We start from the raw sequence: 66,095 nt of genomic DNA on the forward strand, positions 1-66,095 counted from the left end.
ACCCGTAAGACATCAGAGGGTCATTTAGAATTTTTTGAAGCATCGAAAATACATTTTGGTCCAAAAATAGCAAAAACTACGACTTTATTCAGCATTGTCTTCTCTTCCGTGTCTGTTGTAAGACAGTTAAAAACAAAGCAGTTTGTGATATCCGGTTCACGAACTAATCATTCGATGTAACGGGATCTTTTTGAAACAGTTCACCCAAATCGAACTGAATCGTTTTAAACGGTTCGCGTCTCCAATAAGCTTTAATCCACAGATGAATTAAGCTGTTAACTTGTTTAATGTGTCTGACACTCCCTCTGAGTTAAAACAAACCAATATCCCGGAGTAATTCATTGACTCAAACAGTACACTGACTGAACTGCTGTGAAGAGAGAACTGAAGATGAACACGAGCCGAGCCAGATAATGACTCGTTCACGAGTCAAGAACTGTTTCGCTCAGACGCGTCCAATTCGTGAACCGAGGAGCTGATGATACTGCGCATGTTTGATTTAGCGTGAAGCAAACCGACACACAGAGCGTCTGAAACGAACTGATTCTTCTGGTGATTGATTCTGAACTGATTCTGTGTTAATGTTATGAGCCCAGGTGCAGTCAACACCAATGACGCCATTGCATCGAGCGCAAAAGAATTGTGAACTGTTTTCTTCAACTGGTTTACTGAATCGAACTGTCAGAAAGAACTAACGTTACTGGTCATCCGAGAACCGATGCAACCGGTTCTTGACTCGTGAACGAGTCATTATCTGGCTCGGCTCGGTGTTCAATTTCTCTCTTCACAGCAGTTCAGTCAGCACGCGCAGTCTTCTTAATCGCTTGATTCGCTCAATGATGTGCCAGCTTCATTCAAACCTGCCATCTAACAGTTCTGGCAGTGGTTTGTAAATGGAATGATTCGTAACATTAATTATAATTGTAACGAGTAACGATGCAGCACATTAAAAAAAAATATCGGAGTAAAAGTATTAAAGCTCAGCGAAAATATGTACCGAAGTAAAAGTGGAAGTAGGAGAAAAAAATAATACTCTAGTAAAGTACAGATACCGCCTTTTAGTACTTAAGTACAGTAGTGAAGTAGTTCTACTTCGTTACTATACATCTCTGGGTTTAACCATGTTATGCATTAAATGTTTAAGTGTGCTAAGGACTATGTTATTTTTGAGTGAAAATGAGTCCTGTTTATACACTTGTTTAAAGTGTATGCAAATAACATTATTAACCCTTAATTTTTTTTACAAATTAAACCAGTTTTAGGAACGGGGTAATGTTTAATGAGGAACGTAGGAACGGAAACGTTATAATACCAGTTCTGTTCGGAGTGAACCAACTGAATTTTTTTCCATTTTTAAACCTGGTTTTGAGAAATGTCCACTTTTGACCACTTCAAGAGATAGCCAAAAACACCATTTGATCAGATGTGTTTTGATCTGCCGCAAAAGACCAAGTCCTCTCCATCTACCCGATAATGACTGTACAACAAGTGTTTAAATTGCACTTGGTCAATGTGTTGCTTTCCTTATATTTTTTCAGTCACATCCTTTAATATGTAAGTTGTGTGAGCTCATTTTATCATTTGGACTGAAAAATATGAAAATGCTTACAATACATACAGCATTATCTGTTTGCTAACAACAACACAATAATTAAAACTGATAACATTAGTGTGTAGTGACCTCTAAACCTCCCACAGTTGTACTGATGAAATTAAGAGTATCCCGCAAATAGAGCCAAATAAATAAATCAAATAAATCAGCTAAGAAGTGGTCATAAGAGGACAAGAGAGGCAGACAAATACACCAGATGTGAACAGGAATGTGTTTCTGTTGTTTACTTGTGATCCAATTTACCAAATACATATTGGACCCCACTCTTCAGGAACCACCTCCCAGGATGTTTTAGATTTCAGTCTTGTCTGCCTATTTAACATGAGATGTACAGCATTTTGGGATATGGGTCCCTTGCACAGGAATTAAGAAACATTTAATTTAGGCATTTCTCTTTAGACAATAAGATACCTTTCTGATAAGCTGCTTTTAAACAGTATGTACTGTTTTGTGAAAACTATTTTCTTTCTTATTATTATTTTATTTACAAATTCTGTACCTAGCTACTGTTTGTCTATCAATTTCTTGTCCCAAAATACCAGCTAGTGTTGCACTGAGTAGCTTGACTGCATTGGAAATTGTTTTGAATAAAGCATCTGCCAAATGCATACATGTAAATGGTACTCTTATTTTACCTGAGGTCAGAGGTCACTGCTCCATCACTGAAATTATTGGGGTTGCGCATAGACTGATCACTCTTCACTGACACACAGCTGGGTCCTGCACCATACTCTTCTTTCTTCTCCTTCCTCTCCTTGCAGTGACTCATTTTGGAGCTGTGTTCTCCACCTCTTTCTCCTGATTTAAGACCTTTATATGGTAAATATCTTCAACAGGACAACAACAAATTTGCAGTAAAACTGGCAAATATACATTTTAACTTTCAGATACACGAAGTAAAACAGAAATTTGCAGCTCACTCCAAAACTATTATATTAAGTTAATATATATTTTTAAAGCTATTCAAGAATTTCGAATTAGAATCATCTGATACGCTTAATTGTTCAACCACATTAACGCGGATCTCTGATATTGGAATCTCAGGATTAATAAATTACTGAGTTTACAATAGATGTAAAGACAAAAACATCATTAGTTCTCTCTTGATCAATTAAACCAAAAGTCCTGCTCCTCCTCCTTTTTTAAAACAACGTTACGCCATGCATTCAGTCAAATATTTAATCAACTGATCAGTCTTACTACGTTTCCATTTTGGTAACTACGTTTGCACACACTGTGAATGTTCTGGTTTGGAAGAAAGCGGAGAAACCTAAATGGCAGATAATTTCCTGTATAGCCTGCATTACAACATAAATAATAACTTCTAAACTTACCACAGAATACAGTCTTCGGATTTAAACACACAGTGTTAGTTTCGTTTCAGATCTTTTCCGTGTGTAACTTTGGGCGTGTTCCACTCGACAGTTAGTGCGCTGCGAAGTGGACGTCATAGCAAGAGGGTCTGGCTGCAGACATAGGGGCGAGTGGAGCTCCACTCAAGAAAGGAAATACGTCACATCCACTAACGACGCGGCCGCCATGTTGGTCCGGCCAACACTTTCCGTAAAATTACGTCTCCTCTATGGGGGCGAGTGGAGCTCCACTCAAGATCGGAAATACATCACCGCCACCATACTTTCGTTTTGTTTTGTTAATTGTTATATAGTACATGTATAAAGGGTGCTTTGCAAGTTATGTCACCTCTTCGTACTAATGTTAATGTTCGTACTATGTTAATATGCTCTGTACTTTTATCTTTGTTACTTTTACCTAGTAGAAATAATAATAATAATAAATAAATAAAATAAAAATATATATATATATATATATATATATATATATATATATATATATATATATATATATATATTGTAATCTTTTAGCAATTTGCACAACAGACGTCCACAATCCATATTTTGAGGGCTTCTGCCTTTTGTTCATGTTTGTTTTACCAATGAACAACTGCCAATGTAACATTCCATACATTTTAGAAAGTTAACCTTATGTTTGTGATATTTAGCATTGAAAAATAAATGAAATATTAAATAAATTTTTTAAATAATACCTCAACCAGAATTTTGTGTGTTGAATTTTGTATTTTAAGCAAAATAACAACATATACAAACAAACCACAGTAGAATAATGAAGAATAATTTCCACAATTTAGCAGTTTTAATTGTTTTGAGTAATAATAATAATTATAATAAACACATCTTACACTACACTGAAAACAGATGAACTGCAAGTGACCATAATTGTTACAGTAAAAACACAATGTGTTTTAAACTAAATTATAATAGTTATAGAAACTTTTAGGAAAACAGAGAAGACAGGTTTTACAGTTGCAGAATTTGTTTGCAATATTTTCGTTTGTGGGGTCGGAGTCATAATACCCAAATATAATGTTTTTCATATGTACTGAGAAGCCTGGCAAAATCTTACACTTGACAAACACCAATATCATCCCAAAGTTTCTGAATGCAGTGACATGACCAAAATAAGTGTACAGTTTCTACAGAACTCGAACAAAAAGAGCATGTAAGATCAATGTCAGATTTAAATCTGTGTATAAACTTCTTTACAGGGTAGAACTTGTGTATGAGCTTAAAATAAATTTATTTCACTTTATCTGTGAAAAATATTTTTGTGATGGAGACCAGAATTAATCAGCACGAGAGCTTTCCAATATGCGCACCACTAAGTGACATCTGTACTTCCCGGTCAGACAGCACCTGTCCATCAAAAAGCTCACTATCCAATCAGAGTAGATCACTGTGACTGGTAAGCCCACCCCCACGAGAAATCTGTGTCAAAACACCAAACGAAAAACTGCGAACTGTAGGAGAAATCTGTGGCAATGCATTAAGAATCCAAATTATCTAAACTAACAGAGTTTGCTAAAAATGTAAAAGATTGGATGACCAATAATTTACTCTTATTAAAATTGGATAAGACAGAGATAGTAATTATTGGACCAAAAAACAGTACACAGAATCTTGTAGATTACAATTTGCAACTAGACGGATACACTGTTACTTACATGCTATAGTATACAGAAATATGTGCCCATTACCTGAGTATAAGGGGTTTGAGCCTTCAGGACTGGTTGTGAGGAAGGAAGGTGGCAAGGCAGTATATGTAGCGTTAAGCGTGGCCAGAAAAACCTCATCCAGTGTGGATAAGTGGTATTATCAACTATCACAGGAGCAGGTGATTGCAGTTCCAGCTGCAAGGGCATCGCTCAGTTCAGCCTCTTCAGTTTTATTTTTGATTTTCCCCAGTGTTTTCCCATGACAACCCACATGCCAAATGATTCATTGAGGTTCATTAGTCTTCATTTGTTGCATTAATTTGTTGTGATCTTATAAATTGAACCATATAGGGTGTTCTCCTTCATCACATATCAATACTGAACACATTCTCATCATATCTAATGAAAAAAATTGTCCTTCTCAGGAATAGATATGTCATTGTTTTTCACCTTCTGTTCATGCAGCTAAATTATCAACATATGTTTACACAGTGTATGTTTTCAAAGGGAAACAATGCATAGAAAGAACACAGCAATACTGAGATGTTGCACCTTCGTAGACCAAACAGCAGTGATCTCTATGTGCTCTCTTCCACTTCCTTGAATCCCTCAGCATTAACCCCATAAGTGCAAAATAAATATAAAATAGATAATTACAACCATATACAGTTACACTGCAGCACTACAGTACTATAGTTAATAATAAATGTCAAATCTAATTATTTGTAATCATGTTAGTTGAAATAATGTCAGAAAGACAACACTGTGACAGTTTGCTATCATAGCATGCAATAACAGAAACTTGCTTCAAAATGAAATTTTGCATCTTGAAACAAATTTAATAAATTCCTCCATAGTTGTATTTGAATCATAGCCATATACAGCAGGATGAAACTGCCTGTGGCCTGCTGAAGCAATGATGGCATCTACAGTAGCATTTATATAAGATCACAACAAATTAATGCACCAAATGAAGAATAATGAACCTCCACTGACTCTAACACAACAAGAGATGAGGCTGATGCAGTAGAGTACAGGTCAAAACCCTCAAACCATTCAGAAAAGAAGTGACAAAAATCAAACAGCAAAACGATTAAATTACATTAATTTAAATTATTAACTACAATACATAAATTATTAATTACAATTTTATTTGTTATGAATAAATAAACAGCTCTATTTCCTCGTTTGACACTTCATTAAAATTGTCTCCCCTGTCAAACAAAAAGTGTGAGTCTGTGATACAATTGTGAATTTTCTTTTAGTTGCACTTATGGAAGTTGTCCTCTATAGCTTGATGAAGGGGACCCTAATGCACTGAAGACAACTTTTTTTCTCACAGTTTTTAGTCAAACACAGCCAAGAAATTCCTACAGCTTCAAACTCACAGTACTCTATATTTAATTGATGATTATTGATATCCATGTGTACTGTACATATATAATTTTATCCATTCATTTTCTTTTAATTGTGACATAACTGCAACTTTATATTACAATCTGACTTCATCTCACAGCCCAACTTCATACATTACAATGTGACTACAGCTTACATTTGCAGCTTCATGTCTTGCAATTGTGACTATGTAATAATTGTGAGACAGAAAGTTGCCAATGCAAAATATACAATTGCAAATACCTTTTAATTGTTTTTCTCTGATGTGAAAATGGGCTTCTGTATGTGTCTGTGGTTCTTCAAAAGAGTTGTCAAATCTGACACAAAGACACTGAAGATTCGGGATAAACCCCAAATCCAGCGTAGAGGGGTTCAGTGAATGTGGTGTTGAATGTGTATAAGTGTGTGAATGTGTGTGTGTCAGAGACACTGTAGAAGGACAGAGTGCCTGCCGACACATCTACATACACTCCTACTCTATTAGAGCGGGCTGAAGGGCCAATTACATCAGTGCTATTATTATTGTACCAGACAGAATAAGTCATATCAGAACAATTCAAACTCCAGGACTTTTCATTGAATCCAAAAGAACAGTCAATCCCACCTTTCCTGCCGATTCCTTTATATGTAATCGCTACATTACCTGAGCCTTCCCATTCAACCTCCCAGTAACAGCGCCCAGTCAGACTCTCTTTACACATAACCTGCTCCCGATCATCAAATCTGTCTGGATGATCAGGATACTGCTGATGATCTTTCACATATTTTGTTTCTTTATAGTCTTCAGACAGGATGAGTTGAGTGTGTGCTGTGTTTGGATCCAGTGTGAGATCACAGGCATCTGAACACAAGAAGAGATATTACATCATCTATGACACCATAAAATATGCACAGGTGTGTGTGTGTGTGTGTGTGTGTGTGTGTGTGAGGACTTACATTTTCTCAGTCCTGGTCTGATTCTGAAATGTCCCTCACGGTCAAAACTGAAGAGAGACAAACACACACACACACACACACACACAAAAAATTACATATATATGTATATATATATATATATATATATATATATATATATATATATGTATATATATATATATATATATATATATATAATATATGGTACAGTATGAAGAAAGACATAAAATACAAATGTTGTAGTTATTTTGTCTTTCCTCATTAGTCCCTCACTATTCTCACCTTGATCTTGGTTATTGAGTTATTTTGTGAATTTAAGCCCCAGTGTTTGCTGTGTTGCTTTGTACATACATGCTTGTTTTCTTGAATCTCACTACACAAAGTTTCATGCCATCTGTTGTGTTCTTTTCACAAGCAACACTCAAACTAAACAACACAATGCTAATGAGATGCACAAACAAAAAGGCCTTTGGTCAGGAGGCAAAAAAGTGGTGTGTGGTTTCTGTGTGACCTAAGACCACTCTAAGTTGACCCAAGTTGCTTGTTTGTGCCTGACATACTTGAGTATCTGAAGTTTATAATTTGGATCCTCCAGTTTGTGTTTGAGTAGCTGTACTCCCGATGGTCCTGGGTGATTGTAGCTCAGATCCAGTTCTCTCAGGTGTGAGGGGTTTGAACTCAGAGCTGAAGACAAATAACCACAGCCTTCCTCTGTCACCATACAGCCAGACAACCTATAAACTCACAAAACAGTTTGATAAAAAAGGGAAACTCATGTCCATCTATTAATGTATCTAAATCCACAAAAAAATATCCTCATTACAACAATGTTTGAACGTATGCTTTAATGAGAAAATCTAGTCCACCATATTTTTTGCCTTTTGGTTTTTGAAGTAAACAGCACAGAGTGGAACTTATGGAACCCCATCAAACAGTGTTAGTACCACTATTAGTGCTAAAACATCTATTTTTTTTTCCACACCTCAGTATCTCCAGCTGACAGTTTGGACTCTTCAATCCATCAGAGAGCAGCTTCACTCCTGAGTCCTGCAGGTCATTGTTACTCAGATCCAGCTCTCTTAGGACAAAGTTTGAGGATTTTAAAGATGAAGCTACAATTTCACAATCCTGAGCAGTAGGATTACAGCCTGCAAGACTAAAATAGATTAAAACAAATGAAAAATAAATTATTAACCTCACTGTACAACTGATATTTCAATAATATTAGCTTAATTCCTCTAAAAGACACTAAATGTGATTAAACACTCACAGAACTTTTCTGCAGTTGATCACAGCTGGTATCAGTCTTCTTCTTCCCTCATCTGATGTGTTGTATTTCTTGAGGTCCAGCTCATCCAGCGGCTCCTCTGACATCTGAAGCATGTAGGTGATTGTTGAGCAGTGAGCAGGAGAGAGTTTCTTCTCTGGGTGTTTGTCTGATTTCACAAACTCCTGAATCTCTCTAGACAGAGTCTGATCTTTCACTTCCAGCAGACAGAGGAACAGATTGATGGATCTTTCAGTGGAGAGTCCATGTCCATCTTTGAGCTTCTCTTTAATGTACTGTGTGGTTCTCCTGATGCTCTCTGAGCTGTTCTCTGTGTGTGTCAGTAGATCCTGTAAGAGTCTCTGATTGGACTCCAGTGAGACGCCCAGCAGGAACCGCAGGAACAGATCCAGATGGCCATTCTCACTCTCAAGGGTTCTGTCTACTGCATCTCTATGCAGATTATGCATTATATCACAAAACTGCAATGTATCTTTATGCATTATTACATAATGGTAAAAGACGTATAATGCAGCGAGAAACTCCTGAACACTTAAATGAATGAAGCTGTAGACTTTACTCTGATGAACCACAGATTCCACATTAAAGATCTCAGTGCAAATCCCAGAATACACTGAGGCATCAGTGATGTGTATGCCGCTCTCAATCAGGTCCTCCTCATAGAACATCACATTACCCTTCATCAGCTGTTTGAAAGCCACTTTAGCAAGTTTCACAATCACTTCTCTGTTGGACTGCAGGAGTTTCTCTGGATCTCTCTCTTCATACTTCTGCTTCCTCATGTTGATCTGAATCAGCAGGAAGTGGATGTACATTTCAGTCAGTGTTTGAGGGATTTCTGCTCTCAGATCTTCTTCCAGGAGCTTCTGAAGCACAGTGGATGAGATCCAGCAGAAGACGGGGATGTGGCACATGATGTGGAGGCTTCTTACTCTTCTGATGTGTGAGATGATTCTGCTGGCTTGATGCTCATCACTGATTCTCCTCCTGAAATATTCCTCCTTCTGAGGCTCAGTGAATCCCTGAATTTCTGTCAGACGGTGGATGTATTCGGAGGGTATCTGATTGGCTGCTGCTGGTCTGGAGGTGATCCAGATGAGAGCAGAGGGAAGCAGCTCTCCTTTCATGAGCTTTGACATCAACACAGCCACTGATGAAGTCTCAGTCACATCACAAACTTTCTTATCATCTGAAAACATCAGTGTGATTCTGCTTTCATCCAGACCATCAAAGATGAACACAACTTTACACTGCTCATAAATCTGTGAGTCTAGATCTTGAAGTTCAGGATGAAAGTCCAGCAGAAGTCTGTGAAGACTGTACTGATGATCTCGGATCAAGTTCAGCTCTCGAAATGGAAGCACAAACATAAAATCTATATCCTGATTGGCTTTTCCCTCGGCCCAGTCCAGAATGAACTTCTGCACAGAGACGGTTTTTTCCGATTCCAGCGATGCCTTTAGTAAGAACAGTCTTGATCTGCTCTTTCTCCTCAGATCCTGCTTCAGATGAGGCTTTAAAGATGTCATTGCAGTAGATTGGAGTGTCTTGTGAGTGTTGTGTTGGAGCTGTTTTCTCCATCCGTAAAACCTCATGTTCTTCATTCACTCCTTCTCTCTCTCCCTCTATGATGTAGAGCTGTGTGTAGATCCTGTTCAGGAGGGTTTCATTCTCCTGGAATTTGGTTCCCTCAAATAAACTCTCATACTTGATCTTCATGCTGGTTTTGTGCTGGTCTTTGACTCTCTGCAGGTCTCCAGTCTCCAGTGTGTGTTTCTGTAGGTCTGCTTCAGTTCTTTCATGTCTAATGTGGGTTTGAGAGTGGGATGTAGAAGATGAGCTGATTGCATCTGTACCATGCATTTTGCTCCTGCAAAAAGACAGTTCAGCTTAGATCAGTGATGCTGAAAAGACCACCTGAAATGTATTCCACTCTGAGATATGAAAATACAGTATGGGTAATGCGAGATGAGAATGTTCAAAAGCAGCTTGGTATATAAAAGTATGTTAATTGAGTAAAATATATAATTTTGATAAGCTGAGGCAGGTTTTAGAATATTGAATATGATTATTAAGTACATATTTTGATTAACTTATTTTAAATGTGCAATTACATTTATTATTATTATTACACAGTAAAAGCCAGAGTGTTAAATTAACACTGCTCGGAGCATATATTAAAGTAACACTGAAGCAGTGTCAATATTCATAAGATAATTATGTGATTAATTACGTGCTGATTGATCATAAGTGATGAACACTGGATGTTAACAAGCAGAATCACCAAACGAGAGAATCACAATTTGTGTGTCACCATTATAGTGGTCAGTGTTTGCTTTTAGTTGTGATCTTGGCTTGTGACTTTTTAAATTTGAAATTAGTTTGGCAAGCCAAGAGCAAAAATCATCAGGTTATAATGATTATGTTATAATGTAATCATTGTTTGACCCAAATCACTGAATTCATTTACAGTCTTTTCTCTAAGTTAAACTTCCATTATTGATTGTTCCACAATGAAAAAAGTCTGTATTTTATACATTTTGTAGACACCTTTTGCAAGTAATTCTGATTTTTTTTTTATTAAAATGTCTTGATTTTAGGCACACACAGATAACAAGAATCAGCGTATGAATCTCAACAACGGTTACAAACAGCATATTCAGATAAACAGATCTACTCTGAACATCACAAAACTAGATACAAAAAATTCACATAAAAACAGCGAAAATAAAATATAGTTAGAATAAAAAGTTTAAAAGAAAGTTCAGCACATAATTTATTCATGCCACAATGCATGATGGGAGCCATGGATGAGTTTTTATTGGCTACAACATGCTTTTTCGATGGTCACCATTGTTGTAATGCTCACGCTGATTCTTGATGTCTGTGTGTCTAAACTAAATAACTCTTTCTTTATGTAGAACTAACTTTTAAAAACATGTCATATTATGCCAAAAATGCTGGATCTCTTATTTTTTTATATGCACTAAAGAAACCCAAACTCAGACATTCAAGTCACTCCATGACAATTAGTTCAAACCAACTATCAATACCACATGATTGCCTTAGCTCCGGTCTGTCTGTATGTTATAACTCAGTTACCACAGCCACACAAAATCTAAAGTAAATAACTGAAGGGTCAAGATCCCAACTAAAGCAAACACTGACCACTATAATGGTGACACACAAATTGTGATTTTCTTGGTTGGTGATTCTGCTTGTTAACATCAGGTGTCTTCAATAATGCTCAATCATAACTCAATTAACTTCTTAATTATCTCATTAACTTCAACTCTGCTTCAATGTTATTTTTAACACTGCTTCAGAGTTTATATGAGTCCTCACTCAGAGTGTTAAATTAACACTGGAGATTTTGCTGTGTAACATCTAAACCTCTTTTAATTTGTAATTATATTTTTTTAGACACATTAAATTCAGACTGGTTAGTATTTGTGCAAAGTTGGTGATGCTGTTTGTGGAGATGATTTATCATCTGCTGAGATCTTGAGCGATTTAATATATTTTATTTCAGTTGATTTCTTCTAAGGCTGTGGCTAAAGTCAGTAGTTCTTGTGTTTCGTTTTTCTTCAGTGATTCTGCTTGTTAACATCCAGTGTTCATCACTTATGATCAATCAGCACGTAATTAAACACATAATTATCTCATGAATATTAACACAGCTTCAGTGTTACTTTAACACTCTTTTAGAGTGGGACCATATATGCTCCGAGCAGTGTTAATTTAACACTCTGGCTTTTACTGTGTATTAATTAAATCATTATTCATCTGAGATGCACAATATAACGTAGCAAGTAAATGCTTATACTAACAAAGAGTCAGAGGTCACTGCTGAATTACTGAATTCAGGGGGTCTCTTCATAGATGTGTCACTCTTCAGAGACACACTGCTGAGTTCTGGAGACTCTGATCTCGGTTTCTTCATCCCTGTGATGCTGATAAACAACAAACAAAACTTAAAGGAGTAGTTCACATTCATAGTAGAAAAAAATACTATGGAAGTCAATGGTGCTCATCAACTGTTCAACAGAAGAAAGAAACTCATAAGGGTTTGAAACAAGTGGAGAGTGGGTAAATGATGAAAGAATTGTCATTCTGAAAGTGAACTACTTTAATTTTTCACAAACATACTATATAGTTTAATGCACTACAAAAGTACATTTAGGTGAATAAAAATGTCTGTCAAATGCTGAAATGGTGAATGTCTTACTTGGGGTCAGAGGTCATGTCTGCGTTGCTGAAGGCAGAGGGCTGACTCTTCGTGGGTTGATCACAGCTTATTTTAGAGGAAGTGTCCTCCTCTTTCTTCTCTTGTTGACTCATTTTAGAGGAAACGTCCTAATCTTCTGTCTCTTCACGTCCTCTAAACTGTCAAAGAGTATTGGAAACATAGTTTAAAAGATAAAATAAAGATAAAAAGAACTAAAAGAAAAAATAATTTGAAAATCAAACTGTTATAGCACCTCTGTGTGTGTTTTCATTAAACTGACCTACAGCCTTAAGGCGGTCGCACACCGGAGGAGAAGCGCCGCGTCGCGCCACATGTAGGACAACTCGAGGTAATGCACACCGGACACGCACATTCTATATGCGTGAGCTCAATTTCGCAGCAAGATGGGTGAGTTTTAACTTCATCTATAATTATTATTTTAAATATATGATTTTAATTGATAAAAGCTGAGTTTTGAACATTAATTAATGAAAAGAATCTGTGTTATAATAAGTCTGTTATTGTTCTGTTGTATCTGTTGTCTAGGCAACTATGTTACAATATTGTTTCGCGAATGTTAGTTAGCCAGCCTGAGTGAAAACGTAACAAAACACTTTGTAATGTTTTATTTCAATGAAACAAATGTACTGTATTTTAGTTTCAGTTTCAGTTTATAACATCTGTTTTTTTTATATATAAAACTATGCAGATGGCGCTCTGTGGCGCGGCAGAAATTTGAACAGCGTTCTGAGTCGTAGCGGGGCGCCACGGACAGACGCCGAATGACAACAGCAAAAATGAAATCCAATATAAAAAAGAATCAACCCCAAAACACCACCTCATTTTTACAGGAGTACATGAAATTCAGATTTTCTATCTGTTAAAGCATGTGGAAAATAATCGTAAATCGTGAACTCAGTTTTCAGGAATGCTTTGCAAAATTGATGCATGGGAAAACTCCCAAACGAAGAACAAACCCGTTCAGATCAACCAGAAACATAAGAATTAATAACAATCAATTATATCATCATTTATATAGCGCTTTTCTGGGTACTCAAAGTGCTTTACATGAAAGGTGAAAGGGGGAGAATCTCCTCAACCACCACCAATTTAGAAGCCAATTTAATATCTGATACTCGGATACTACATAGTTTAATTTTTTTTTTTTTTTTTTGAGGATGAGGATGATGAGTTGGTAGAAGAGATGTTCTAAACTCTTTAAGTCTTGTATCCTACTGGAAGTATATTACAAGACTGCAACAATTAGGATTTACAGTTTAAAGTAAAATATTTAATATTTATTACTTCTGTCTCCTAGTTCTTCCGATCTTCGTCCTCTTCAATAGTCAAAAGTCTGCATATCAAAATAACTCTGCTACGCACTTCAGTTATCGTCTCGGCCATTTCGGCCAGAACTGTTAAATTGTGGAATGATCAAGGTCTTAAATCCAGTGTAAAGAACAGCAACAAACAAACAGCAGCTCAGTGAAGGAGGCATACAAGTTTACTTGGTAAATTCTTAATACATAATATACATTTTACATTATTAACTTACCACAAAACAGGCGATTTAAAGATGTGGCAGGTTTACAACCTGGATATGGCAGGTTTACAACCTTGATATGGCGTCTCTTCTTTTCATATTCTTTCACTTTCGTTTCTTGTTAGTCACGTGTTCCTTTGCAGTAGATGTAAACACACTCGCGCTCCTCTAGTGGCGCAGAGCATCATCACACTCCAGTGAGATGACTAGAGCAGCTGTGATGTAGGTGACAGCACAACTGAACAAAAAACCCTTTAAACCATCACAGAAAATGTTATTGCTTTCCACTACAAATACCATCACGAACCATCACCTTTAATGTTTTCTCTAGTGTGTTGTGGGACATATTCCATTAAGATTTATTGGTTTTAACAAGCCACCAATAGAAGGCGACTAATTACTAGTAGAGACCCACGGAAACCATTACAGTTTGCATTAAAATCAATACAAGTCCCATTTTAAACAGTAAAACTATTAAAAATTTTGTAATGGTGTCTATTGTTTTTTTCTTTTTTTTTTCAGCAGGGAGAGCACACAGTCTGAATGTACATTAAACTCAACACAAAAACTAAACATCAAGAAAATGTTATGTCATCTGATGAAGTAATAACTTTTTAATGACATTTTTTGGTGGGGGTGGGGTTTAGTCTCACAATATACAATTTAAATACAGAATATATTTGATCATAATATGCATAACTATATACTATTTATTAAAAACATGCTTAAATAAAAGACCAGGCTTCTGTGTTGATAAAGAATAATCAGTCCACTGTTGCATAACAAAGAGAGATGAGCTACAAAGCAGCAGAACCAAAAGGGCAACTATGGCAGATATCCCAGGGGACTTCATATAAAGCACTTGAAGAGCCGTAAAAACATGTGACATCAAAATACATTGAAATTTCTCAAAAACAGTAGAAAATATTCAGATTCACTCACTGAAGGGTATTCAGATTCAACAGTGGCAAAGGAATAATTATATCATAATGTCACATAAAGCAGTGATAAAGGAAAAGTCAGTAACTTCAAATGGACCTGTTTAAGGACCTTTTTATTAATAAAACAGTAGCAAGAGGATGGAAAAATGCTATCAGGCTGTAGTTATACTATAGAGATGAGATTAGGTATTATTCAGAGTGCAAGACAACTGGGCAAACATGAGTCTTTATAATAGTTCATATAATAGTTCATAAGTTTAACATCTTAACATGTCCAGGAGATTCTCAGAAGTCAACTAATTTCTCCATAACAGCTCTCAGGGTGATTTCAGGAACCAGGGGGTGAAGATATGAAACAGTGTTGAAAACAGTTGTGTACAAATTGTGTTCAGGATTCTTTGATGAGTAGAAAGTTCAAAAGAACAACATTTATCTGAAATATAATCTTTTGTAACATTTTAAACGTCTTTACTGTCCCTTTTGATCATTTTAATGAATCCTTTCTGAATAAAAGTATTAATTTAGTTAATTTCCACCCAAAAAAAAGAAATAAATACTTTACATTCTTACTAACCCCAGACTTTAGAACGGTAGTGTATATTGTTTCAAATTATATCTATTTCAGATATAATTTTTGGTAACACTTTATTTTGATAGTCCACTTTAGACACTCTACTAGCAGTAAGTAATTTTGCAACTACATGTCAACTAGCAGTTAGTGGAGTATTAGTAGACTGTCTGCTTAATATCTTCTAACACTTTCTTTGTCAACTTATACTAAACCTAAACCTACCCCTAAAACTAACCCTAAACCTACCCTAACAGTCTACTCTGAGAGTCAGTAGACATGTAGTTGCAAATTTCTGAGATCTAGTTGTTATGTAGTTGACATGTAGTTACAAAGTTACTTATAGTCAGTAGAATGTCTAAAGTGGAATATCGAAATAAAGTGTAACCTAATTTTTTTCATGGGAAGGAGGAGGCGGGAACCGGCGGACAATTAAATGATTTTAATAATAAAATAAAGACAAAACAGCGCTGTACTCCTACTCCAACCCCCCCCCCCTCCTCCCTCTGGGGGGACCGCTCACGGGGACCTGCGGGAACCTTGGGGTAGGACAGATGAGGCGAGAGAAAAGGAGATGGAAGGATGAGCGACAGAGACGAGAGAGGGGAGAGAGTAAAAAAAAAATAGTTCCAGTTCCCAGACGCACTGCCGCTCGGCCCTCCACCAGCTGGGTGATCTCCTCCGCGGTGCCTGGCGGTGGCACTGGACGGCACGACACTCCTCCACTGCCTGGTGGATGGCGACGGCTCCTCCGATTTTGGCCACCTGGCAGGAGCCCCCCATTCCCTGCTCCTCCGCATCATGGCGGACGGCAGCAGGTTCCGGCCTCCAGGTGAACGGCGGCGACTCCTCTGTTCCCTCACAGACGGCAGTCGCCAGTGGCAGCAAGCTCGCCCGTCCCCGGCAACTCACTCCAGCCCACCGCCTCGTGCATCCCCAGCACCCGACTGCTACACCCGCTCGATGGCACCGCGGATTCACCACAGTGGCGAGGGATGTCCAACAGCGCGTCCCTCCTTCCTCCCAGGTTTCGGCACCAATGTAACAATACATCACAATCATCAGGAAGGAGGAGGCGGGAACCGGTGGACAATCAAAATGAAACTTTAATTACAAAATAAAGACAAAACACAGACAAAATCAAGACACAAAATAAAGCCCAGGCCTGCTCCTCTCTCGTCCTTCCTTGTCGTCGCTCCTGTTTTATATCCTTCCGTCTCCTTCGTGGGACTTGAGGCCGGTGGGTCGAGCAGGTGTCGCTCATTTCTCAATCACTCCACCAGCCTCGCCCCGTTCCCACAGCTCTCAGCCCTGCCCCACTCGCCACAACGTCATTACGTTGAGCGTAAAAGAACCAGTGAACCATTTTTTTCTACCAGTTTATTGATCGAACCGTCCGAAAGAACCGGTTCGCATAAAATAATCGAACTTCCCATTACTAGTATCAATATTCAGTAAAAAAAAAAAAAGAGGCACAGGACAAAATCTGTGAATCTAAAATAAGAGGATGTTTGCTCTTAGAAATCTATAAAAAACAATACCAGAGTTCATTTCTTTGACTCTTTTTTTTTACTGTAACAAACAAGTTTCAAAAAAGTTTTTACAGCTAAGAAAAGACAAAGACAACGACAACAAGAACAAACCCTTAGTTTTCAAAAGTCATAGTTCAAGAGCCCAACTAAAGTAAACGCTGATCTCCATCATGGTAAACCACTGTAAATCTCATTAAGATTTACATTGAGATTTTCTCAGTCTGGTTATTAATGTCAAGCTGTTTTAGGAGTTGTGAATGTGAATGAACAGCACTCTCTTCCACCCTCAATACCCATGACTGAAGTGCCCTTGAGAAATGCACTTGAACCCCAGTTACTCCAGGGAGCTGGATCTATAGCTGCCCACTGCTCCGGGTGTGTGTGCACTTCTCACTGCTGTGTGTATGCACTTGGATGGGTTAACTTCTGAGTATGAGATATCATACTTTGCAAATGTCACAACTTTCACTTTAAATAAATAATAAACCACCTTCACATTCTAATACCTGTCAAACCCATATCATTATAAACCACCTCATAAACCGCCCAAACCTGTGCACACACACTTTTATTTCCAGTATAACAGTAGTTTTTCCAGCTAGATTTTTTTTTGTTCTAAAAATGTTCTTAGAACATTACCATGATTGTTCTAACATTGTTTTTAGCAGGTAGTTTTATTTTTGTTCCCAGAACGTTCTCTCAAAAGATAGAATAACGTTCTATAAAAACATTCTAAAAATGTTTATTAATAACATTATTAGAACATTATCCCTTAATATTCTAATTAAGATTTTTGATAATGTTGTAACAATGTTATCAATAGACATTTTTTTTTATTTATTTTTTTATGTTTTTAGAGAATGTTATCCTTATCTTTCAGCAGAACATTCTGGGAACTGAAATAAAACTAGCCGCTGAAAACATTCCTTGAACATAAAAAAAGAAAAAACAGAATATGTCTATGCCTCAATTTTAGGACACTTAGACATGTTATACACTGAAAAAAGTAATAAGTAAATTTACTTAATTTTTATTTGGCAAGTTTTTGCACAAGCATTTTTCAAGTAAATTTAACACATTTGGAAATTAAGTAAATCTACTTAACTAAGTTAAGTAAAAAATAAAATAATAATAAGTACATTTTATTGAGTAAAATTTAATTAAATAATATTAAATTAATGCATTTAGCAGACACTTTTATCCAAAGCAGCTTACAGTGCATTCAGGCTAACAATTTTCACCTATAATGTGTTCGCGGGGAATCGAACCCCCAACCTTGCACTTGCTAATGCAATGTTCTACCACTGAGCTACAGGAACACTTCAAGATCCTGTGACAAAAATAAGTGAAAATTTCACTTAGTTACTTTTTTATTTTGGAAAAGTTTTTACACTAACAAAAAACCCGAAACAGATATTCTAGAAATTTCTAAATGTAAAATATTTTTTTTCAAAACAGTTTTATCAAATGAGGGTAAATAAGTCTCTCACTTCTGTCTCTTTAAACCAGTTTACAGCAAAGACAGCACGAAGGATTGGATGCACATGATAAATATTCTGCAATTAAGAAAACAGACAAAAAAAAATAGCACTGTAAAACCAGATAAGTAAACTTTACTCAAACCGTTTGAGTAAACAGATTGCCTTGATTTAAACCATGTAAGTTTTAAAACTTTGCATTTAAGTAATTAAGTGATTAACTGAGTGATAATTGAGAATTAGTGATGAACAGCTGCTGTTAACAAACAGAATCACTGAAGAAAAGAGAAACACAAGAACTACTACAACTGACTTCAGACACAGCCTTAGATGAAATCAACTGAAATAAAATACATGAAATCTCTCAAGATCTGATTAAACAACCCCACAAACAGCATCACCAGCTCCACTTATTAATAACCAGACTGACTTTATTTCTGTCAGACGTCTACAGAAGATCTTATTGAGAATGAACTAAGGTTTAGATGTTGATTTATTGTTTCATTTGAAGTAACCATGTTAGAGATCAGTGTTTGCTTTAGTTGGGCTCTTGACCCTTGATTTCTGTCTTAGTCTTTTCTCTGGCTGTTATAACTGTGTGTTTCTAAAACATATTTGTTGTAACTCAAAAGCCCAGAAGAAATATCATCAGGTGTTCACCTGTACCTAGGTGTAGACTGTTATACTTTATATTGGTGATGATAATCATCAATTATTTATCTGTATGGCATCTAATGGAGTAGCTGTTGTGTAATTAGTAGAAGTGATTTTAGTAAAAGTGACATTATGAGCCAGTGATTCTGTGATAATCAGTTAATATAAAAATTACTTTCTAAACTTTTGTACACTTACATTATTCTTCTATGGCAGTAACTGGTCAAACACAGACATCAATAATCAGAATATGAACCTCTACAATGGTGACGAAAAAACATGCTGCAATGCATGCTGGGTACTATTGTAGTACAGAACTCATCCATGGCTCCCAGCATGCTCTGCAGCATTTTTTTTTTATGGTCACCATTGTTGAGGTTCATATTCTGATTATTGATGTCTGTGTGTGACTGTTGACACCGTAGAAGACCACACTGTTTGAAAAGTCATTCAGATTAACGGATTATCACAGAATCACTTCCTCTTAGAATCACTTTTACTATAATCAATCAAGTTACACAACGCCTATTTCATCAGAGATTAGACTTACCACTGTTCAATAATTGATGATCATTATCACCGATATAAAGTAAAACAATGTACAACTAGGTACAGGTTAACACCTGATGGCATTTCTTCTGGGTGTTTGAGTTACAACAAATATGTTTTAGAAACACACAGTTATAACAGCCAGAGAAAAGACTAAAACAGAAGTCAAGGGTCAAGAGCCCAACTAAAGCAAACACTGATCTCTAACATGGTTACTTCAAATGAAACAATAAATCAACATCTAAACCTTAGTTCATTCTCAATAAGATCTTCTGTACACGTCTGACAGAAATAAAGTCAGTCTGGTTATTAATAAGTGGAGCTGCTGATGCTGTTTGTGGGGTTGTTTAATCAGATCTTGAGAGATTTCATGTATTTTATTTCAGTTGATTTCATCTAAGGCTGTGTCTGAAGTCAGTTGTAGTAGTTCTTGTGTTTCTCTTTTCTTCAGTGATTCTGTTTGTTAACAGCAGCTGTTCATCACTAATTCTCAATTATCACTCAGTTAATCACTTAATTACTTAAATGCAAAGTTTTAAAACTTACATGGTTTAAATCAAGGCAATCTGTTTACTCAAACGGTTTGAGTAAAGTTTACTTATCTGGTTTTACAGTGCTATATCTTTTTTCTGTTTTCTTAATTGCTGAATATTTATCATGTGCATCCAGTTCTTCGTGCTGTCTTTGCTGTAAACTGGTTTAAAGGGACAGAAGTGAGAGACTTATTTACCCTCATTTGATAAAACTGTTTTTACTTTTATTTTACTATTATTTTACATTTAGAAATTTCTAGAATATCTGTTTCGGGTTTTTTGTTAGTGTAAAAACATTTCCAAAATAAAAAAGTAAGTAAGTGCAATTTTCACTTATTTTTCACAAGATCTTGAAGTGTTCCTGTAGCTCAGTGGTAGAACATTGCATTAGCAAGTGCAAGGTTGGGGGTTTGATTCCCCGCGAACACATTATAGGTGAAAATTGTTAGCCTGAATGCACTGTAAGTTGCTTTGGATAAAAGTGTCTGCTAAATGCATTAATTTAATATTATTTAATACAATTTTACTCAATAAAATGTACTTATTATTATTGTTATTTTTTTACTTAACTTAGTTAAGTAGATTTACTTAATTTCCAAATCTGTTAAATTTACTTGAAAAATGCTTGTGCAAAAACTTGCCAAATAAAAATTAAGTACATTTACTTATGACTTTTTTCAGTGTACATGCAGCATATTTTGAATATCCCATATGTGTTTGCATTAAATAAATCATAGAATTATTGATGACTTTGTTTTTTATACCCTAAAACAGCAACGTGCCCTGGGAGACACAACTCATTAAATCTAAAATATAAAAGATATAAAAAAAACATCGTTTTAATATGTTTTAAGTCCAAATTATATAAAGAGTGAAATGAAAAGATTGTTTTTTTGCTGATATTTTTGCACTCTAGCCTGTTTTAGGGTTAAGATACCAAGATTTTGCAATGACACTGGTGTTATACGCAAATTAAACAAAAAATTATTAGTTAACATGAAAACACAATCATATAGCGGTGATTTTAGATGCCTTGTTTACTGAACAGAGAGAAACACATCAGCGGGAGGAACCAGAGTCTATGGATCCTCTGAAACTTTACAGTAGCTTTTATAAGATCACACCACATGAAAATGGATTCGTTCAAACACAAGTAATAGCATATCAGAAGAGCTAACAGACTATAAGCAGCAAATCTTTCATTTTTTATTTTTATGAGGTCTTGGACAATGAAATGCATGAGAAATATATAAAAAAAATGTGAATGCTTGAAAAATACAGTTTGTCAGAGATGGGCAGATATTGCATTACGTATATTTAAAACATGCTTTTAATTACTTTTGAGTATTTTGCTGGAAAATAATGAGATGTAATTTATAAAAAAATATTTTGACAGATTGACAATGTATTAAAAATAAATAAATAAATAAATATAACAAACATTAAATAAATAAATACTTAATACAACATTTTAGTGTTTTTACGCACTCTGGTGTTGTTCAAATGGTTATGACCTTTTTTATTTTCTTTTTTTTTTCAGACCACGAAAGGCAAAAAAATAGTCTGAATGTTACAGCTGGTTGTCAGTTAAAAAAAATTATATATTTTTGACCAACTTCTCCCCCTTTTTACTGTAACTTTTTGTGAGAAAGTAGTCTTTATGCTGGCTAACTGAGCTACTTTTCTTCATATTGTCTTGCAGCAGTGTACAGTAAACTCAGTATTAGGGACAATGCTGGAATGAAATGTTTGACAAACACAGTTCCTAAAACAATATTTTAACCTACATGATAAACTTAAAAACCTATTTAATAATAAATTATAATTTAATCATGCCATTATTTTGTACAGAATTTTTATACTTTTTTGACAAGTGCGTATTTGTGAATCTTTGTGCTCACCTCTTTCAATGTCTCAGTTGTTTCTTGCAGCAGGTTGTTCAATCTGACACAGAGACAGTTCAGAATCATAAACCTTGAACCCAGCGTAGAGGGGTTCAGTGAATGTGGTGTTGAATGTGTGTAAGTGTGTGAGTGTGTGTGTGTCAGAGACGCTGTAGAAGGACAGAGTGCCAGCTGACCAGTCCAGATACACTCCTACTCTTTTAGAGGATGAACGGACTGGTATATTCCTGCTCATATTATTGTGCCAGACAGTGAATTCATTGGCAGAGCAGTACAGACTCCATGTTTTATCACTGTATCCAAACCAACAATTACTCCCTGCTTTCCTCTCGATTCCTTTATATGTCACTGCAACATCAGCTGCCAACCCGCTCCGCTCAGCCTCCCAGTAACAGCGTCCAGTCAGACTCTCTCGACACAGAACCTGCTCATAGAGCTCAAATCTCTCTGGATGATCAGGATGCTGCTGTGGTTTTTTCACATGTGTCATCCTCCTGTAATCCTCAGACAGGACGAGTTGAGTGTGTGCTGTGTTTGGATCCAGTGTGAGATCACAGGCATCTGAACAGAGGAAGAGAGATACATGAAGAGAGAGTGAGAGTGTGTGTGTGTGTGTGTGTGTGTGTGTGTGTGTGTGTGTGTGTGTGTGTGTGTGTGTGTGTGTAATTAAAAGGCAAGACCTACATTTCCTCAGTCCGGATGTGATTCTGAAAGGTTCTCCGTGGTCCAAACTACAAAGAGACAAATATAAACCACAAATGATAAATGTTTGTTTTATTATGTGCATGAAGCAGCTAAATCATTATTGTGCAAAGTAACCGAAAACAGAGTAGCCTAAAACAGGATTTAGGTAGGAAACAGTCCAATAAATGACACAGTGATGTCACCATGAGCTCCCAGGATACTCTTGATGAGATCACAATGTGAGGTCATAGTGAGATAAAACTCTAACCTCACAGTGCCCTCAGTGTGTGCTCATAATAATAAAACACAAATTAGGCTATATTGGCATTCATTATATTTCCATATTTGTAACATTTGTTTGCATAACATAGTGTCCCTGTAGCTCAAGTGGTAGAGCATTGCGTTATCAAGCACAAGGTTGAGGGTTGGATTCCCCGGAAACACGATAGGTAGAAATTGATAGCCTGAATGCACTGTAAGTCGCTTTGGATAAAAGCATCTGCTAAATGCATAAATTTAATTTAATAACTATTATTCATTATGTAGCCTAAAACATGCCTTTATACTTCACTCATGTTCCAATATCCATGTTAAATCCTCCACGTACGCTAAAATGTTTGTTTGGAGACTGCACACTGATTTTACAGCGCAACTTTTAAAATTAACTGTAACTTATGTTTGGTTAACTGCATTTAGTTTATTTTTAACGAATGGCTGAAATGTCAGGCAACAGTAGATCTAATGTTGTCTGTATGTGCGTGAGGTGACTGTGTGATCAGATGGATTAAAGTAATCAAATTAAGATATAAAGAAAATAAATACAATTCATTAAGAGGGTCACAAAAACTAGTGTAGCCTATACTTTTTGCACAGTTTTTTATTTTTATTTTGTTAATCTGTTATTTATATTTTAGCCTATCATATATTTGGTGAGATCTTATTTATTTTATTCCTTTAATAGACTTAATTTATGTTTTTCTTCTGTCACTGAAGTGGTGCAGGTGCATGAATCCGACTGAATCCTCATGGTCTTGTTTACGCTGCTATTCGCGCATATAAAACTAAAGCACTGTATATATATATTAAAAAAATAAACCTAGTCTTACTGGTCAACAATTGACAAATGAGTTTGACGGTCAGGAAAATAAAAATGAACAAAATGCTGTTATTTTACAATTCTCCACTGTATTTACTATGCTGCTTGCAAGTTGAGGTAACTCAAAAATGTGTGCATGTGAGCTGACACCAGACGTGATATTTGAACATAGCCACTGCTCGCGTCCATATTAATAATTTCAAGTTTTGCATTGAAACAACCGTACACCCAATTTTCTGCTGTATGTTTGTTTTTTCCGTAAATGAGGCCCACTGTGAGTATCACACTATGAGTGTCAATGTCATCATCGCTTGATCTCATGTGTTCACTGGGTTGACCCAAAAAGATAGATGTCAAAATCTTATAGCCAATGTTGGAAAGGGTTCAAAAATGAAAATTATGTAGATAAACTAAAGAATTTGCAGGGTCTGGAGAATTTTCCTTAAGAAAACTGGAAAGTTTAACTCAGTTATTACAAAACGCAAGATCATCCAGGTAACAATACACAGTATATCATATGTAGATGATTAGTCACTTGTGTACAATATATTATTTTGTCTTTTGCACTATATATGCAAATTACTATATGAAATGTGAAATAGATAATTTTATGTAATTTTCATGAGCCTTTCTATTCTATTAACCTTTCATAGATACTGCAAGGTGTATGTAAACTGTAAAAATCAGTTTTTGATTTCTGTCACTTTTGAGAAAAATCAAGTTCGAACGGATATCGAATATTATGCAATGTATTCAAATATATTCTTATATCTACGTGCCCGCCCCCCTCGCGCATGAAAAAAAAAAAAGAATTCCACCATAGCCTAATGGAGATTCAATCTATCTGGATTATTATTATTTTTTACTTAATGTTTGAAACAGCAGGTTATCAACTTATATGAAGTGCTACTATGCATATCCCACAGAATTAATCAAAATGAAAAAAGAAAAGAAAAACGATTCAGAACAGGCACACACAATAATGTGACAACTTAAACAGCAGCAGGAGTAAGGCATATAGCCAAGCCTAATTCATTTCTTAATAATGTTTGCAAGAAACACCAGTCTATCAACTTGATCTGGAGAACACACGTTCGTAGTGCACAGATGTGCCTGGCTACTAGCTATTATTCGCTTGATTTGGTCATGGGCCTACGCTACAATACGTCTAGAGTGCCCTCTACTGGATAAGATGGCAAAGAATAAAACAAAAAACAAACAGTCTAATCCTAGACTGTAAAAAATTCGCTACACATACTATTTTAAAAACTGGATATTTTATTTATAGTTTGATTACGGATATTTCACGTCATGTTTGAATGCATATTCAAATATCGAATAAAAAGTGACAGCCCTAGTAACCATTCAGACAGAAGACAGGGAAACTAAAGATTAAATCCATTGAAGAAAAACTATTTTCAAGTTGATTAATTTAGTGTTGTGAGATAAAGTGTGGTTTTGTTCCTTGATTAATACCAGTAAAAACTTCATTTTGGTAGGCATGATGCACAACCGACAGCTGTTGATTTTATACTGCTCAACTGATATTAAACAGCATTGCCAGTATTATTGTATAGTGTAAAATAAAATAAACAAATAAATAAATAAAATAATACTGTCTACCTACTTGAGTATCTGCAGTTTATAGTTTGGATCCTCCAGCTTGTGTTTGAGTAGTTGTACTCCCGATGGTCCTGGGTGATTGTAGCTCAGATCCAGCTCTCTCAGATGTGAGGGGTTTGAACTCAGAGCTGAAGACAAATAACCACAGCCTTCCTCTGTCACCATACAGCCAGACAACCTACAGACACAGTCAGATCATCTACAGACACACATTGACATTATGACATCCGACATTGACATCATCCTTCTTACACACCTCAGTATCTTCAGCTGACAGTTTGGACTCTTCAGTGCATCAGAAAGCAGCTTAACTCCTAAATCCTTCAGGTCATTGTTACTCAGATCCAGCTCTCTCAGGACAGAGTCTGAGGATTGTAAAGCTGATGACACAACTTCACAATCCTGAGCAGTTAGACTGCAGACAGCAAGACTGAAACAGAGTAAATAAGAGTAACACATCCCTTCACACTGGTGTTTTTCCCTCAGCATTTAGACAGGCTAGTTTAACTCCACTACTTAAGAAACCCACCCTCAACCCATCTCTTTTAGAGAACTACAGACCAGTTTCCCTTTTTCCTTTCATTGCAAAACACTTGAACGAGCTGTGTTCAACCAAGTCGCATTTCTCACACAGAACAACCTCCTTGACAGCAAACAATCTGGCTTCAGAAGTGTACATTCAACTGAGACTGCCTTAGTTGTTGAAGCCCTAAGACTGGCAAGAGCGAATTACAAATCTTCAAAACTTATCTTGCTGGATCTGTCCGCTGCTTTTGACACTGTTAACCACCAGATCTTCCTGTCAACCCTACTGACAAAGGGCATCTCAGGAAGTGCACTCCAGTGGTTTGAGTCTTACCTATCAGATAGGTCCTTCAAAGTATCTTGGAGAGGGGAGGTGTCCAAAGTCACAACATCTAACTACTGGGGTGCCTCAGGGCTCAGTTCTTGGACCACTTCTCTTCTCTGTCTACATGACATCACTAGGTTCTGTCATTCAAAAACATGGCTTTTCTCATTCCATCCTGATGATCCGACATTAGCTTCTCACATCTCAGCTTGTCTAACAGACATTTCTTGCTGGATGAAGCACCATCATCTTCAACTCAACCTTGCCAAGACAGAACTGCTTGTGATTTCAGCAAACCCATCGTTTCATCACAATTTCACTATCCTGTAAGGCACATCAACCATAACTCCTTCAATAACAGCCAGAAACCTTGGAGTTATGATTGATGATCAGCTGACTTTCTCAGACCACATTGCTAAAACTGTCCGATCCTGCAGATTTGCTTTATTCAACATCAAGAAGATCAGGCCCTTTCTTTCAGAACATGCTGCACAACTCCTTGTTCTATCCAGGCTGGACTATTGCAATGCCCTCTTGGCAGGTCTTCCAGCCAGTTCTATCAAACCTTTACAATTAATCCAGAACGTGGCAGCAAGATAAATTTTAATGACCTGGAAAATATGCACACCACACCTCTGTTTATCAGTTTGCACTATCTACCAATAGCTGCTTTCTACAAATTATAAGATACAAAATACATTAGTCAGCACAATAAACTAAAATTACACTCAAAAAGGATTTCTTCTTGTAACATTTAAACACTCACAGGGCTTTTCTGCAGTTGATCACAGCTGGTATGAGTCTTCTTCTCCCTTCGTCTGATGTGTTGTATTTCTTGAGGTCGAGCTCATCCAGCGGCTCCTCTGACATCTGAAGCATGTAGGCGATTGTTGAGCAGTGAGCAAGAGAGAGTTTCTTCTCTGAGTGTTTGTCTGATTTCACAAACTCCTGAATCTCTCTGGACAGACTCTGATCTTTCACTTCCAGCAGACAGAGGAACAGATTGATGGATCTTTCAGTGGAGAGTTCATGTCCATCTTTAATCTTCTCTTTAATGTACTGTGTGGTTCTCCTGATGCTCTCTGAGCTGTTCTCTGTGTGTGTCAGTAGATCCTGTAAGAGTCTCTGATTGGACTCCAGTGAGACGCCCAGCAGGAACCGCAGGAACAGATCGAGCAGTCCATTCTCACACTCAAGCGCTTCATCTACTACACCTTTAAGCAAATATTTTACTGAAGCTAAATTCTTCAGTCGCTCCATAGTTTCATTTACATGGTAGTTAAAAACATAGAAAGCAGCGAGAAACTCCTGAATGCTCAGATGAATGAAGCTGTAGACTTTCCTTTGATGAATCACAGACTCCTCCTTAAAGATCTCAGTGCAAATCCCAGAATACACTGAAGCATCAGTGATGTGTATGCCGCTCTCAATCAGGTCCTCCTCATAGAACATCACATTGCCCTTCATCAGCTGTTTGAAAGCTACTTCAGCAAGTTTCACAATCACTTCTCTGTTGGACTGCAGGAGTTTCTCTGGATCGCTCTCTTCATACTTCTGCTTCCTCATGTTGATCTGAATCAGCAGGAAGTGGATGTACATTTCAGTCAGAGTTTGAGGGATTTCTGCTCTCAGATCTTCTTCCAGGAGCTTCTGAAGCACAGTGGATGAGATCCAGCAGAAGACGGGGATGTGGCACATGATGTGGAGGCTTCTTGCTCTTCTGATGTGTGAGATGATTCTGCTGGCTTGATGCTCATCACTGATTCTCTTCCTGAAATATTCCTCCTTCTGAGGCTCAGTGAATCCCTGAATTTCTGTCAGACGGTGGATGTATTTGGAGGGGATCTGATTGGCTGCTGCTGGTCTGGAGGTGATCCAGATGAGAGCAGAGGGAAGCAGCTCTCCTTTCATGAGCTTTGACATCAACACAGCCACTGATGAAGTCTCAGTCACATCACAAACTTTAGGATCATCAGAAAACATCAGTGTGATTCTGCTTTCATCCAGACCATCAAAGATGAACACAACTTTACACTCCTCATAAATCTGTGAGTCCAGATCTTGAAGTTCAGGATGAAAGTCCAGCAGAAGTCTGTGAAGACTGTACTGATGATCTCGGATCAAGTTCAGCTCTCGAAATGGAAGCACAAACATGAAATCTACATCCTGATTGGCTTTTCCCTCGGCCCAGTCCAGAATGAACTTCTGCACAGAGACGGTTTTTCCGATTCCAGCGATGCCTTTAGTAAGAACAGTCTTGATCTGATCTTTCTCCTCACATCCTGCTTCAGAGGAGGCTTTAAAGATGTCATTGCAGTCAATTGCAATGTCTTGTGAGATTTGTTTTCTGGATGTTTTCTCCATCTGTAAAACCTCATGTTCTTCATTCACTCCTTCTCTCTCTCCCTCTATGATGTAGAGCTGTGTGTAGATCCTGTTCAGGAGAGTTTCATTTTCCTGGAGTTTCATTCCCTCAAATAATCTCTCATACTTGATCTTCATGCTGGTTTTGTGCTGGTCTTTGACTCTCTGCAGGTCTCCAGTCTCCAGTGTGTGTTTCTGTAGGACTGTTTCAGTTCTTTCCTGCCTGATGTGAGATCCCGAAAAATGTACAGATCTTTTCAGCTCATGTCTCTCTTTTACATCACTGAATCTAACAGGTATCTCCATGGATCTGCTGCTCTTCACAGACACACCACTGGGTTCTGGAGACTCTGATCTTGGTGTCTTGCTCTTGCTGATACTGACAAAAGACAAACAAAACAGCATTTTAGACAACACTTAGTTCACCCAAAGATATTCTGTCATTCCAAACACGTAAGATTTTTTTTCTTCTTTGAAACACAAATTTAAATATTTAAAGAAACTGGAGTAGAAAACTCAGAAAACACAGTTTTTCATACACTATAACCTGTCTGTTGCTGCTGTGATGACATTCACTGTCATGTACCAGGTCACAACACACTTCAATTGACTTCAATAGCCATGCGAAGCATAACATTAAAGAGGGGGTTAAATGCTATTTCATACATACATACTGAGTTTTTTACACTGTTAAAGAGTTGGATTCCCATGCTAAACATGGACAAAGTTTCAAAAATTAAGTTGTAAGTTTGAAGGAGTATTTAATATATAAGTATTATAGTATATAAGATGCGCAAATCCACTTCATTTTCAGGGTTTTTTTGGCGCATCTTCTCTATTAACAACGGCTCTGTGTAGTAACAGCGGCTCTATGTGAAATCACGCACCTGATGGAATTAACAGCTGATTAGAAGAACAGGCTTTACTGACGAGATGCGCATTAACGACCGGCCGATCGTGATCGGAGCACCCCTACCGAACAGACTGTGGAATATCAGTCAAGCAGAAGGCACACAACCCAAAGCAAAGCCTCAGATTGACAGATATGTAAAAATAAACATAAACAGAAATAAATAAACATTTTCTGACTTGTGACTTGTTTCCGAGTGATTAGTTATGGTTTTGTACACATTTTCAGGTTAATCATAATTCAAATGCATTTTTTATTGACCACAATATCATTGCTTTTTGTCTGAGAGGGGTACTTTTGAACAACTTTGAAAAAGGACAGGGGCTTGAGCCCCCAAAGTCCCCTCCCCGTCTATCTGTAAAAGACATATGCTTAAAAATAAACTGCGTCAAAACTGAGGCATACTTCAGGCTTGAGTCACTTTGGATAAAAGCATCTGACAAATGTAAAAGTGTCTAGTTTCTTACCTGGGGTCAGAGGTCACTGGCTTCATGGATCTGTGACTCTTCACAGACACACCGCTGGGTTCTGGAGACTCTGATCTCGGTCTTTTCTTTCTGCTGATACTGACACTAGACAAATACAATGTCAGTCTATACCACCTGCTGTGAATCTGCTGTTTCTCAATCTCTCGTCTCAAACACTGGCTGCGCTCTGCAGCGGGTCTACAATACCTTTGATTGACATTTATTCAAGAAGTTTTTTTTTCTCAAAAGGTAAAAAGCCCAAACAACATCATTAAGCAACATTGCCAAGAAGTTGCCCCATGTACCATCAGGCTATGAGACAGACACAGTCAGGTGAATGTCTTACCTAGGGTCAGAGGTCATTTCTGCGTCGCTGAAGGCAGAGGGCTGACTCTTCGTGGGTTGATCACAGCTTATTTTAGAGCAAGTGTCCTCCTCTTTCTTCTCTTGTTGACTCATTTTAGAGGAAACGTCCTAATCTTCTGTCTCTAGAGTCTCATTGAGGTGGCACATCCTCTCATCTGTCAAACATAGTTTAAAACATAAAATAAAGCTAAAAAGAACTAAAAGAAATATTGTTGTTATAGCACATCTGTTGGCATTTTCATTAAACTGAGCTACAGCCTTAGAATTCACAAATAATGGGAACAGTTAAATGTAACCCATCTCTCCTGGAACCTCATCACCACATCTCGTACTTACTCCTAATAGGCTTTGAATCCAGGTCTCCATCATGACAGGCAGATGCACTAACAAAGCGTCTGCTAAATGCATAAATGTAATTTTTAATTTAATTTTAATTTAAATGTAATTATAACGAACAGGCTGCATTGTCCAAGTAGAAAGTTTAACTGTGAGCATGCAGCGCTGGTGCAATCACTTGAGTTTTCACTTCTAACAGTGAACGCAACTACTCGCTTTAGTTGTAAAGATAATCCGAATTGTAAACGTTTTTCCTTCATTTGTGTTGATTCACAATAAAAACAAATTTTTGTGCGTAAAATCAGACTAAAGAAAAATAGTATGCCACTTTCTGCTGTCTGTTTCCTTTTGTGCAGCAAAAACATTAACCAAGACTGCATTTTCATTCATTTTCATAATTTATTATTTACATAAATATTTATTGTATAGGCCTATTTGTTTATATATATATATATATATATATATATATATATGTGTGTGTGTGTGTGTGTGTGTGTGTGTGTGTGTGTTTTTCTCCACTCGCAGAAGCGCTGCAGGTGCGTGATGTGATTTGAAGAGCTTGTGAATCCTCATGTTCTGTTGTTTGCTGCTTTCTGTGCATGTAAAATCAATCCCCGGGAATTTATTATTTTTTTTTTTGTATTTTTAATGGGTCTCAGACATTGATCCTTTCTAATTTAATTAAATTCTAATTTAAAATAATATTGTTGGCTAACGGTTAATAATCGGTTAACGACCGTCGGTTGTCGGTTAAGAAAAAAAGTTGAAAAAAGTTGAAAAAAGTTGAACATAGTTGAACCACTAAAATATTAAACTTCTGTCATGGTTAACTCTCCCTCATGTTGTTCAAACCCATTTTGAATTCTATTCATCTTCAGACAATTATTATTATTATTATTATTATTATTTAATATTCTTCCATCATTTTTGTCTTTCCATTGGAAGTCTAGGCAGTAGATGTATTATTTCATAGGAATTGTGTCATAACAGAGTTTGTAACATCAGCTAATTTATTTTACAGATGGAGCGTGTAGAGACCGGACAGTTCCCACGGTGCTAGTTTTTCAGCACCCCACACACACATTCATATACTGTAGATGTTTTCAAGAATACAAAGTTCATATGATGGTTTATATTTAGCTATGAAGCTATAGTTCATTCTCATGAATGTTAAACTAAATATTAAAGTCCCCCTGTAGTAAAAATCAAGTTATGCTGTTTATTTGTCTTTGTGGTTTTAAATATGCTTTTAGACAAACCAAGTGTCAATCCATGAATCAACACCACTGCTGAGTATTTTCTCCTTAAACCGTATCCTGATGGCAGTAATAAAATGTAAGTGGAAAGAACATTGTAGGAACATTATGCTAACCATAAAATAACGTTCTGGGAACCTTAAGCAAACTGGACATTTCCACACTTTTGGAACGTTCAAAATAACGTTCCCACAACCAAAACGTAACGTTAGGAAAACGTTCTCAGAACATACATTTGTTAGCTGGGAAGGAAGGAGTCTTGTGAGATCAGGGGAGTAAGGCCTCCGTTACACAAACACCGTTATATCTGTACAAGACAACAGCGCGCACGTCATTCTTTCGCGTTTATGTAACAGAATCAACAAGCAGTGGTTTATTGGTATCGTTTCGTGTTGGTGTCTATAGTTTAACGCTAAATCTGTTCATTAAAATGGGCCTTGTAGATAAATATCTGAACGCAATACGCTAAATCACAGCACTTTACTCGCATGAAATGCACGGCGGTGACTTTAGAAAGGTGTAACGTTATAGGCTATATTGTATCTCGTTCTCCGGTGTCGCTGTCTTCTGACGCGTTATTGGGGGCTCTGGGGGTGGGGAATTAGTAGTGTTATTAACTCGATGCATACATATGCTCATCAGATTCCCTGCACATAGTAGGCCTATACAACTATATAAAGGTATGGCTGAATTTTGTCCTTCAGTATCACATACAGAGTATGCCACATTATACTTTTGTTTTTCTTCGAAATATAACGATCCGGAGCAGAAATCCCACAAAAAAGAATCAACCCAAAATAGCAGTTAATTTTTATAGGACTGTATGGTTGCATTAAGATTATGTTTTGCACTTACCACAAAAGCACGCATCCAGTCGTATAAACAGATTGCGTCCCTTTTTTCCTGCTCTCATCTTAGTTTCGGGGGATGTTAAATGGCGTTTTTGCGCTCTTAACGGATGCTGTGGGAAGGGGCGCCAGCAAATAATGAAAACTCGTGGTCTGTGATTGCTCGATCCTTCCCAAATGCTTCAGACTGCAAACGCCCCCTCCGGCCTCCCGCATCAGGTGCTGTTCTCTTCAGAGGGAGGAGGGATGCTCACTGCTACAGTCTGCTGGTTTGAGTTCCTCCCTCTAGTGGCGCAGAGCGTCATTACATCATCAGAGAGTCTCGGAGCAGCTTGGTGACTCAACCACTGATCTATAGATGACTGGATCGCCCGCTCATCGCGTTTTAAACTGCCAACACAAGACACCGGAAGTGTTCGATCCGCTATTTTATTAATCCCTAGAGCGACATTGAATCACATGCAAACCGCTGACCTAAGCAAATCAGTCAAATGGGACTAGTTTTATGTTGTATGTAAATTAATTTTTACTTCAGGTGTTATCTGCAATGTTTATGGTCCTTTGGGCCACTTTAGGTGTGTCTGCACACTGACGACAACTGATCCTACACGAAATAAAGCCTAGTTCTTTATTAACATAATTATTCAAGAATTATTAAACATGAACTTATTAGTATCAGAAATAGGTTTGAATATATTATAATGAATATACAATAGCATTTGTTATTGCGAAACGCTTAATTTATCTTGGAAATTAAGCCTTTAAAATATATAATCTATATAGCTAAATCTATTTCAGACCATCCTAGATCGTGCAAATATGTATATTACCGTTTCCATATAAAATGTTTAACAACCGTTTAAATCATTAACGTCTTAAATGCTGTTAACGAAATCAATGTTGAAACATTTGGAATTAGCGCCGAATCACAAATAAAAACACTATAACAAAATTAATAACTGTACAAGGCAAATAAAGGTATACAAAGCATAGATCTTTCTTCAGATTTCAGAATGAGCACTTTATCATTTGTTATGTTGAGGTCGTGTCCATGGATGTTCATGAAAAAAAAGAAAGAAATAAAAAAAGGCGCCATTTCTTAAAAGAAATCGAAACCTCGAAACGAACCGAGAACAAGGAAGTGCAAACTGTACGAGAAAATCTGTTCAAGCAGAATCGTAAGTAGACTCCCGTTCAGTTTAGTCATTTATTATTTACAGCGAGGTTGCTAAAAACAACTTTAACATGTTTCAGCATCACAAAGGTATTGATTTTATTAAAATTATAAATTATATTTCAACCATAAGGCAACACTACAGGAAATAATAGCGCTGAATGTGTGTATGATATTAGTGCAATTCTCTTTAAGGGTGAGACTTGAATTTGACTTCAAGAATTTGACTTCAAGTCTTACAAAAGTTTTGCCGATAGCTCTTTGTTTCCACACAGCATCTGAATGCACAGGACTGAAGGGTGTCTTCAAAAGTTACATGCACATCAGGTTAAAAAAAAAAGTTTACTTTAGACATAGCAGACATCACATAAGTCTGAAGTAACAAATTTAGGTAAATGGGTGCAGAGCCAGTGGTAGTTTTGTAGTCAAACATCAATGCCTTGAGTTCTAGCAGCTATTGGCAGCCAGTGCAAATTGATAAACAGAGGTGTGACGTGTATTCTTTTCATCTCATTAAAAATGTATCTTGCTGCCGCATTCTGTCAATCTTTTAGTGGCTAAAAGATTGACAGAGTACAGTATAATACAGTACAGTATAATAAGTACATTATTTTAAGGTATATATATATATATATATATATATATATATATATATATATATATATATATACACCTTAAAATAATGTATTTAAAATTATAGGCTAACATACGTAATTATAATTTGACTTCAATTCTTACAAAATAATGCTCATTATAATTTAGTATGTTGTAATTGTAGTTTTCAGTTCTGGAGTAACAATAGATAAAACTATGTAATGGTATTTGTAGAACATGGTGTAACACTGGCTACTTTACCTGGGTTGTGTTTTCCAAAACCATAGTTGCTAACCTGTTAGCATATTAGATGGTTGACAATGGGAAATTGCATTGCAACCAACAAAGTTGCTAACTTTGTTAAACCAGTACAGTGATGATGCTGGGAAGATCACAGTCCAAGTGCTAACTTTGTTAGCAACTATGGTTTTGGGAAACGCAACCCTTGTCTGTTCTGCATTCGCTGGTTCCGTAAACTAACAAATTGAGGTGTATTGCACTTCCCACAAGTAAGCAGACAATTATGCGTCTCAATCACATGGGAACCGTGAGCAGATGTTCCATGGTGTTGCTTTAAGAGCCTGATCAAGACTGATTTGTTCTTTTTCTTAGTGACGCAAAATGGAAGCCACTAAAAGATTGCTGGATGCACTTAAGGAGCTTAAGAAAGCAGAGCTCAAAGAATTCATCTGGCACCTGGGTAAAGGTGTAGCAGAAGACATCGAGCCTATTCCTCAAGGAATCCTGGATGGAGCTGATCGTCAGGATGTGGTGGACTGCATGGTAAACCAGTACAGTGATGATGCTGGGAAGATCACAGTCCAAGTGCTGCGCCTCATGAAACAAAATGATCTCGCAAAACGCCTTGAGTCAAAAATTTGGGAAGGTGTGTGTGTGTGTATATATATAAATAAATAAATAAATAAATAAATATATATATATATACAGACAAAAAAAATTATATTCTTTGTTCTATATGTACATATTCCTGGCTTCAGGTCAGCCGCCTGTGCAGGAGAAAACAAGACGTGTTGCAGAGCCTGAGGAGCTCAACCAGTCTGATGGGAAACCTCGCTGCATGACTACATCCAGCCAAGAGTTTAAATGCAAAAAACTTCAAGAATTGGGAGATGATGCAAGTATCACTGTTTCAGTTATCTTCTGTAAAAACAATACCTTCAGGGGTAGTCAGACCTTATTTCGGAAGGCCACCTTTCCAGCAGAGTTTAAAGCAGAAAGGTGTTCAGGATTACCTGAAAAATAAAGGGATTGACGCTCCTGAATATTACTCTTAAATTGTTTTCTTATGTGAAATTTCTGACTGAATATTTCTGTCAGAAAATATGTGGAGTTGCAAGCAGATTCTTAGTTTTTTTTTGCTAGGAAGTCTCAAGGGTTGAGAAACACTTTATTCTGTTATTCTGCAGTCGCTCTTTATTAATTCGGCAAGATTGTGTTTCTTTCTCCATAGATTTATAAACCAGCAAGTTCTCAGAGGAAAGGCTCAGCTCTGCTGATCACCAACATTAAATTTCGCTATAAAGAGTACAACAGGGATGGAGCAGAGAGAGATGAGGAGAACATGGAGTGGCTCCTGAGAGCTCTGGGTTATAATGTTGTGAAACGCAGAAATCTCTCTGGAAAGGTACGTAAAACAATATTCCTCCATCATGAAACCAATACTGTAAAACTAATAAGATTCATAGTGTGGAAATGTGAACACATATTTCAGTCTAATTATATGATGCATTTTATTGTGTGCATTTCTTTTAAAAATAGTTTGTTTATTTATCCCCAGGAAATAGATGGAGAAGTCAGAAACTTCTCTAAACTTCTCTCTGAACATCGAGAAGCAGACAGCACCTTTGTGGTCATCATGTCTCATGGGGCAAGAATTGAAAATAGAGATGCCATTTTAGGTGTCCTTTATCATAAAGAGCTAAACCCTGAAGATGTCTACTATGTTGATGAGACCTTCTCTCGTCTGAACTCAGTCAACTGTCCCGCTCTGATTGATAAACCGAAGGTTATTCTCATTCAGGCCTGCAGAGGAGGTACGACACGTCACCCAGGAGGTGTGGAAGTTCGTGACCAAGTGCCTGAATCTGACTACTGGGTTCATAGGGAGAAAGACTTTGTCTGCCTCATGTCCACCCTTCCTGGTGAGTCTCAAAAAAACTGATGAAATCATTTGTCTCATACTTGAATGTGTAGAAATGTTAAAAATGTTAGCTTAATGTTGAGCCACACATTGAGGCAGTGACCATCATAGAGAGCTGATCAAACAACGTTATCGTGTTTCTGCAGTGAGCAAAGTTTCAAAGGTTACTTTGTGAACTACTTTATTGCATAATCTACCAATGAATTGTCTCCACAGATACTGCAGCTTACAGGAATAGTGTAACTGGAAGTCATTTTATCAATTACATACTCAATGTTTTCTGTGAATGGGCTCATAAAGATGAAATTATGGAGTTATTCAGGAAGGTAATTTTGGAAAGACCATTTAAATTAATTTAAACTGATGTGCCTTATTGGTCATTTAAAGTATCCCCCCCCCCCTCTCTTTTTAGGTCACCAATGGCATGGCGACACACGCAGGAAGAACAGATAACAAACTCTTGCCGTGTCTAGAAAGAACCTCCCTTACGAAGAAGTTCTACCTGTTCCCTGGGCTCTGATGCACACCTTAAACCAAAACTGGTCTTTAGAACCCTTTTACATTTCATTCATTCATTCACACACACATATTCAGAAATGTAACTTTTTGACTTAATCTCTGAAAAAATGTTCTTACTGCCTTAATTTTTTAATCCAAGTTATTAGACAGGCCTTGTAAAACTTACCATTTCCAATAAGAACACATACTTTAAATAGTGTTTAAATTAAAGCTGCGGTAGGTAACTTTTGATGCTCTAGCGGTTAATAAACAGAACTGCTTGCGTCTTGCGGAAGAACATCGTAGCCGGAACTACTTCTCTCTGTTTATGTCTATGAAGAATCACAAAGGTACTGGGTTACTCCGCCGCGGTATCCCTGAAGCAATCTAAAATAGTCTGAATATAAACACTTATTATAGGTGCACCCTAGTGATTCAGGACAAGCCAAAAACACGGTTTGGAAAATGCATTCATGGTGTACTCGCTTATTATATACATTTTGAACATTTTGAACACAAACAAAGTTACGGACCGCAGCTCTGATTGGTTATTTTTTACCCACTGGGAGGAGCCAGAGGAGCTTGATTTTCTACTGTCAGGACATAATGACAGGTTTAATAAATATGTAAAAAATACATTTTTCAAAAGTTACCTACTGCAGCGTTAAGCATATAACTGATTGTTTGATTCAAATCCCACCCAACTGTGAGAATGTGCAGTCATTTTTACTCCATTCAGATGTTTATAAAGAACTTTTAGAAATCTTTGATACTTCAAAAATGTAATTATTAAAGTTTTTCTAATTTGCTACTCACGCATTTGTCTTCCTTCTGCATCTTAATCTGCCTCACTTACAAGACTCAACCTGATATTAATGTCTAGAGATAGATTTAGCAGCAAACTTCAACTGCAGGCTTTAACAAATCGTCCTGTTCTTCTGATTAGAAGCCTTCATTTACTCATAACTCTTGAGTTTAGAACCTGTCCTACTTAGTAGATAAAAATCACAAACACGACACTATTTACAATTTATTGATATGTAATATTTATTCATATAATTCATTTATATAATTAAACAGATGAGGAGAACAAAGAGAGTTGAATTCAAAATCTCTAATCAAATTTTGCAGTCGTTATTAATGGCACAAACATGGCATCCGTCCACTGAAGGCATGCCGCTGTGGACCATTTACAATGTTAGATACTCCAATGAACTGTTTAGGCTACAACTGCATCTCTACCTCTGATTTGATTAGTTTTTTTATTGATTTGATGTTACTGCCATTGCCAAATCGTATTAGCCCATTGTGCTCTCATTACGTTATTACCTGTTCTTTCATTTCACTGTAACTTGCATCCTTTGTGGAAATGATGTTATTCATACTTTAATAACACATTTTCACTTTGTCAGAAACAGAAAGTGCAAAAAGTAGATGTGAATATCTCCTGTTACAGTTAGCAGGATACAGAGTGATAAAACCACAGATAGTTAACTATGGTCACAAGTTACTGATTTAGTATTCCCCTGAAACTGTAGTTCCTAAAAACATCCACAGACAGCATCTCTTACTGCAGCAATCCATCAGAGTCTGTTGTTAGTTTGACATCTGGACTCACAGATCATGCTCCTGTACTAATGTAACATGAACGGTAAGTGCTATTTATCCTATACCTAATATAGGATATGTCACAAAAATACCACGTTTCTAAGATATCAAAATGCACATGTGATATAAAAGGGAAAAAGTCATAAGTTTAGGATAGTCGACAAAACCGAAGAAGATTATGAAATACCCTGAACTGTAATTTAACAAGACTTTGCAAACCTGTTCAAACAGGATATTTACACACATAAACCAGGATAGAGAGCACTTCTAGAAGCAAATATGAGTCACACGATCCATCACAACAATACTGTGCTGCTACAGGACATTGTGAGGAGGATAAAGGATTGCTGGGTTTCTGAAATCATTCTACTACAATAATAAACCAGAGCAGTGCAAATATCTGTGCCTGGCATTATCATCATGGACATGGGCTCCATTAAACTCACATGATAGTGCAGTGATGCTAGATCATCTGCTTTAGCTGACTGAACCATTATAACAGACCGTTATGGTAATTAAACAGCCTTTTACTTCTCACCTGCCTTGACGGTCACTCTTTCCTAACAGACTCATAAATACAAACACGATACAAATACAAAAAGAGAAAAGGAGACAAGAGAATCGATGTATCTCTATTAACGGTATTTTCTGTTCAACAGTTAGCGTTACGTTAGCTGGGACGACACGCAGCGGGACCTGATCTTCTGGGATCACGAAGGGAAAGAGTTTCTTCTTCAGTGGCACTCTAGCAAATTCTGCAATTAATGAATTGCTGCTAGCATCAGAAAAGCTGACCTTCCTCCAGCGTTTCAGCTGCATCATGTCTTGAAAGAAACTCATGACAGTACACTATCTTCACTCTCACTACCTTTACATTTACCTCCATGTTTACTCTCGACATCCCAGCGGTCATCAATTCGTACGAGTCTCCATCGCGTCTGAGACCCCAGAAGCCATTTTCAGGGGTCAAAGGTTGTGTAGCAGGTTTACCCTCCAATCCGAAACACACTCCAAGACTCCAGCGGTGACTGTCTCCCACCTCAACGTCCCACGCGTGAGCTGCATCAGCGTACCCCACGCCGGCCAGCACCAGACGGTTACTGTGCAGAGGAAGAGGGTTCCCCTCGTCCTGCCGATGAAAACATGAGGTCACAGAGGTCAGGTCATCGGACACAGAGATGTCTGGTGGAGCAGTGCTTGGGTTCAGGATCACAGGGTCTAAAGGGGACAGGGAAAAGACATTTATGCTGATAAATAGTTCTTACAGGAATTAAAGGGATAGTTCAGCCAAAAATGAAAAAAGTGTCATTAATTAGTATAAATCCTCACCCTTACGTTATTCCAGACCCTTTGTTCATCTTCTGATGATAAACGCAGGTCTTATGGGGTTGGAATGACATGAGGGTGAGTGAATAAGGTGAATAAGGTATTTTTGGGTGAACTGTCCCTTTAACTTTTACAGGTCTAGTTCTCACAGTAAGAGCAGGTGTCCTTCATCTTCTCCCACACTTGGTACTTCAAGTTCCCCAGATGTGTGGAAACATCGATGAGAGCTTCTGAACTCAGCTCCTGATCTGGGAGTTTGTGGTCAGACCTACACACACACACACACACAAACACACATCACAGAATTCATTCTAAAAGGAAAAGTGAAAGTTCTGATAGAGAAAATACCTGTCCATAATTCGGTGATAATTCTGAGAACAAATGCAGAAAGAGAACAACATAAGTCCCTTCAATGAAATAACAATAATAAACTTTAACCAACACACCAACAGGAGCACGTAACCTCACACAGAAATCATTTTTAATTTTGCTATAGTGATATTACATATTCTACCACTAGAACACAAATACACAATGTGAAATGTGGGTAAAAGTAATAATTGCACATCTGACTCTGATAAGTGTAACTCTGTGAGATAAAACATTTAAATGAACACTAGTTCCTCTTTCTGTAGTACAGATTTTAATGGCATGTCATGTAGTAGGGCTGGGCGATATCGCTAAATAAATATCACAATATAATGTTTCATATCATTCGGTATCGATAATTATTGAAACATTTGTAATAACCTTTTATTTAAAAAAAGACAAGTAGAAAATGTTGAATTTAAACACTGTTGATATGTTGATATTTACATTATTAAGGCAAACTACAAATAATATCAGTTTTAGCAGTCAAAAACAAAAATTTTTTTAACAAAAGTATCTCCTTTATGTCGTATCTTAAGAAAAAAAAGTGTTAGTAGCCAAAAGTGTTCTGTACATTCTCTAATAACACATAAATACAATTAAATAACACATTCAAAAATGCTGAAAATACAAACATTTTAAATTAGACAATGTTTTTACACTTACTTAAGACTACACCAGAAAGGGTTATAGATTTTTTATTTTAAAAAAGGTTCTTAAGAGAGCTTATTAAATTAAAATGTTTTCTACGTGTATCAAAAGCAGGACAGTCCAATAAAATGTGTTTAATAGGAGGAGGGGTCTCTCCTTTGTTATTGTAAGTGATGTGTGTGTGTGTGTGTGTGTGTGTGTGTGTGTGTGTGTGTGTGAACCAACCTGCAGGAAGGTGATGTCATCATCCTGGATTCCTTCTTTCAGTTCTTTGACTCTGTCAGAGAGAGACAGCATTTCTCCTTGTATTCTTCTTTCCATCTTCGCTCTCTTTTCGTTCTCTTCTTCATTTAGAGCCGTTATCCTGCTCTCCTCCTCCTTTCTGAGGAACTGATGCAGCGTCTCAAACTCCATCCTGATTTTCCTCTCTGTATGCTGAGCTTGAAACTGGGGGAATGTCATGAGTACACACACACACACACACACACACACACACACACACACACACAAGACAAATCGAAATAAACATGTAAGTGTACTGTCCACACACAGGATAAGAGTCATGACAAACCAAAAACACGTCTTCTTCTCAAGGTTGTAACTATTTTCATGTGATGATTTTCCCCCATGTCACTTTATTGTGGGCACTATACTTATATATTTAAATTTCTAGCAATAATGTAACATTTCTTTCTTGAATTTCTCAATCAGCTTCTGTTACATTGTGATAAAACTGTGATTTAATTACTAATGAATCAATTCTATCAACGCAAATTCAAGACCACTCATTATTATTAGTAATATATATTTTTCACCCCACAAGTTCTCCAACAAGAACATATTCAATCCTCAATTCAGTTGTTCAGAGTTCATTACTTGAATTTCTTCATCATTAACTTGTGTAAACAACAAAGTCCAGACTTATTTGCCGAGTTCGTATCATATTTTTATAAACATTCATCTTATTCAGTCCTTAGTTGGGAGTGATCTGGAAGACTAACTCAATGTTTAATTCTATTTTTTTTATTCTAAACATGAAGCTCACCTGAATGTACCTGGAGATTTTGGGGTCTCGTGCTGTCCCTTTCTGTAATGAGACCAAAGACTTCTCAGCTGAACGAAGAGCTGCTTTCAGCTTCGCCTTTAAAGATAACAGTGTAATCATACACAAATTGATTCTTCGCTAACGGAGTTGACAGCCATAATTTGAGCATTGATTAATGACATCATCGCACCCGCTCTCACCTTGCGATGGCGCACAGTCTGTTGCAGCGGCTGTATTTTGTGTCTCGCATGCTCCTGTTTCTTACACACTGCACATATAGCCTCTTCATCTGTTTGACAGAACAGCTCGATTTTCTCTCCGTGTATCTGACACGCGTGTTCTTCATCCCTCTCTTTCCTCGTGCTTTGCTCTCTCAGGTAAGTCTCACAGGTGTTCCTCAAGCACAGGTTGGACACTGGCTCCTGCGGGGACAGCTGTCTACAGACGGGACAGTTTCTGGAGCTGCTGGAGGTCCAGTGATCATTAATACACTGTCTGCAGAAACTGTGTCCACAGCTCAGTAACACCGGGTCTCTGAAGACATCAGTGCACACGGGACACGACAGCTCATCCTCGAGTGCCATTTAGAGAGAAACTAAACATTTCCTGACTCTCTGTAAGAACATGGAAACAGACGGAGCAAACAAAACACTCCCTAATTTTGGTACTGACTCTCTGTATGAGGAAATGACATGTCGAACTCTCATTGGAAGAAAAGAAAAATCGGAACTAATCCCTAAAACGTTAAAATATCTGAACACCAGAGGCGCTGTGCGCTGATGATCCTCTAAGGTTCACATTCAAATCTGCATAAGCATTTAAAAAGTTGTAGATATTGGCAACTTATTAGTAAAAAAATGTAACACATCAATATAATAATAATAATAATAATAATAATAATAATAATAATAATAATAATAAAACATTTCCAAGAAATTAAAAAAATAACAGTACATATAAAATGTCACCAAGCACACGTACATTTATTTATTTGACATCTGCAAGTCATCTTTTTGTGTTTGCTCATCTGAAATACTACTAGGGCGACTCTTATCAGATGTGAAACAGACGTCTATTAAGGCGGGCGTACACGGTGCGAATTCGGATGGTCGGAAGGTCGTATGTCAACGCACACGGCACGAGTGAGTTTATCTGAAAATCGTACGGACGACATGATATACGACACGATTTTACAACCTGCGAATTCCAGAAGCAATCGCACGAAGTTGATAGACGCGTTCGACTTGAAGCAGCGCTGCACGCACAGAAGGATCACTGTATGACATTACCGCGAGAGCGATATGAGAGCACACATATCCAATGCATTCGAATCGCTCTCGCGGTACTTTGATGTCATACAGGTGATCATTATGTGCGTGCAGCGGTGCCTCAAGTGGAACGCGCCTAATATAACTGCTCTCCCTCTCTCATAACTGCAAATAAAATATTGATACGAGCCGTGACTGTTTCCTACACGTACAGGTTATTTTTCAGCAATAGGAAACCGGGACGTTTGGTTACCCTGTGTGTGTGTTCTTGTAGGCCTATATGGTTTATAAATATCTGAAATGGGTATTAAAATGTAAACATGGTTTATGAAGACAATTACTGTGCTCTCGTAAACCAAATGGCTTTAAAAAATACTATACGGTGTTTAATAGAAATTTTAAATAGTGTATGGGGACATACAGTATAGAATACCGTTACGTCTATGGAGAGTCCCTGTAAACTACATATGCGTGTGTGAGCGAGAGAGGGAGAGAGAGAGAGAACTAAAAAGGCATTGGAATACGTTGCTAGAAACATCATACAGCGCTCGCTGTTCCTGTCAGACTTCAGCTGCCGTCTTCGTCTTTCTTCTTCTGTGGTTTTCCTAGTTCGTGATTGGTCAACTTCAGATAAATCAACAAATCGGTTCGTTCAACAGCACAAATGGCACGAGTTCAAACCGATAGCTCACGAACTTTTTAGACATGTTTAAAAATGATCGGGAGGTCGGGAAGTGCTCGTAAGCCACTCTGCTCGGCTCGTAATTCATCGCAAATGATACGAGCCGCGACCATACGAGAATACGCGATTTCCACACGATTGAAAAAAATCGCATGCGAACTCGTACGACAGCAAAAATCGCACCGTGTACGCCCGCCTTTAGATGTCTTTAAGATGTTTATGGTTTAGAACATATGTACAACTGACATCTTAGAGACGTCTGTCAGATGCTTGATGCACAGCAGATGATTTCCAGATCAAGCGATCTTTAACAGACATCTTTCAGACGTATGTGTGCTATTCATTTCCGTATCATTTTACCCTTAATTATAAACACAATTGTAGGCTATTATTGTAGCTGAGATTTCATTTGCTTGACTGTGACCAGCAGATGTCCTCAGTCGACACTTCGAAACTGTGAGGTGGTTTGCAAACCCTTAACACACACACACACACACACACGCGCAGCACTGACCACAGCAGCACAGGTACCTGAACACACACACACACACACACACACATTCGGAAATGCAATGTGTGCTAGATTCTCTTTACTTACACCTTCACAGGTGGACAGAAGTTGACAGTATTTCACCAGTACTCTTAAAAGCTTTTGATTTTAGGCTATATATTAAATGCGAAGTATTTGGGAGTGAAGAAATTAAGACGTGCATATGTGTATGGTCATTTGTTGTGTAAATTAAAATGATTTGATTTTGTTTACAGTAGCTACAATTGTAATTTAAAACACTTAACACATTCCTGTCTTTATTTTACAGGTACAGTAGAACTATGCATGCATGTCTTTTATTATTTTTGTTTCTATTATCATCAATCTTGATCTGATTAGTCTCCTAAAACCCCAGTGTAAATCTAGTCTAATATAGACTGAGGCACTATCACAACGACAACAGAATAGAGGTCCAGCTTCAAATGTAATGCTGGATCTAGTTCTCACAGTAAGAGCAGGTGTCCTTCATCTTCTCACACACTTCGTACTTCAAGTTCTCCAGATGTGTGGAAACATCGAGAGCGTCTGAACTCAGTTCTGCATCTGAAAGTGTGTATTTCACACTGAACACACACAAACAAACGCACCAAACTTATACACGGATAAACTCATGCATATTTTCTTTTAGAAAACAAACCATACCTGTTCATATTGCTGTTATAATTCTGTAGGGATGCACACTGAGACAGTTTCTCAAACCCCTCTTTGATTCTTCTCTCTGTTCGCTGAGTTTGAGAATGTGAGGATGGAGGCTGTGTTATCTTGTAAATGGGACATCAAAGGTTTATATATATATATATATATATATATATATATATATATGAGGTAAATGCAAAAGTGTTACTGCTACCAGGTCAGTTGTAAGTACATCAGTTCAAATGATTATAAATGAACTACACTGATGTAACTCTGTGTTTTTGATCTCTTATGCTGAACTTGTTCATGGACTCTTAGTTTGTATTAACTTTCCACTTGTTCAATCCTGTCTACTGTATGTCCTGTGTTAGGATCTGTGTCTTTGGGATCTGCTGTGTTGTGTTCTTTCTCCTCTTTCTTGTTCGTTCTGGTCTCTGATAGGTGTAATGATGGGGTGTATGATCACCACTGGCGGTTCAGACGAGGCGTGATCTCGCCGTCAGCATACAACAGGAAGCTCATTGTTGTTTCGTTTGTATTTGGGTTGCGAGCTCCTGGATCCCTCCTCCGGATGATGATCACATACGTTAAACTCACCTTCATGTGCTCTAAACATTATGTTTTAAGAACGTGGAGCTAGGGTGTCTTGTCTATTCATTTTGGCTGGTTCGTTTGGGTTGTGTGTATACTAGTGTTTGTGTCTTCAGTCTTCCTGCTATTTTCTTTACACTTCAAATATGTAAAGATTTCACAAAATGTATCACAAAACTCCCCAGTCTTCCTGCCTGTTGTTACAGATCTAATAAAATGTCTATGGAATGCAATTATTGTCACCTATTCAGATGATAGCAGGTCATTTAAAATGCATGCTTTCACATGATTGTGAATCATAAAGACATATACAAAGAAACTGATAATCTCAGATTTGTTTGTTGTCCTTTAAATGCAGTATATTTGTGCAGGGTTTCCTGTCACATCAGAATGGTGTTGGACAACATTGTGAACAGTTTTGTTTGTTACGTGAATTCAATACTTTGATGAGCACAATTAGTGTACAATGGCTCCAGATCAGTTTTGTCCTTATTCTCCATTAAAAGATTCATCACTGATGCAGCTGAGCAGCTTCTTCATTACTTACTTAAAGCAATATTACTTGCAATCGTAGAAGAATCGTAGAAGTTGCTGTAATAAAAGCAAAGCATGCATGCAAAGCATTGTGGGACATACTCTACATGAAAAAGGCGGATACTTTGTTACCAGTGTGGGCGAGACCTTAAGAGAAATTGAAACCTCAAACTGAAGAGAACAAGAAACTGCAGACACATTTTTGGTTCAGACAGACATGTAAGTATCTTATAGTTTTTCTTTTTACTTTTAACATAGAAAGAGCTGTAGCTAAATCTTATTAACAGTAGACCTCTTCACTTTATTTCTCTGCGTGTTTTAAACATTGATCCTCTTTAATAACCAAAAGACTGAATGTTGTGATTTCCTAAGTCAGATGCAGTACTTCTGTCAGATATTTCTTTGCTTGTTTTGATAAAAATAGAAAATTAACTTATTAGAACATTAACTCCATCTGACAAATAATTATACGGTCCAGTCATTAATTTATTGCTATATATATATATATACTTTTTTTCCACATGTCATTCCATTATATTCATATATCTTTTGTCACCTCAAAATGGTGTTGATGTACAGGACTAATTTCCCCTGTAGCTCAGTCTGACTGGTTAAACTGGCTCTTGACACTTTTCTATTACTAGGCAGTGGATTTAACAGATAATGAGAGAACAGCTAGTGGGTTCAGACCAATTGAGACGGTTTTGTCCTTTTTTCTCCCATGCAGTGACAGAAAATGGATGCCACTAAAAACCTGATAAGTGAGGCACTTGAGCAGCTAATGAGTGCGGAGTTCAAGAAGTTCATCTGGCACCTGTGGAACGGTGTGTCAGCAGACATCGAGGCCATTCCTCGAGCGGCTCTGGAGAACGCTGATCGGCAGGATGTGGTGGATCGCATGGTGCAGAAGTACAGCACTAACGCTGGGACCGTTGCAGTTCAAGTGCTGCTCAACATCCACCAGAACGACCTCGCAAAGCGCCTCGATGTGAAACTTCAGAAAGGTAAAGGAAAACACTGCATGTGTTATGATTTATGTCTGATGCAGACCAGTGTATATTTCTCATACACTATGACAAACATCTTCTCTTTTCTCTCTCCTTCTTCAAGCGAATTCTAGCTGATTAGGAAGAGTTCAGCAGGAACAATCCCATCTACCGCAACACAGCCATGAAAATAAAATCAAGGGAACATTGTTTTAAGATTTCATTTATCTGTAATGTAGTTATTCATTGTCTTTCTGCAAATCAGTAATTGATGAAAAACACATCATGTCTGTATTTCTACAGTAACTCACAAAAAGAATGAATTTGAACAACAGCAGTGGTCAGAGTTATTCTCTCATCTAATAAATGTGAGGTTGTTTACTATTGGTCAGTTGTCTGTGTCTGTATCTGTGGCAGTCGTGGTAAGTGATGTTTGGTTTATTTGCACCCTCATTTTATTTTCCATCCCCTTCAAGTTCAACTTGATCTGGATTGTCTTGTAACAGCTCACACAGTTTGTCTGTTTTGTCCATATTGCACAACACATCCATTTCCAGTTACTTGTTATGTATGTACCATTCCAGAGCCCCTCCCCTTCACACTAAATAAACCAGATTGACAAAAACATGTGCTTCTGAGGAAGGCTTTATTTCTTAACAGAAAGGAAACCTCTAAACAAAGTAACAAGGAAATGCAGACTACAAGAAAACTGTCTTCAAACAGAACCTATAGCCATGTTTATGTTTCTATAGCACTTCATACAGATTGCTAAAAACAGCTTTACAGTAATAAACATGAAAAAACGTTCTTTTTAATTATAACTCTGATTTCAATTATAAAGGGCTGCTGAAGGAAATAACATAGTGCATAGTACATATGATGAAAATACACACACAAGACGACATAACACAGAAACGTGCTGTAAATACACTTTTTATTTTAACATCCTGGCTTGTAATTCCCAAAAGAATCATAAGCCAAAAAGCCCAGTTTCCACCGCAGGAATTTGCCTTAGAACTTATGTAAGCTGGTTTACTAACCTTAGCAACTTCCCTTACAAACATTAACTATGGCTTTACTATTAAAATAAATTAATAAATAAATACTAATTTCTCTACACTAACCACACTATTAAGAATAAAGGTGCTTCAAAATGTCATAGTAGAACCTTTTTTGAGCACCTTTTGTTTAAGAGTACATTTAACCATGGTATTTGTACAACTGTGGTTATACAAATGTTAATCAGATTAAACAAAAACAACAACAAAAAAAAAAATTTAAAAAAAATGGATTGACAGAAACATGAGCTGCTGAGGACGCATTTATATGTTTTATATCAAGAGAAAGCAAGCCTCTAAACAAAGGAACAGACCAGTGCAGACTGTACATGAAAACTTTGTTCTAACAGAAATGTAAGTAGCACTTTCTTGCACCTTAGAAAAAATAGTAAAAAAATAAATAAATACCAAAAATTATATCTGGTGTCTGAATAATTTTTTGTTTGCCTGTGGATTAATTATTGTTTAAACTACAAAGTAATTCAGTTAAGAGCAATGAGTGATTTTCTTTCATTCTGTTTCTTGGATTAACATGGGTGGGGTCACTTTAAGAGATAATGCTGCCATTATAGTGATACACATCAGTGAGAGTACTCAGTTGGGTTTTTCCACGGCTTGTGTTTGAATGCTTTATACTCTTTTGAATGTTTAAATTAGCATGGCTTAAAAACACATGCTAATGATCAGAGGTGGAGAGTCCAGGGGTCAGAAAGTAAAAGTCCTGCCACATTTTTGCTCCACCCATGAACTCAGCAGCTGATTTCACCAGAGGAGGAACCAAGTCATTCTTTCCAAGTCACAAACTAGTCTCAACTCAAATCCCAAGTCCTCAAAGAGTTAAAGTCAATGAGATAATTAAGAGACTAATTAAATAATGATTGTGCATTGGAGATGAACACCTGCTGTTATTGTGCGTTACAGAGGATCAGATGCTGATGTTTTATTGGTTAAAATTATGCCACCATCATGGAGATCAGTGTTTGCTTCAGTTGGGCTCTTGACCTTTGGTTTCTTATGTTAGATATTTATCTGTAAAAGTACATGTGTGTTATAAAGCAGTGATATCAGTGCTGTGCAGAAAACCGTTACTAGCTGGTTTTACATGATAAAGTAATTATTAGGCATCAGCCTGTTTATTTCCAAAAAAAAATTATGTATTTATTATTAACAAATGTTCAGTTTTTAAATAACCTACCTTGTGGAACCGTTGGTTAAATCACTATAATGAATACATTTCCTAATGTATGTAATAAATATACATTTTTGAAATCTTTTCCTAATAAACGCACAGACATCATGACCCAGCATATGAATCTCAACAATGGTGACAATCAACAAAACGCTTCAAGCTGAAGTGCATGCTGGGTAACACCATAGTAAAAACTCTGATTATGCACTGTAGCATGAATAATTATTGTAACCACTGTTGAGGATCATATGATAAGTGCTCATGTCTAAAATCCCGAGCCTGTACAATTTTTTTCCCCCAATATTTAAGCATTACAATAATATTTGTTTAATAGGACTTTTTTTGTAGTTCAGTAATTGCTGAACATAATTTAACAAACCAAAGAGAGACACCTTCATGAAGTTAATTAAAATGTTTTAGATGAAAAAAGGGCAATTAAATTTTCTACTTCAAGCTTTTAATTCAGCAATGTGTTAATGTTTACTACGTAACACAACCGCAAGTGTTTAAAAGCAAATTACTTTGAATTATTAAAAGGGTCAAGAGCCCAACTAAAGCAAACACTGATCTCCATGATGGTGGACTCACCACAATTATGGGGACAAAGTTTTTTTCTTTTCTTTTTTTCTTCCAGTTGATTTCATCCAAGGCTGTGCTTAAAGTCAATTGTAGTTCTTGTGTTTCTCTTTTCTTCAGTGATGTTGATTGTTAACAGCAGGTGTTCATCACTAATGCAGATTTATCATTTAATTAGTCTCTTAATTATCTCATTGACTTTAACTCTTTGAGGACTTGGGATTTAACTTGAGACTTGTTTGTGACTTGAAAGGAATGACTTGATTCCTCCTCTGGTGAAATCAGCTGCTGGGTTCATGGGTGGAATAAACATATGGCAGGACTTTTACTTTCTGACCCCTGGACTCTCCACCTCTGCTAATGATAAGCTTTCATGACTATGGGCAGCAGTGGCCTGTCAACTGTCTTTTTATGATTGCCTCAGCCAGAGATAAATTCATAATAGACCATGTTTGGTTTTTTTGTTTATATTAGTATAAGCAAATATATAATATGATTAAATAGATATTATATGTATAATAGATTGTTATAAACCTGAACAAATACATATAAAATGATGCACATGTTTAAAACTTTAAAAGGAAATTGCAGGTCTGGTAAGAGTTTAACCACACTAGTAAACACAGTTATTAGTTTTGTTTGACTGAGCACAATCAATACTTTTTTTTTCCTCCTAGTGACATATAATGGACATCAAAAGAGTGATGACAGATGTACTCGAGGGTTCTTGTGGATAAAGAGCTCAAACAATTCATTTGACAGCTGTGCAATGGTGTGAAAGCAGGCATTGAGCCGATTCCTCGAGCAAAGCTTCAGACTTCTGATCGTGAGGATGTGGTGGACTGCATGGTAAAGCAGTATCCCGATGACGCTGGGAAGATGAAACAAAATGAGCTTGCCAGGCGCCTTGAATTAAAACTTCACGAAGGTATTCATTTATTTTCTACTGCTTTAAGGTTTCATATTTGTGAAACATTTGATGGTATTGGTGATGATGGAGGTGTGTATGTTCGTGACTGTGTGTTTGAATCAGACTCCTGGGTTCACAAGGAGAAAGACTTTGTCTGCTTCATGTCCAGCCTCCCTGGTGAGTCCTCAAAAACACTGATTGCTCAGATGAGACTGATTTATTGATTACCTTTGGCTGTTCATTTTGTACACACACAATGTCCGGTAGAAGCTTTTAAAACAACTCAGTTTTCCTTTTGTTAATTATATTAGTTCAAGGTTGTTTCACACTCTGAAGAAGAACCTGACATGAAACTCAAAAGTTTCAAATGTTGCTTTGTACATTATTGTATGACTTGACAATGAATTAATTATCTCCACAGATGTCTCTGCGTACAGGGATACTCACAATGGAAGTCATTTCTTCAATTACATAGTGGATGTGTTCAGCACAAGCGCTTTTATATATGACATTATGGAGTTGTTCAGGAGGGTAAATTGTTTTTCTTTATTCCAACTAAAGGTCAAAACAGTCTCTTTAATTTTATTCAAAATGAATGGGTTTGCTTCTTGTCACATTGGGAGATGATCTTTTCTTTGATAGATTGCCTCACGCATGGAGATTGACCCACATTTCAGAGGCAAGGAGAAACTACTGCCGTGTATTGAAAGGACGACCCTTGTAAAGAAAGTTGATTAATCACAGAACATTTCCATTTAATCATATGATCGTTTATAAAACCAGTCATTTAATTGATTTATTCATTGATTAGTCATTTATATTTTATCATATTTTTCCATTGTTGTTTATTTTTTATGTGTGGTTTCAAAAGATATTTGTCTTCATAAGTAAGAGATCAGAGAATGTCTCCATTTAAAGGTTTTTAACATTAGTGTACATTGTTGTGAAGCAGTCATTTTCCATTGCTATTTTTTGTGATATAATAAAAATAGTTGGATTTGGGCTGGTCAGATATTTCAGTCTGAGCATTGCAGCTATGATTATCTAATAAACTCGACTCAGTCAACTTCTTTGCTGACAGAAGATTGTTAATAGAGTTTGGAGCACCAGAGAAAAACTTCTGGGTTTTAGATAAAAAACAAACAGATATGTTACAAACTCAAATCTATATGTAGATGGACATAGTTGAAGTGTATTTAAATAAAAACTTAAATTTGTAGTTTTATGTTTCCTTATATACTACACTATTGTCATATTACTATATTAACCATAAGCTAAGCTAAGGCAAGGCAAGTTTATTTGTATAGCACATTTCGTACACAATCGTTATATTCAAAGTCCTTTACATAAAAGAAAGTAAAATAATCATGACAAATAATCATAAAAATAAAACAAGGAATTAAAAAACTTAAATTATTGGAAATTATTTAAAAATTTGATTTAAAATAAATTTAAGAGTGCAATCATGTGATTGCTTGGAAAACTGACAGCTTGTTTGTGATGCCTCCGTTGTGTCTTACAGCAAGTTGTTTAATCAGACACAAGAGACACTGAAGAATCAGCATAAACTGCAAATCCAGCGTAGAGGGGTTCAGTGAATGTGGTGTTGAATGTGTGTAAGTGTGTGAGTGTGTGTGTGTCAGAGACGCTGTAGAAGGACAGAGAGCCGGCTGACCAGTCCAGATACACTCCTACTCTTTTAGAGGATAAAGGGAAGGGTATATTATTGCTCACATTATTGTGCCAGATAGTGAATTCATTAGCACAACAGTACAGACTCCAGGATTTGTCATTGTATCCAAACCAGCAATCACTCACTCCTTTCCTCCTGATGCCTTTATATGACACTACTATATCAGCCCCCTTCCCGCTCCATTCAGCCTCCCAGTAACAGCGTCCAGTCAGACTCTCAACACACAGAACCTGCTCACAGCTATCGAATCGCTCTGGATGATCAGGATACTGCAGTGGCTCTGTCACATGTATGATCTTCCTCTTCTCACCAGACAACATGAGTTGAGTGTTTATGGTGTTGGTATCCAGTGTGAGATCACATGCATCTGAAAACAACAAGAAATATACACAAAGGACAGTTTTAGCTTTAGAAAATAGCTTTTTACTTCTAAATAAGGTGTTTTTAATGTAAAGACCACAGAGAACAGCATAAAAAAAAGAGCAGTTCATGACCCCTTTAAATCTAGTGTTTTGTCCATGTTTCTGTAAGGGGTACAGTAGGTTTAGGGGTAGAGGTTGGGTTAGACTATAGAAAGTATCATTGATCTGTTTTAAAATCAACGAATATCTGTGCAATGTACATAATAATGTGGTCAAACAAATGTGTGTGTGTGTGCGTATGTGGGGTGGGGGTCAGATAAAAGACCTACATTTTCTCAGTCCTGGTGTGATTCTTAAATGTTCTCCATTATCCACACTAGAAGGAGTCAAAAAGAAACCATGACAAATGACTGATACTGATAGCTACAGAACACCAAAGACACAAAAACCAACAGCACCCATAAGTTACTGAGGATAAATTTAAAACCAAGTGACTAAACACAAAATACACTTTTCAACCAGTTGTTAAAAAGCAAAAGTCTCCAAATATCAAAGTTAATGAATTTAATATGTTTCATTTTCATCTTATTTTATGTAGTTATTGCATCTTTATGTGGATAAACATTGTTTGTTATGTATTGAGAATATTGAGAACATACTGAATGTTTTTTTTTTTTTTTAATCTTTTTTTATATATATAAATAAACACCCCGAATAAAGTTCCGGATTGTTTGCTCTTGAAATCTTTCTGAAATCTTTTTTCACCCAAGTTATACCACGTCATCATAAAATGATCAATTATTTTCATTTTTGATAAACCAATAGGGTGTGAGTCGTAAGGCTTATAATGTATTCTATGACTGCAAATAACAGTATCCACATGTAGGCTACTGACAAGAAATTTAATATTTCTTGTGAAATATATATATATATATATATATATATATATATATATATATATATATATATATATATATAGTACAGACCAAAAGTTTGGACACAGAAAGAGTTTTCTTTATTTTCCTGACTATGAAAATTGTAGAGTCACACTGAAGGCATCAAGGGCTATTTGACCAAGAAGGAGAGTGATGGGGTGCTGCTCCAGATGACCTGGCCTCCACAGTCACCGGACCTGAACCCAATCCAGATGGTTTAGGGGTGAGCTGGACCGCAGACAGGAGGCAAAAGGGCCAACAAGTGCTAAGCATCTCTCGGGGAACTCCTTCAAGACTGTTGGAAGACCATTTCAGGTGACTACCTCTTGAAGCTTATCAAGAGAATGCCAAGAGTGTGCAAAGCAGTAATCAAAGCAAAAGGTGGCTACTTTGAAGAACCTACAATATGACATATTTTCAGTTGTTTCACACTTTTTTATCTATATAATTCCGTATATAATTCCACATGTGTTAATTCATAGTTTTGATGCCTTCAGTGTGACTACAATTTTCATAGTCATGAAAATAAAGAAAACTCTTTGAATGAGAAGGTGTGTCCAAACTTTTGGTCTGTACTATATATATATATATATATATATATATATATATATATATATATATATATATATATATATATATATATATATATATATATATATATATATATATATATATGATCAATTGAACTGATAATAAAAGACAGTATATACTGTTACACTTTTACATAAAAAGTATTTAAAAATAGAATTCATCCATTGACATCCATGCAAACATAGCCAAACATTGTTCTACGTGCAGCTCACAAAACAGCCTATTGCACTTAACCTACTGTTCATATTTAAAAAAATATATCTGCAAAAATGCAAATTAGGCATGTACATAATATTAAATGCACGTAAGCCTACTGACTGTGAGTTACACTCATGTAAATGTTATTGTGTTTTAGAAAAAAAACTTGGTAGAGGTTTTATTTATTACCAGGAGCATTTCAGAAGCTAAGTAACTATATATTTATTTTGTCGCGAGACCACAAGATTTACCTGTACAATGTTGTTTTTCTTGTTTTTTTTTTTTTGTTTTTTTCTTGATTTTGGGTTAAGTTGACTAAATGGTTATGTTTTGTCCAGTTTAATTGTTTATTGTTGTTTTTATTGCTATTTCCTACTTTGTTGTGCTTGTTTTAAAAAAATAGACTAGGTGCCTATTTTTAGCAGAGCAGTGCGAAGAGCTGCTTCTGAAATAGATGACGCAGCATGGCTGGTATAAACACAAGCATTGATTAGAAGGACCGAAATCAGCTCCGGCAGCCATGACAGAGATGTTCACATAGAAGGCCTACTGTATGTGTATACATATTAACCCCCGACACTGATTATCAGTACTAGTGATCTTGTGTAAAACACATTATTGCCCCACATACTTGAGTATCTGCAGTAAGCAGTTTGGATCCTCCAGTTTGTGTTTGAGCAGCTGGACTCCTGATGGTCCTGGGTGATTGTAGCTCAGATCCAGCTCTCTCAGATGTGAGGGATTTGAACTCAGAGCTGAAGACAAATAACCACAGCCTTCCACTGTCACCATACAGCCAGACAACCTATAGATGGATACATAACACACACACACACACACACATACATACGTGCACGAACGCACACACACACACACACACACACACAGATCAGATAATCTACACAACAGGAAATTAAATAAGACATTAAGGGTCTGTCCACACGAAGCAAGAGCTTTCCCTATCCAATCTTTTTTCCCCTCATTCTAAAAAAACCCCTGTATATACGCCATTGTCTCAAATATATGCATACACAGAAAACCACTGAAACCAACTCAAAACGATGCAGTATACATGCCATACCAGTACGTGGTGCTGTAATTCTGCCACAGAGACACAGTAAAAATGGAGAAAAAGACTTCAAGCATGCACATGTGAATGGGCCCTAAGAAGTGACTAAAATTAGGAAAACTAACAGTGAATTTACGGTTAATTTTAAAGTTTTTTACCATCATCTACATTACAGTATGTTGCTGTAAAAAAATATCCATGCTTATGGATTTTAGTTATGTTTTTTCCTGTCCCTATTCTCCTGCCTTGTTGTCTTGATAATGATTATTAATTAAGTCAACAGTCCCTAGCTTACTTTAGTATGTATACTCCCTCCTCTGTTCTAGTCATTTACCAGTTATTTGCTATGTTTTGTGTGTGCTTTCGAGCTGGGACAGAATATCATCCTGTTCACCTGTTTTAATTAAAGGGACAGTTCATCCAAAAATAAAAAGGGCCATTAATTACTCACCCTCATGTCGTTCCAAACCTGTTCCTTCAGAACACAAATTAAGATATTTTTGAGGAGCTATCTGACCCACCCAAAGATAGCAAGGGGACTCCCATGATCAAAGTGTGCTTTGATCTTAACATAAACAATGTAATGGGTTTTAAAATAAAGGAGGCATAATAATTGTACTGGTCTGGGGATCCCTGCCAATTATAATTATTTGTAATTATTTATTAACCACTTTAAAATGGCTTTTTGGTTGCTATTAGTCAGAAACCATAAAGAAAATTACACACACAGCAAAATAATATAATTTCATTTACCTAGCATATCAGTTGAATCAAACATCCATCCCTTCTTAAAAGTCTGTGTTAAAACGAGCTGCCTGTTGTGATATTTAATAAGTCGACTGCTGTAGCCTATATCCATCTTAGGCATGTTCTCCCTTTATTTTTAATTTGTATATATACTGTTTAAATGACAGCTTGGTAAATCTGTTGGCAATCAAATATTCAATATCGCTACTCATAAGTTATTGGTACATTATCAGCATTGTGGTATTACAGCTGTGAAATTACAAACCAAAAATACACATTCTTACATATGAACTGAAATTAATTGTGAATTTTATTAACAGTAACTAGTCCTTCTCCTATTTGCACCTCAAAAATTTGGGTAAGCTGTGCCTCCTCCCCGGATGAGCCGCCACTGCTGCTAACACAGAACATACTTGTACGCCCTTTGTCGCGAATGTAAACATACATTGTTTATGTCCAATTCAAAGCAAAATTACTCTCCAAAATGGCACTATAGGGTGACATGGAGGAGATGAATTGTTGAATGAAGTTGCTATTTTTCTTTTTCTTTTTTTTTGCACAAAAAGTATGCTCGTAGTTTCCTAAAATGATGGCTGAACCACTTACATCACTTGGACTATTTTCAAATGTCCTTGCTCTGTTTCTGTACCTTGATCATGGTAGTAAACTTGTTGTCTATGGAGGGTCTGATGTGGTTTTGTGTCTTTTCTATCTGTTTACCTGTATGTTACATGTCTTCTGCGTATGTCCAATAAACACACTATGAGACCTTATTTCGTGAACCGAATTCTCTTTTACTGTGTAACTTCTATACAGACTCACATGAACCTCTCAGGCATAAGCAATCAATCGATCACACTTCAAACACAGAAGCCCACTTAATCTACACAGAGTGTCTCACTCAAATCCACCACAGGGTGAGATAGCTCTCGGGTTTCATAAAAATATCTTAGTATGTGTTCCAAAGATGAACAAAGGTCTTACGGGTTTGGAACGTCATGAGGGTGAGTAATTAATGACAGAATTTTCATTTTTGGATGAACTATCCCTTTAGTCATTAGTCCCTTCCATTATTTTTATTTTATTTTTAATGACTACTCAATATATAAGGCGAACTTGGACTCTGATTTTTCACATTGCTCAGTTTGTTTGCATTTAGGGTATCATATCACTGGCTATGCATCGAGATGTGTATCGCATCAGCCTTAGCTATGAAAATGCACAACCCTTTAATACAGTCCACTTGGCAGAGAGAATGAAAACACTGATAAACACCTGATGTTAACAAGCAGATTCACTCGAGAAAAATAGAAAAACAAGAACTGCAACTTACTTCCAGCCTACTCAGACTGACTTTATTTCTGTCAGACGTCTACATAAGTTCTTACTGAGAATTACAGAGGTTTAGAGATTAATGTTGTTTTACTGAATAATAATTTTCTTGTTAACAGCAGGTGTTCATCAATGTATGAATTCACTTTTTTGTTTTCATTCACTCCTTCAAGTTGACTATATTATTAAACTAACGTGGGGAATAATGAATGAGTGTATCGGTTGTGTTTTGACTTTGAGTGCTGTTAATTCACAATATAATGTGGCAGTGGTATTTTTTAAGTGTATTCTTGATCAATTAATGTGCCTGGTTTAATGTCCTAGGTACTGCCCATGATTTCTATCAGCTATTACAACAGTGTCGGTTAATAATTATCCATGCTCAAGAGAGTGGTTTGCATAGGTAGTTTTGCAGCAGTGTATTTATAATGAATGTAATGACTGTTAGAATTAAAGTTTATCCAGACACTTCTTTTTACCAACTGTGCTCAATAAAATCATAGACTCTCAAATTCTCTAATGTAGGCTACACAGGGAAGGTCAAAATGATCTGGAAGTTATGAAGATAAGTCTGCAGTTTATACTCTGAATAAACATAAAATAGTTTTGTTTGGACAATTTTGAGAAAATATGGTGAAAATATGGTGAAAGCAGTATTAGAGAAATTAATAAGATTATTTATATTTATTTATTTATTTATTTATTTATTTATTTATTTATTTATTATTATTTTGAAGGTAAAATGTGTAGACATCCAGAATAAATGCCATTTGATTAAAAAGCTGGAAAAATATGTGCAATTGTTTAGCTGTTGACACCAGGAATGCATTATTTTGACAGTGTGTTACATTTAACAATTTCAGAGCATTCACAATATCCAATATCAAATCAGAAATACCTCAGTCTCTCCAGCTGACAGTTTGTACTCTTAAATCCATCAGAGAGCAGTTTTACTCCTGAATCCTGTAGGTCATTGTTACTCAGATCCAGCTCTCTCAGGACACAATTTGAGGATTGTAGAGCTGATGACACAGTTTCACAATGCTGACCTGAGAGATTACAACCAGCAAAACTGAAAAAGAGAGAAACACAAGCATTAAATTATTAAACCCCTTCTAAAACTGTCATTTCAAAAACATTACCAGAACATCCATTTTAGTTAAATGTATTCTAAAACTATGAAAATTATACCCAAGCTAAATTATTTTCACAACAATAGAGAAAGTAATTCTAATTCGAAAGGACTCAGAGAAAGTAATTCTAATTAGAAAGGACTCACTATAAATCATGGATTAAACACTCACAGGGCTTTTCTGCAGTTGATCACAGCTGATATCAGTCGTCTTCTCCCCTCATCTGATGTGTTGTATTTCTTGAGGTCCAGCTCATCCAGTGGCTCCTCTGACATCTGAAGCATGTAGGCGATTGTTGAGCAGTGAGCAGGAGAGAGTTTCTTCTCTGAGTGTTTGTCTGATTTCACAAACTCCTGAATCTCTCTGGACAGAGTCTGATCTTTCACTTCCAGCAGACAGAGGAATAGATTGATGGATCTATCAGTGGAGAGTTCATGTCCATCTTTGATCTTATCTTTAATGTACCGTGTGGTTCTCCTGATGCTCTCTGAGCTGTTCTCTGTGTGTGTCAGTAGATCCTGTAAGAGTCTCTGATTGGATTCCAGTGAGACACCCAGCAGGAACCTCAGAAACAGATCCAGCTGTCCAGTCACACTCTCAACAGATTTATCTACTGCTCTTTTATGCAAGTTTTGCAGTGAATCTAATAATGCTTCTGTATTGCTGCTTATGTGAAAGTAAAACACATAGAAAGCAGCAAGAAACTCCTGAACGCTCAGATGAATGAAGCTGTAGACCTTTCTCTGATGAATCACAGATTCCTCCTTAAAGATCTCAGTGCAAATCCCAGAATACACTGAGGCATCAGTGATGTGTATGCCGCTCTCAATCAGGTCCTCCTCATAGAACATCACATTACCCTTCATCAGCTGTTTGAAAGCCACTTCAGCAAGTTTCACAATCACTTCTCTGTTGGACTGCAGGAGTTTCTCTGGATCTCTCTCTTCATACTTCTGGTTCCTCATGTTGATCTGAATCAGCAGGAAGTGGATGTACATTTCAGTCAGAGTTTGAGGGATTTCTGCTCTCAGATCTTCTTCCAGGAGCTTCTGAAGCACAGTGGATGAGATCCAGCAGAAGACGGGGATGTGGCACATGATATGGAGGCTTCCTGCTCTTCTGATGTGTGAGATGATTCTGCTGGCTTGATGCTGGTCACTTATTATCTTTCTGAAGTATTCCTCCTTCTGAGGCTCAGTGAATCCCTGAATTTCTGTCAGACGGTTGATGTATTTGGAGGGGATCTGATTGGCTGCTGCTGGTCTGGAGGTGATCCAGATGAGAGCAGAGGGAAGCAGCTCTCCTTTCATGAGGTTTGACATCAACACAGCCACTGAAGGAGTCTCAGTCACATCACAAACTTTCTGAGCGTCTGAAAAAATCAGTGTGATTCTGCTTTCATCCAGACCATCAAAGATGAACACAACTTTACACTCCTCATAAATCTGTGAGTCCAGATCTTGAAGTTCAGGGTGAAAGTCCATCAGAAGTCTGTGAAGACTGTACTGATGATCTCTGATCAAGTTCAGCTCTCGAAAGGGAAGCACAAACATGAAATCTACATCCTGATTGGCTTTTCCCTCGGCCCAGTCAAGAATGAACTTCTGCACAGAGACGGTTTTTCCAATTCCAGCGATGCCTTTAGTAAGAACAGTCTTGATCTGATCTTTCTCCTCACATCCTGCTTCAGCTGAAGTTTTAAAGATGTCATTGCAGTTGATTGGAGTGTCTTGTGAGTTTCGTTTTCTGGCTGTTTTCTCCATCTGTAAAACCTCATGTTCTTCATTCACTCCTTCACTTTCTCCCTCTATGATGTAGAGCTGTGTGTAGATCCTGTTCAAGAGGGTTTGTGTCTCTTTAAGTTTGTTTCCCTCAGATAAACTCTCAAACTTGTTCTTCATGCTGGTTTTGTATTGTTCTTTGATTCTCTGTAGTTCTCCAGTCTCCAGCATATTTTTTTGCAGGACATCTTCAGTTCTTTCCTGCATGATGTGAGTCTGAAAGTGGGATGAAGAGGATGGCACAGATCTGATCAGCTCATATGTCTCTTCTCTGATGAAATAAAAAAGAAAAAAGCAGCAAAGTTTACATTAATTTTAGGAGACCCGCAGAGATATAGCATTTACAGGATCTGATTTTTACTCACTTCTTTGAGGTGCACCCCTTGTGTTGTTGGAGTACATGCAATGGTATTTCATGTATGTACTAAATTAAATTAGAAACTGCATGTTTATACAAACAAGGAGTCAGATGTCCATCACTGAATGCAAAGGGTTGCCTCATGGATCTGTCACTCTTCATAGACAGACTGGGTTCTGGAGACTATGTTCTTTATTTCCTGATGATAGTAAACTATTACAGCACTATTCTAAATGCACTTTAAATTTACATTTATTTATCTATTACTCATTTTTGTAAATAAACTAATATCATAGTATAAAATTATCAAATATCCCTTCTTGAAAGATGCAAGGGACTTTCTGGGAAGGTTGGTGGGATCATTCCACTAATTAGAAACAGTGACAGTTTAAGTTAAAGAAAGTAATTTTGTGTCTCTCTGTGATGATAACATGAGGCACCACTCAACAAAGGCCATCTTCTGGACAGTCACCTAGGACAAAAGTATCTGCTAAATGCAAGAATGATATCTCACCTTGAGTCAGAGGGTGCTGGTCCATCACTGATTTCTCAGGGATTGATCACTCTTCGCAGACACAGAGTTTGATCCAGAAGATGGAGAGGCACCCATTTTAGAGGAAATGTCCTAATATTTTCTCTTGACATAGAGACTTTCAAAGTCACTTTCCTTCCACTTACTTAAAGAAAGAAAGAAAGTTGAGTAATTGGTTTCAGATCTCTTATGGGGATTTTTTGGATTACGTACAAACATACACAATCACATGGCAAAACCACATTGTCTGCAAGAGAGGAACTGATACTTTGAGGATTGTAGAGATAATCCATTGAAAGAACTTGGCCTTCTTTACATGATTTATCATTTATTTAGTAATTTGTTCATTTTCATTTTTCAGTTATTATCATGTTTCAGTTTCCTGTCAGTCTTTTATGTAAGACTCCAGTAGGTGCTACATGTTATTAATATAAAACCAGGTAGACAGAGAGATAAAAAAGTATTTCTATAATAAATTAATAATATTAAAATGTTATTTATAGCATCATACATTGTCTAAATAGAGATTAAAAAAACAAAGTTCTTTATGAAATCTTATAAATAGGTTTCCATTTAGAATCAATAGTTCTGTTATTGTTACACTCCAAGGAAACTGTAATCTCTTAATCATATAAAATAAGTAAAATGATGGTTTTCATCAACAAATTTTATAATATATATATATATATATATATATATATATATATATATATATATATATATATATATATATATATATATATATATATATATATATATATATATATATATATATATATACCAAAGATATGAAGAAACCTAAGTAAATATCAGAAGTAATTTTCACTTTCATTGCCAGTGTTTTTGTAATTTTGGACAGAGCTGTTCACCGATGATTAAACTCACATGTAAAGAAAAGCAAAAATATATTATATGACTACGTTAATATATTAAGAATAAGTTCTGAACTTACCACAGAATATGTGACTGTTTAAATTTCCAGTGTCAACAGATTTAAAGTCTCAAAATATAAAAAAACCTAGTTTTTCCTTCTTCCTTTTAAACTTTTGATTGTAGGGTGAAATCCAGTCACAAATGGACACTGCAGAAAGGGGAAGCATCATGAAGAGTCATGTGTCTCATGCTGCTGTCTGAACCTGAATAACACAATTGCACAATTCTGAAGAGCCTGTGACATGATGAGAACACGCCACTGATATGAACTACAAACACACTCATTATGAATGATGACTTACTCTATAAACACTGTGTGTGTGTGTATCCCATAGACAGTAAAATGAATGGACACAGTGACCCCATTGGATTCAACTGAGACAAGTGAAGTCAATTAGAAGCACGCACTTCCTGGGGGTTGAGCGTACTGCGCAGACTCAAACAGAGCTTGATGACGTAAATGTCATGTGAGCAACCTGTCTGACAATTGTAAGTCTTCTAATCGCTGTGCCAAGAGAAATCTGAATCACCCACTGAATCTTGCAGACGTTGTTGAATAATTTTGTCCCATTGCTTTTATGGACTCTCTATGGGCTTTTCCCTTGATTTCATGCCTCCACGTCCCCCCGATAGCCTCATAGAAAGTAAAAGATTGTCTGCAAGCTTCTCCTCCTGTCCATATGGTAATTTCTCTATTATGTGACAGAGAGTCACAGGATATGACGCAATCGTTAGCCTATTTTTACAAAAACTGCTTCTACGGGGCCACAACGTAAGATACAAGGTAATGGGGCCTTTTATACATTTTCATGTTTCTTTAGAAAAATAATGAATGGACAAATGGAGTCTTTAAACGCCTCAGATGTAAATTTATTCACTGTCAAAGTGACACCAAAATGAATGGGAGTCAATGGAATGCTAACAGCAGGTGGGGGTCCGCTAGCCAATGGCGACGCCCAGTCTTCAGTCATCCTGCCATTTTCTTATAACTTCAAATATGTAATGATGTCACAAAATGTAGTACAAAATTCCCCAGTCTTCCTGCCCGATATAACTGATTTAGTCCTGTATTGGTTCTGTTTTATCCAAATAAAATGTCTATGGAATGCATATAATTGTCACCTGATTTAATTACAGATTTTACCATCTTGTGCTGGACTCTTATTTAATGAGAAGGTATTCTCAGCTGGACGAACAGCTGCTTTCAGCTTCCCCTTTAGAGATAAAAATACAAATAATTAGCATATAAACATTTGATTTAACTTTATACACAGGCTTAAGGTTTGAAAAGAACTGCTTTAATGTGACATATCATGAAAATCTGACTTTTCCTGGTTTTACGTTCTATAATCAGGTCCCCAAAGCATCTACCAACCAAGGAAATGTGAAAAAGAATAACCCAGTAACTTTGTTTTGGTAAACCTTTTTCTGCAAGTATCTGAAAAAACAACTAGTGAGTCTAATTTTGCTCCCTTGGTGACGTGGCAAAGGGATTTTTCAAGAGACAATGGTGTACCAGCTCTAATGTTATGGTGAAGGTTTGAGCAAAACATGCTAACTGTTCTGTCTTCAACTCCACAGATGAACACAGAACACTGTTGAGAGTCCAAGCCTCAGAGGAGACAACAGAGCAGTGAGTTTCTTGATTTATTTACTGTATACTGCTGCTACCACACAAACTTGTGTGAAGGGAAACTTAGTTTAGTACTCACATGCTGTGACTTTTTGTCCATGTGCTTCAGATGTGTGCTCTCAGAAAACCCTATATCAGAAGTTTAAACTAATATGGTTTAAAAATCATGATGATAAACATGATAATCAGAGCCCAAACAGATGTTTTCAGAAGGTCGGAGCTGTAATAAGGCAGCTCCATTCTGGAAAAGAGGGCAGTTCAGAGCAGCTCATTTGCATTTAAAGAGACAGGCACTAAAACAGCATCTTTCTGCTTCATTCAAAATAGGCTTTTTCAAAATGAAACTTTATAGACACATTCTGCGGACACCAGAGACTTATACTGCCTAATGTAAAAAGGGGCATAATATGTCACCTTTAAATCATTAAAAAAGAAAGTGACAGTGAAAAACAATGTTTAATTGTTCTGTTGGCTGGATTTGGAGAGAGGTAAGCTGTTTAAAATATTTGAGAGACTGAACTGATTTACTGATAAATAACCAAAATATAAAATAAAACTTTCTCACCTTCTGTTGCTGTACAGCCTGCTGTAAAGGCTGTGTATGGTGTGGTCTGTGCTCATAATCCAAACACACTGCACATTTAGCCTCTTAATTTGTTTGACAGAACAGCTCGATTTTCTCTCCATCTATCTGACACGCGTGTTCTTCATCCCTCTCTTTCCTCGTGCTTTGCTCTCTCAGGTAAGTCTCACAGGTGTTCCTTAAGCACAGGTTGGACACTGGTTCCTGCGGGGACACCTGTCTACAGACGGGACAGTTTCTGGAGCTGCTGGAGGTCCAGTGATCATTAATACACTGTCTGCAGAAACTGTGTCCACAGCTCAGTAACACCGGGTCTCTGAAGACATCAGTGCACACAGGACACGACAGCTCATCCTCGAGCGCCATTTAGACACAGAAAACATGAAACTGAATAAAGATTTCTGTGAGGACAAATCTGACACTGTAAGACTATGAAAACAAACAAAACACTCCCTATATTTTCTTCTTTTAGTTTTATGTAGGGATACAGACCAAGGTTAAAGCTGTATACTGCCATCAGCTGTATTGGAGTGTGTCATTAATGTCATTAATCTCTTATTAATTATTTTCATTCCAGTTTTCAATTTCAATTCCAGTTTCATTCAAACACTTCATTAATGCATTAATAACTTCCATTTTAGAATGATCTATTCCTAATACCTTTAACAACATCCCACTCCCTTCAAAAAATTATGATGCATTCTTTAGATTTTTACTTTTATTGCTATATTTTCTACAGTTTATTAAACACAAAATTGTATTTGCATTTGCATACCTCACATTTATCTTTTTACTTTATTTATTAGAAATAATGTATTAATAATTATTTTTTGTCGTA

The 66,095-nt window shown here is 36.8% G+C and overlaps 3 protein-coding genes and 2 pseudogenes across 4 annotated transcripts; 1 reads left to right on the top strand and 4 right to left on the bottom strand.

Moving 5' to 3' along the window:
* Window positions 1–5,791: 5,791 nt before the first annotated feature.
* On the bottom strand, window positions 5,792–14,107 carry LOC113074251 (NLR family CARD domain-containing protein 3-like; annotated as a pseudogene).
* Window positions 14,108–21,902: 7,795 nt separating this feature from the next.
* Window positions 21,903–30,206, bottom strand: LOC113074250 (NLR family CARD domain-containing protein 3-like). The gene is made up of 6 exons (XM_026247011.1): window positions 30,166–30,206; window positions 27,191–29,167; window positions 25,831–26,004; window positions 25,579–25,752; window positions 22,856–22,902; window positions 21,903–22,732 (listed from the first exon to the last, which is right to left on the bottom strand). Exons 1-6 carry the CDS (start codon window positions 30,189–30,191, stop codon window positions 22,182–22,184), a joined length of 2,949 nt encoding a protein of 982 aa, XP_026102796.1. The 5' UTR covers window positions 30,192–30,206; the 3' UTR covers window positions 21,903–22,181.
* Window positions 30,207–35,357: 5,151 nt separating this feature from the next.
* LOC113074243 (caspase-1-A-like) lies at window positions 35,358–37,700 on the top strand. Its single transcript, XM_026247002.1, has 6 exons — window positions 35,358–35,625; window positions 35,738–35,874; window positions 36,211–36,384; window positions 36,538–36,901; window positions 37,117–37,226; window positions 37,313–37,700. The coding sequence occupies exons 1-6, from the start codon at window positions 35,361–35,363 to the stop codon at window positions 37,418–37,420; spliced, it is 1,158 nt and encodes a 385-aa protein (XP_026102787.1). The 5' UTR covers window positions 35,358–35,360; the 3' UTR covers window positions 37,421–37,700.
* Window positions 37,701–39,113: 1,413 nt separating this feature from the next.
* LOC113074252 (tripartite motif-containing protein 35-like) lies at window positions 39,114–43,059 on the bottom strand (annotated as a pseudogene).
* A 9,779-nt stretch (window positions 43,060–52,838) lies between these two features.
* On the bottom strand, window positions 52,839–63,148 carry LOC113074248 (NLR family CARD domain-containing protein 3-like). Of its 2 annotated transcripts, none has more exons than XM_026247008.1 (7): window positions 63,061–63,148; window positions 62,091–62,253; window positions 59,609–61,434; window positions 59,203–59,376; window positions 55,788–55,961; window positions 53,762–53,808; window positions 52,839–53,437 (listed from the first exon to the last, which is right to left on the bottom strand). In XM_026247008.1, exons 3-7 carry the CDS (start codon window positions 61,423–61,425, stop codon window positions 52,908–52,910), a joined length of 2,742 nt encoding a protein of 913 aa, XP_026102793.1. In that variant the 5' UTR covers window positions 61,426–61,434; window positions 62,091–62,253; window positions 63,061–63,148; the 3' UTR covers window positions 52,839–52,907. The 2 variants fall into 2 exon arrangements, with proteins under 2 accessions (XP_026102793.1, XP_026102792.1); XM_026247007.1 differs by having other exon boundaries at window positions 59,609–61,489.
* Window positions 63,149–66,095: the final 2,947 nt, after the last annotated feature.

Source organism: Carassius auratus, unplaced genomic scaffold, assembly GCF_003368295.1.
Source record: "Carassius auratus strain Wakin unplaced genomic scaffold, ASM336829v1 scaf_tig00014168, whole genome shotgun sequence".
Taxonomy (NCBI): Eukaryota; Metazoa; Chordata; class Actinopteri; order Cypriniformes; family Cyprinidae; genus Carassius; species Carassius auratus.

Bases quoted from the DNA above. Each gene is read 5' to 3' on its own strand.
- LOC113074250 (XM_026247011.1), bottom strand. From the start codon at position 30,191: ATGAAGCCAGTGACCTCTGACCCCAG. The intron at 26,005-27,190 runs GTGAGTGTTTAA...ACTCTGTTTCAG, and splicing joins ATCAACTGCAGAAAAGCCCT to TCTTGCTGTCTGCAGTCTAA. The intron at 22,733-22,855 runs GTAGGTCTTGCC...TCCTCTGTTCAG, and splicing joins CACATCCGGACTGAGGAAAT to ATGCCTGTGATCTCACACTG.
- LOC113074243 (XM_026247002.1), top strand. From the start codon at position 35,361: ATGGAAGCCACTAAAAGATTGCTGGATGCACTTAAGGAGCTTAAGAAA. The intron at 35,875-36,210 runs GCAAGTATCACT...CTTTCTCCATAG, and splicing joins TTCAAGAATTGGGAGATGAT to ATTTATAAACCAGCAAGTTC. The intron at 36,902-37,116 runs GTGAGTCTCAAA...TTGTCTCCACAG, and splicing joins CCTCATGTCCACCCTTCCTG to ATACTGCAGCTTACAGGAAT.
- LOC113074248 (XM_026247008.1), bottom strand. From the start codon at position 61,425: ATGCAGGAAAGAACTGAAGATGTCCTGCAAAAAAATATGCTGGAGACT. The intron at 59,377-59,608 runs GTGAGTGTTTAA...TCTCTTTTTCAG, and splicing joins ATCAACTGCAGAAAAGCCCT to TTTTGCTGGTTGTAATCTCT. The intron at 55,962-59,202 runs GTATTTCTGATT...ATCCATCTATAG, and splicing joins TGTCAGCTGGAGAGACTGAG to GTTGTCTGGCTGTATGGTGA.